Source organism: Aotus nancymaae, unplaced genomic scaffold, assembly GCF_030222135.1.
Source record: "Aotus nancymaae isolate 86718 unplaced genomic scaffold, 86718_ANA_hifiasm-v0.15.2.pri h1tg000020l, whole genome shotgun sequence".
NCBI lineage: Eukaryota > Metazoa > Chordata > Mammalia > Primates > Aotidae > Aotus > Aotus nancymaae.
This window is the reverse complement of record NW_026988432.1, coordinates 2,633,753-2,705,841: the sequence shown is the minus strand read 5'-3', so window position 1 is coordinate 2,705,841 and position 72,089 is coordinate 2,633,753. Positions and strand designations below refer to the sequence as shown.

At 41.8% G+C, this 72,089-nt stretch overlaps 1 long non-coding RNA gene across 2 annotated transcripts; it reads left to right on the top strand.

Moving 5' to 3' along the window:
* Positions 1–36,655: 36,655 nt before the first annotated feature.
* On the top strand, positions 36,656–40,588 carry LOC105726082 (uncharacterized). 2 transcript variants are annotated; one of them, XR_001109430.3, is made up of 4 exons: positions 36,656–36,947; positions 38,583–38,762; positions 38,902–39,059; positions 40,274–40,588. It is a non-coding gene; the product is annotated as an uncharacterized LOC105726082 (long non-coding RNA). The 2 variants fall into 2 exon arrangements; XR_001109429.3 differs by having other exon boundaries at positions 38,583–39,059.
* The last annotated feature ends 31,501 nt before the right edge of the window (positions 40,589–72,089 follow it).

Here is a 72,089-nt window from a genome sequence, read left to right as displayed (position 1 = left end):
CAGTTAGAAAGGACTTAGAAAATTAAAAATAAAACTGAAGTGTTTAAAAATCCATTTTGTGCCTGTAGCTCCCGATGATACCTGGGCTTTTCTGGTTCCCCTTTCTTCCCTCCTGTCTTCACCAGTGTGGTGGCTGATGCCTGTAATCCCAGTGCTTTGGGAGGCAGAGGCAGGAGAATTGCGTAAGGCCAGGAATTGGAGATCATTCTGGGCAATACGATGAGACCCCTTCTCTACAAAAAAAAAAAAAAAAAAAAAACTACAAAAGCTAGCAGGGTGTGGTGGCTCATGGCTGTAGTCCTGGCTACTTTGGAGGCTAAGGTGGGAGGATGATTCCAACCCAGGAATTTAAGGCTGCAGTGAGCTATGATCACACCACTGCACTCCAGCCTGGGCACCAGAGTGAGACCTTGTCTCTTAAAAAATAAAACTAAATACAAATTAAAAAATAAAAATAAAAATCCATTTTGTTTCAAGAACATAGTCTAATAATAGCAGTCCAAGACAGTGAGGAGGAGCAGGCTGCTTACAAAGAAATTCAACTCCCAGAGTTCCTGTGTGCCCCGGGGCAAGCAACTTCTCTGTGCCTCAGCTTCTCCATGCACAAACTGGGGCTGGCAGTAGCGACCACCTCAGAGGGGCGACGGCAGCTCAAATCCCCAACCAGCCCCCGGCCCTGACGAAGGGAGGCTCTGCAGGCTCTGCGTCTCTTCTTTTGGATGTTGGCTTTTCTGCTGGCATTGTGCTTAGAAGAGCATGGACAGGCACTGACACTGGCTGAGCAGACGGTGCTGGCAGAGTGGACCGGGCTCAGGCGTGCTCAGATGGGGCCCACCTCATCATCCAAGCGCCCTGTCATCCAGGTACCCTGTCATCCAGGTACCCCATCATCCAGGCACCCCATCATCCAGGCACCCTGTGATCCAGACACCCCATCATCCAGGTACCCATCATCCAGACACCCTGTCATCCAGGCACCCCATCCTCCAGGCACCTCAGCATCCCGGTACCCAGTCAACCAGACACCCCGTCATCCAGGTACCCCATCATCCAGGCACCCTGTCACCCAGGCAGGCGTCCACATCCTACATGTTGAGCAGGTTTCATGTATCAATTCAAAAAGTTATTATATGAGGAAACACATTATATATAGGGGAAAGTGTCCTATTTTCTAAATGATACACCCTTCCTAGTTTTAGATTTTTATGACTTTGCATCATTCTCTCCTGAGCTTGATTAATATGGCAAAAATCTAGTTTTGCACACCCTGTTGCTTTTATTTAATTTAAAGGGAAAGATCATAAAGTGTGAATGATCTTTTGTTTTGTTTTGGGGTGTGTGTGTGTGTGTGTGTGTGTGTTTTCCTTTTTCTTTTTCTTGCTTACTCCTGCTGGAAACTTCCTTTTGCCAAGATCCACTTGGGAAATTTCCATTCCAGGAGTTTTTTATGAAGTTGCAAGAGACAAATTAGGTGATATGAATAAGTTAACGTCATATTTGCTGCTTTGTGGATCATAATACAGAGCATAAGTAATATATGCTATTTGATTTGTGGTTGATGCAATACTTCATTAGTTGAGATTTTGTAAAACATTTACAGATCCTTAATCAAGAGGCCATACTGGAAGAACTTAGCTGATAATAGGCGTGGATATTTAACTTGTATCTAAGTCAGTTTCTAGAATGACACCAGACCCCATAATGGAAAAAGGAAACCAGAGCATGACATTATAAAAATGCAGAGCATTATTACTCATGCACAGTTTGCAAAATTGTACTTATTGCCCCAGAGTATTTCAGTTAGACCCAAATAGAACATACTGAACCAATTTTCAAGGTTGAAAACACCATACATTCATTCATCTTTGCAAATTTGGCCACCCTGACTGCTGCTGACGGCCGATGGGCTTTCCTCTTCCTGGAAACAGGAAGGTATTCACTGAGCATCTTGGTTGGTATCATTTTCCTCTGTTTGTACCACTCCTCCTGGCACGCAGCTTCTACACACCTACTCTTTCAGGGAGGCTGGTACCTCATCTTGTTTAGAGGGAGATCATCTCAGGAGAGCACCTTTTCATCGAGACTCTTCTAGAGGAGCAGCCTCATCTTCCCCTGCATGGGGACTGCTTAAGCTCCCTGGCCTGGGAAGCTGCCGCTATCCACTCACTGCCCCCACTGCAGTGGGTGGTCCAGGCGTGGACTGCCAGGCATGGCCCTACGGGCACTGGGTGCTGGCCCCTCTTCCCTCCTATCCAGCAAGGCCACAGAAGTGAATCTACGTGCAGATGTGAGTGCCACGTCCTCCATTCCCTGGATGAGGTAGAGAACTGAGAGAAGCCCAACCTGAGTTTCCATGACAACCATGGAAGCCTCCAGAAACTTCAGCACCCTACCAACTCCCTCTCAGAACCTCCAGGTTGCCAAAAAATATATGGTACTGAAACGGCAGCTGACGGAAGAGCAGGAACGATGCGCTCTAAGACAGAGACTCTTGAGCTTCTCCCCCAGGTAAGGAGGGAGTCTGGGAAGCTAATAGTGTGTCGACCTCGTGAGGCATCATAGGTTATTGATAATGCTGCTGAACACAGGGCTGAATGGCTAGAATGCCCTGGAATGCTGCAATTTAACTTACCCAAGAGTCTAAATGCAAATCAGCCCTATTCACTACTACATGTGAAGAGCACATCTGTAGCTGTAAATGCTTCGGATCTCCCTTTCTCTTATCTTGGGGCTGTCAGTTTTCCGATTCATCCCTCGTGGAGAATGCATCTTCCCTTCCCACTCTGTTCGGGCGGTCGGAAGAGACTGCTTTCTCCCCGGGGAAAATGGCTCCTGCAGCACAGCCAGACCCCTGGGGTGGATGGAAGGGAGATTTGAAGCAATAAAAGAACCATAGCAAAAGCTGGAGGTATCACCCACTTCAAAACTGTGGAGCGAAAGCACGGGTCTCCCCCAGCTCCTGTAGCTCCTGATGATACCTTGGCTTTTCTGGCTCCCCTTTCTTCCCTCCTGTCTTCACCATCTCTCCTTGGGGATGAACGCCCTTTCCCTCTTGGTCATGCCACCTCCCTCCAGTCGGCATCCACATGTCTCCTGTCCAGTTTTATGTGACCGTCTTCCAACTAACCAGGCAGCCATGCTTCTAAAGATGGGCAGATTTATAGGAAGAAATAAAAGCAATCCAAAGGATAGTAACAAACAGATTGGAGAGCCGAGGGAGTTATTAGGAAGCAAACCCGGGCAGGGCTGTGCAGGTCCCTGCACTTGGCTCCCGCTCTGCTCTCCATGCCAATGCTGGGAGCTCCTGTTCTTCCTCTTTCCCCCGCCTTCCTTTTATTTTGATTTTTTTTCCTTTTCAAAACAAAAATAGAGAGAAAATAACCCACAAAACAGAGCTTCCATGTATATGTTTTTTCATGTTTTAGAGGAGAAAGGAAAAAAAAAAAAAAAAAACCAAGGCATTGTGTGAGAGAAAACTGCTCTGCCGCGAATCGGCAAGGGTTTATTATTCTGAGCAGCACTCAATCAACTGTGGCCCCATGAACAGAGAGTGATGCTGGCGAAGCGTCCTGGGGGCTTTTTTTCTGTGTGTGAGTGGTATCCATCTGTCAGCTGTCAATGCCAGTGAGAGATATACAGGGCTGTCACTTCTCGTCAACCAGCATTTGTGAAGCCTTTTGCAGCTGCTCCACAACCACATCCTGTCCTTATTGAAGGCCGGGAGGAGCCTCCGAGACGATTGTGCCGGCCAGGGTGGAGGGAGAAAAGAGATGTCAGGGTTGCTCCAGGATAGCAGTGTCGCCCCGTCAAAGACAGAAGCATAAGCTACATTTGCTTTAAGAAAAAAAAAAAAAAAAAAAGAATAGCATTAAAAAAAAATAAGAAAAACTCTTAGAAGGTAATGTTACTACACTTTGTCTCCAGAAAATCCTATGTGGGTTCTAGGGCCTGTGAAACCCATAACAGCAAAGAAAATTTATATCTCAGTAAATGCACACATTCAAGGCAGAGATTGCAATACGTATTTTTTAAATCAGCAGAATATAAAGAGGGCATACGTTTTATGTTCTCCCCTTATATAAATTATGTTACTGTGAAGATCGTGCATATGCAAGTTTGTATAATGGAATCTATATTTAATATGTGTTTGTGGTACAAAGATGAACATGAACCACAGACATGTCTGTACTATAATAATGCAGATGTTTAAAAACTGGGTTAATTTTGATATGGAAACACTCTATTAATCATTGCTCCAGTGTTCCACTGGACTTTTCAATATGCTTATTTATAAGGTGACTCCCACTTAATTGAATTATTTTAAACTAGCCATGGTTCTGGTTTTGTGTTCCTTCTGCAGAACCCTCTTTGTACAACGCCTGCCTCAGGAAAATGGCCCCTACTCACCCTCGGTGCACTCGCCGGCCACAGAGAAAAATGCAAAACAGGATGTAAATGTGCTCTCCCCGTAATGTGCTTTCTGTGCTAAGGTATTGTAGAATTTGATTATGTTTTCTGTTTTCTGAAACTGTGGCTTGGACACAGCTCTAGTGAAAAAAGAAGTCAGATGTTTTTAGCCTACATATGTCATAGATTCTTATTTTAAAAATAAGGAGCCAAGAAATTTCTTGGAGAAAGAAATTAATTGATATTAGAATCACTGAAATGGGGAAAAGAAATGCAGACTGAATGAGTGCTCAGAGTGCAGTAGCCCTTCTTCACATCCCAAGGACAACAATTACTCGGAGCACACAGAGAAGTTGAGGCTATTGCAAGAAAATGAGTATCATTGAGCACATTGGCTAAGATATCTTGGGGAGAAAATCTCAGCTGCAAAGTTATTATTCCTGTCATATAAAAGCACACTCTTCATGTAATGATGGAGAATTTGACTGGGGAGAAAGAAGAGGAATTGATAAACCATGCGTACTCATATTCAGTGCCAGGGGAACCTGCAAGATAAACACTCATTCAGTTTCTTCATTCAAAGAGGCTATAATGAGGTAGTAAAGACTATGTAAATGCATGAAAAAATTAAATAATCCAGGTACTTACAGGAGTATTCAAGTACAGTCGAAGAGAAGAGGCAATAGAGTGCAAGTTACATTTTAACTGAATTGATCAGAGATAACATTTGCTCATTATGTTTAAGAGGTCAGTTCAGACCAAAGTCACAAATAAAACCAGGTCTGGAAGGGTTGGAGGGAGCCATTCGTCTCAACGAAGGGAAGAAAGCATCTTAGGCATGATTCTGTTTCCTGCTGTGGCTGTAACAAATCACCACCCACTTATGGCCTTTAAAAACACAAATGCATTATCTGATGGTCCTGGAGGTCAGAAGTCCTACTCCAGCCGTCGGCAGGGCTGTGTTCCTCCTGGGGGCTCTGTGGGGAACCCCCTTCCTTGCCTTTTTCAGCTTCTAGGGCTGCCTGCTCTCCTTGGCTTGTGGCTCCTGAAGCTGCTAGACCCAGCTTGGCATCTTCCAATGCCTCTTTCCTGCTATCTGTCTTCACATACCCTTCTCCTTCCTCCCTGGTCACATCCCCTCAATCCATTCTCTCCCTTTTACCATCCTGCCTTCCTCTTATGAGAGCCCTTGTGATTACGATTCAGAGCATCACCAGTGGGGATCCTAAAGGGCATCATGAAGAGGAGCTTAGCCCCCAGCAGTTCTTGGCTTCACCCAGGAAAAAAATTGAAGGGTGAGCTGGTGGTAGAAGAAAACAGCTGCATTGAAGCTGCAGTGTGACATCTCCATGACTGCTCCTGTAGAGCAGGGTTGCCCCAGAGGCAGAGAGTAGCAGTTCAGTGCAGTTCTGCAGGCATATTTATACCTATTTTTAATTGCCTATAGATTTAGAGGTGGTTTTTGCAGAAATTTCGAGGGAAAAGGTAGTAACTTCTGGGCCTTTGGGTCATTGCCATGGAAAAGGGCAGTAACTCCTCAGTGTTGCTATGGTGATGGTAAACTGCCAAGGCACCCTGGTGGGCGTGGCTTCTGGAAAGCTGCTTCTGCCTCCTTCCTGGTTTAGCTAGTCCTCAATTTGGTCCAGCATCCAAGCCTCACCTCTGGAGTTGAGTACTGCCTCCCACCTACATCATCAATTACATTATCAATCAGAGGATGTCAACTTGGATAGTCCGGGATAATCTTCCCCATCTCAAGGTCCTTAACTTCCTAGTCTCCTCAAAGTCCTTTTTGCCAGATAAAATAACATATTCAGTCTTTGAGGGAGCAAAGGACATTATCCAGGCAGCCGTAGGCAGCAAAGACTTTGGAGCCAGAGCTGAGATGAAGAATCCCAGGGCACAGCTGGAGGAAGCCTGACTGGAGGGAGGAAGGAAAGTGGATTGAGACAAGGACTGGAAACACGCTGGGACGTTACAGGGACTGTTGAATTCCAGGCATAGGATACGAAGAATATAGAACGTTTTACATCAGCTCAGTGTGGGGAAAACTTTCTAATAAAGAAATATACACAGAGATAGAATAGGGAAATCATGAGTTATCTGACAGCAGAGATGTTTGGACAAGTATGGGTAATACATTTAGATAGAACTTTAAAGATCCTTCCAATTCTGAGATTCTAAAAAACTTTTATTTTCACAAATTTGTCACCTAGGAGATTAGCCTTAATTCAGGATCATGGGTTTTACAAGGCTTAAAAGAAGTCTACTGGTCTCTCTTTAGGTTAGCTTTATGAAAATGATAAAATTACACTAAAAGCAGTAAGATTATATGTTCACATGGTTCCTAAGAATGAGAAGCAAGATTTATTTTAAATTTAGACATATCCAAGCAAACTTTGAAACACTCTGAGACTTGTTTCTACTCACCTTAAGTAAGTATCAACCAATACATGGTACAATTGAGATGAACCATCATCCCGTCAATCATCTTGACCTGTTGATATTTTGATTGTTAATTCAGTAAATTTTTTCAAACCCACATGGGTCAATAAAGAAGATGCACAGAGATGAAGAAGGAAAACAGAATGATTGCATGTGTACTACATAGGTTATCGGTAATGACTCCTGAACAGAGCAATGTGTGCTAGGTAGATTATTGGTAAACAACACAGGCAGCTGTGGGTTCTGCACTCCAAGTAACAGGTGTACATGAAGCCTGTGTTCCGCTGGAGTAAATCCTTCAGAGGGACCCTCCAGAGGCTGTACTGAGCTGTGGCCTCAGTTTACTGAAGGAAAATTGATGGGATTACAACAGATTGCCTTGTAAAAATTATTCCTTCCTTGGGGGCATAAGAGAAATGGGCTTCTGTGGAGGTCAGGAAAAGCAGGGAGGGGTGATGAGGCAAGTTATCACGATTAAGAAGCCCAGGAGGTGAGAGGATCTTTACAAACTTAGTTATTCTCAAGGATAGAAGGCGGTAAGGCCCAAGTAAATTGGATCTGGAGAAGGCTGTTTTCCACTAGTTGCTGAAGAGGGCATTCCGAGGACCAGAGCAACAAAGAATTATGGCTTCTCTCTTATTATTTGGAATTCACTAGATTACATAGTGTTTAAATGACTTATCACTGTTAATCTTACTTCTTCCTTTCCTTCCTCCCTTCTTCCCTTCCTTCCACCTACCCTGTATATTTCTGCTTCATGGAGACAAGCATATCCCTTAAATCACACGTCTTTTTGTGTCTTTTGTGGGACTGTGGGTTATATATCCAACCTTCTAAGAGGCAGGATGGATGCAATTTATGGTTAAGAGGTGGGATTAGAAATGGATGATCATTATCAGAAAGCTTCAGCTAATAGGAGACAGTATTTTAGAATGTTTGAGTTTTTGTTGCATATATGTGCACTGTAATATCTAAGTTGATGGCCAACTGGACACTGTTAAGATGCATTGTGTGGAAAATGCAGTCTTTGCTGCTTTTCATTTGCAATAAACCCACAAATTTATTAATTAGCAAAACCCTCATTATCAGGTATGCTTCGAATCTTAAGACTCTAAGCATGAGGGGACAGTGAGCAAGTTGCAGATCTTTGGCAGAAACAGTCACAAGCTATAATGAGATGCAAGCTTGGGATGAAGAAAAGACAACATGTGCTTTGTGTACTGCCATTTTATTAGTAAAATATAGCTAAAAGAACAAAATTGACAGGGATAAAATTTTCCAACCAGCAGTGGCACAATTACAGCTTGGAGATTTTGTCAAACATCAGGAGACCATTAAGAAGCAGTCCTAGTCACTGCACACCAAAGAAAACACATTCACAAAAAATACCTTGTCAGGGTAAATTTCCTTCTGCTCCAGATATTAAGCATCTAAGAATTTTCTTCCTAGGAAAGGTAACAAAAGATAATATATTAGAATAACAATAATAATTCTCATAATTATAAGTTATTTTAGTTCTATCCAAATTTCCAAATATTCCAGTTAGTCTAGTGGAGCTACGAGAAATCCTATGAGAGGGTGCAGAAAGGTCCAGGTTGGGACTACTGGCTATGGTAGCCTTTTACACTTCTCTTCTCCATGGAAATGCTTCTTTGGAGATGGATAGTGTAAAAAGGGTTTTCCTCAATTATCTTGGTCCTCATTCTGTTGTTTTTCTAAGTACACACTCTCACCGTCATGGTGCATGTATACATGTATGTGCCTGGAAGGTAAGAACAGGAATGTTTTCATTGTGACCTGACCTTCTTAGTGTTCTCTAGGAAGGTGAAAGATGAGAGATTGCCTTTCATTATCAAGGTCATAGAGAGGATATGCCAAGGGAAGGTGGAGAAAGATGAACGTCATGAAACAAGGCCAAATTCAAAGGGCCAAGAGGGAGCCCAGAGGTCCACAGAAACCAAAGGGGTGGGGAGGGTCAGGATCACATCTGGGTAGGGGGCAAGAACACTCCACTTAGCACCCAGGTGCCTTGCCTGGAGTTACAAACCTCTATGTGACCTTACTCCACTTATTTTTCTTATCTCATCTTCCCAACACTGGGATTCAGCCTTTTGGTCTATTTCTAAAGCTTATCAAACTTGTTCCCACCAAGGATCTTTCTTCTGACAGGTCAAAACTTCCTAAACTAGGAATAGAGCCTTGTGCCTTTCAGAGCCTAGAGTTCACTTTAGCTTCCTGTAGCTCTTACACCTTCTGACATTGAGGTCTCAGCATAAGTGTCACTCTGTGTTACAACTTCCACCATTGGTCAAGATAGAGTGGCAGAAACTGGATTTATTTTCTCACCAGAAACAATGAAAAAGCAAGTTAAAGTACAGAAAAATATTTATTTAAAACAGTTTTAAAGAAACTAGACATCATGCAACAAAGGAAGGGTTTCTTGAGAGACCAGGAACAAGTGAATTGGGCTCTCTGACAGATGCAGCTGACTGCCAAAGAGAGTGTCCAGGTCATGCTGTAGAGAGCAGGACCCCAGAAGGAGCCCGATGACACCCTGAGTTGGGAGACAAAGTGAAATTCAGGAGAGAATTAGGCAGCCAGACTCACAGGACAAATTTCTAGAAAAGAGAGCTTCTCAGAAAAAGAACCCAAGAGATCTGTGTGGGGTCTCCTTCAGGTGTTTGTCAAAGAGCATTTGTGTAAGGAAACTAGAGAAACCATCAAAACGTATTCTTACTAGCAAAATGGATCAATTAGATCTTACTAAAAATTCAAAATTTTTGGTCTTCAAATAACACAAGAAAATAGAAACAAGGAACAGACTAGAAAAAAATATTTGCAGAACACCTATTCTGCAAGATACTTGTATCCAGACTATACAAATAAAACCTCTTACTTCTCAATAATATGAAGAAAAACAATCCAATAAAATATAGGCAAAAATATTTCTGTAGACATTTCATCAAAGAAAATATCTGAATAGTGAATAAGTACATAAAAAGATGATCAGCATTGCATCAGAGAAACACAAAACCACAAGACAATATCATTTCACACCCACTAGAATGGCTACAATTTTTCTTAAAGACATATAATTTTCTAAAAAAAGGTTGGCAAGGATGTGAAGAAATATACCCCACACATATTGTTGGTGAGAATTGTAGCCACAAGGGGAAACTGTTTGGCAGTTTCTTCAAAAGTTAAATATAAATTTGTAATATTACTCACCAATTCCACTCTTAGTTATTTACCCCAGAGACATGAAAACATGCATTCACACAGACTCACACATGAATGTTCTTTGCAGAAATCTATAATAAAGTAGATTGGTATTTGCCTGGGGCAAGAAACAAGGATTAACAGTGAATGGGCATAAAGACCCTATTAGAATAGTGGAAATGATCTGAAACTAATTTATCAGCTGGGCACGGCTTATCCCAGAAATTTGGGAGGCTGAGGCATGTGGATCACTTGAGGCCAGGAGTTCGAGACCAGCCTGGCCAAAATGGCAAAACCCTCAACTCTACTAAAAATACAAAAATTAGCCAGGAGTGGTGGCACATGACTGTAATTCCAGCTACTAGGGAGGCTAAAGCAGGAGAATGACTCGAGCCTGGGAGGTGGATGCTGCAATGAGCCAAAATCACACCACTGTGCTCCAGCCTGGGCCACAGAGTGAGACCCTGTCTCAAATAACAAACAAATAAACAAAAAAGCTTAATTTATGATGATGTTTTCAAAACTTGTTAAATTTACTACAAGTCATTAAATTCTATACTGGAAGTTAGTAAACAATATAATGACATATTAGGTTGGTATAAAAGTAGTTGTGGTTACTAATACATAGAGGGGGAACAGTAGAATCACTAACACGTGGATGAATATAGTGCCTTTTCCCTACAGTCAGACTGGACCTTGCCACGGGAATTGGAAATAATTAATCTTCTTATAAACCATGCTCTGGTCCATGTAACAAATATTAAAACAAAGACCTGAAAGAAAAAAATCATTTTCATGTACTTACCTGAACCCTAGAAAAAAACTTAAAAATATTTTTAGGAATAGAAACTTACATAGTATGAAAGAGAGTAAAATTCACAATATCTAACTGGCATGCAATCAGAGATGAACAGAAATAGAAAGAAATAAGCAGAAGAATACAAATTGTAATAGGAATTTAAGAATCAATTAAATGAAATTTATCCAGAACTATAAGGCCCAGGTATGTTGTAACTAACACACAAGGATGCTGAACTGTGTTATAACTACATTCTATATTTTTTAAAAGTTAAACAGGACATAAATGATATAAAAAGACATGTAATTTTGAGAGATAAAACTCTAATGGCTAAGATAAAAACATACTAGGTGAGATTAACAACTGTTTAGGTATCTGAAGAAAAAAAGCATAAATTTGCAGATATAGTAATAAAAAACTACTAATAAAACTCATAGGAAAAAAAATTTAAAAAAGTGCAACTGTGAACTGTGGAACAGCTAAAATGAATGAAAACTTTTCAATTTTAATAAAAACTATATAAATTCACAGGTACCAGAAGCTCAAAGAACCCAAGCCCAATAAACATGAAGAAAACCACATCAAGTTGCAGTGTAACAAAACTACTCAAAACCAATTCTAAATGGAAAATGTTATAAACAGCCAGAAGGAAAGGACATGTTAATAACAGAGGAACAAACTTGAGGAATAATGCAGCAAAATTTTTGAAAGAAATGAGGTAAGTGAGAAGACAGTGAAGTAGCATCTTACAGTGCTGAAAAACAAACAAGCAAAACAAAACTGTCAACCCAGATTTCTATAACCAGTGGTGAAAATACCTTTTGCAAAAGAAGGTGAAATAAAGACCTTTTCAAACTTACAAAAGCTATCTAGAACAGTAGAATGTCAGTACAACAATTGATCCTCACTGTGGGATTCACAGTACAAGAGACGGGAATGGAAGACAGAAGATGTTTAGGCAGAAAGAAAATGATACCAGATGGAAATATAGTTCTATACAAAGGAATGAAGAGCACTTGAAATGGTAAGAAAATGTTCTTTCTTGTGATATACATGAAATTGTGCATCACTTGAAGGTAAATGGTGATAAAGGGGGATAAACAAGGAAAACAGAGAAGAGAAAATAGAATATTCAAACTAAAAGAAGGCAGAAAAAGTAATAAAAGGGAAACAACAGATGGAATAAATTTAAAAATATTCAGAGATGATAGATTTATATCTAATTATTTGAATAATAAAACTAAATGTAATTGACCTAAATATTCCATTTAAAAGGCAGAGATTGTCAGATTGGATAAAAGAGCACGCCACTTGCAAGAATATTACTTAATACATAAAGATGCAAATATGTTAAAGGTAGAAGGATGGGAAAAAATACAGCATGCTAACAAAAATAAGAATTAAATGAAGAGATATTATTATCAGAAAAATAGGTATCAGAGCAAAGAATTTTAACTAGCAAAGGAAAGCTATTTTGTAATAATGAAAAACCCAATTTATTCAGAGAACAAAACTTTTCCAAATATTGATGTATATAATAGCAAAGTTTCAAAATACATGAATAGAAGCAAAATACAAAAGAAATACACAATCCACAATTTACCCATAGATTTCACTATCCCTCTTTCAATAATTAACAGAATAGAGTGGAGAGTAAAAATTAGTAAAGATATAAAAACTTGAACAACACCATCAACCAACTTGTCCCAATCAATATTTACAGTGCAGTCCACCCCAAATGAACAGAATACAAATTTTTTAATTGTACACAGAATATTTATCAAAACAGAAGATATTCTGGGCCATAAAACCATTTAAAAAGTCTCAATAAATCTGAAAGAATTAAAGTCATACAAAGTATGTTCTTGACCAAATGAAATTAAATTAAAAATTAATAACTGACATATTTCTGGAAAACTCCAAATTATGTGTAAACTAGATAACATATTTATAATAATTCATGGCTTAAAGCAGAAATAAAAATGGAAACAAGTAATTTGAATTCAATATTTTAAAAATTACAACATAAAAGAAAATGCTGTCTCCTCAAACGTCTGTCCTGATCACCCAGTCTAACGTATTTATAGCTTCTCAGCCATTCTCCATCAAACACCTAATTTTATTTATTTACTTAATTTTAATTTGTATTTTTATTTTAAGTTCCAGGGTACATGTACAAGATGTACAGGTTTGTTACACAGGTAAACATATGCCATGGTGGTTTGCCACATCTATCAACCCATCGCCTAGGTATTAAGCACCAGCATCCATTAGCTATTTTTCCTGATGCTCTTCCTCTCCCCACCCCACCCCCTGACAGGCCCAGTGTGTGGTGTTCCCCTCCCTGTGTTCATGTGTTCTCTGTTCTCGTTGTTAAGCTACCACTTTATAAGTGAGAACATGCAGTGTTTGGTTTTCTGATCCTGCATTAGTTTGCTGAGGATAATGTCTTCTAGCTCCATCCATTTCCCTGCAAAGGATGTGAGCTCATTCCTTTTTATGGCTACATAGTATTTCATGGTGCACATGTACCACATTTTCTTTATCCAGTCTATCATTGATAAGCATTTGGGCTGATTCCATGTCTTTGCTATTGCACAACACCTAACTTTAATTGTCTCTATGAAACATGTTTATACTGGACATTTTAGTAGTTATTTAGTCATTTTACTTGTTTATTATATGTCTTTTCCATTTAGAATGGAGACTTCATGTGCATAGAACATTTTCTATCTTGTTCATTACTGTGTCCTCAGGACAATGTCTAGTAGTGTTCAGTAAATATTTACTAAATGAGTGAATGAACACCAAAAAAAGATATCAGGAAGGATAAAAATAAGGGCTGGGAGCAGAGGGTAGGCAAAAAGAGGAACCCCTTCTTTATTCGAACCAAACTAAGGATAGGGTGGGAGTTTACACAACTAGAAGAAAGGGGCTGGAGAGAGACCTCCAGAAATTCTACCTGGCAAACAGAGATCCTCTGAGCTGTCTGATCATTTTCGCAGCTGCTTTTAGGATGCTTTGGTAAAGACAGCATGAGTATTGTTTTCCTAAAGCAATACCCACTTTGACAACAGTTGGTATTGAGAGCCATGAAACACTTATTATCTGTGAAACTGCTCCTTCATTGCAAGAAGGTCTCCTTGTCTTCTTGTTTGCATCTGATACATACCTTTTTCTTTACTTCTATGGAGCAATGATTTCATTGCATTATAGTGTCAAATACTAGTATTTTGGAAATTCTTATCTGCCTGGCATACAGGTACTGTGGTAATAAACATAACATGAATAAAATTAACATATTGCAAACTAAATTAAGTAATGAGTAAATCTCTCAAGGGTTTATACAAATCTCATAAACAAGCAGTAGTTGAACAGAGGGCTGGGATTAATATATTTAAATTAACCTCAAACAAACCTCAGTTGAAACTGGAGGTATGATAGTCCAGAAAGACCTACTGTCAGCTCAAAATGCCCTTGATAACCTTCTGAAAGAACCACTGAGATTCTCTTCTTAAGCAAGGTCTACTATTGTGTTTGTAGTAGTGATTTGTAGGAAAACAGGGGCACAGACACCTGTACTGACACATATCCACATATGTAGGTGTACACAAACAGAGCATTCTCATCATTTGCAGCAGTTATGTTCTGTCAAGTCACCATGAACACTGACATAGTGAATATTAAACCCATAACTCTTAGGGGTAGTTATATATCTTTATTTCTAAGGATTGTTTTTCTGACATTTTTGGTTTCCCCTTATGTTTAACATCTCTGCCCATAAGCTCTTTCATTTCTTCTTTCTAGTCTTCATTTCTAGAAACAATTACAGTTTTAAGTCTCTCAAAGCATTTACAAATGTTTCTACATAATATTCATCTTTTTTGGAAGATCACCATTTTCTGATTAGTGACATTTATCTAATTTTAAATTTCATTGTATTTTCCCATAATTTTTTCTCTTATAACAGGTTTATATCAGTGCTATGGAAACTTTCATTATTCATCATCAGAAAAGAAAACACAGATTTTTCTTATGCAATTATTTGTGGGAGATTCCTATGTGTGAAAAGTAGGAGGGAAGGGTCAGATCGACTCCCTACAAGGTTGCCTCTAGGGGTCATTGCCTGAAACTTCCCTCTGCTTATGCTGCCTCAGCTCCACACTGCTTTCTACTAATATGGCTCCTCTCCTGCTTCTTAGCGTAACACATTTTTTCTGTTTCTCTGTGTCCAGTAGGGGACTCTGCTATTGGCCTTGCTCACCAAGTCTGATGCTCTTTGTTACAGAGAAGACATGTAGAGTTTTTTTAACTTCAAGTTCTTCACCTTCAAGAAATGCTCGTTTGCTGGTATTTTCTGAGACCTGCCTCCTCTGGTCTGCTATTTTCTTTGTAGACATCCCTTCTCTTCTTCCTGTTCTTTTGCCCAATCTCAGATGCTTTTGAAAGGCCCTTCATATATATTGGAAATTACAAATCACGATTTTTTGTTTGTTTGTTTCACTGAAAATGAAGTCTGTAAGGTTTTTGTCTTCTTCATTGTTATGATCTGTAGAAAAATGCAGCCATAATCATCACTTACTACTCTTAATAATTATATATGTTTAAAATTATGTGCCCAGAATCTACCCAGGCCTCAGACACTCCAACACTGACATTTTAGGAGCTGGCTTCCATTTTCCTGAGGACACTGTGGACAATTCCTGGAATTCTTCTTACCATGCAGCTATTTCCAGGAAGCATCTTAGGGTGGTTTGCAGGATATCTGACAGCCTTACCAGGAGAGCTGATTCCACTCGGAGAGAAGCATTTCTCATCTTCCTTTCTTTTTAGCTGCTGTTTCCTCTTCTCCTTCTTTCCCTTTCCTTTGTTTCCTGGCTGCCATGTGGGCTTGATCCTCTAATGACCCAGGGACTTGAATTAGAACATCCTGGATGTTACTCAGCATCACGTTGGCTCTGCTGTGGGGATAGGAAGGGTCTTCTCTTCCAATTTCCATCACATCCCCCATACCAAGAGAGACAGAAGCATCAGAGTCAGAAATAGAGATTTGAAAATGCTGCTCTGTTGGCTTTGAAGATGGGCCATGAACCAAGGAATACACATGGCCTCTAGAAGCCAGAAAAGACAGAAGCACAGATTGTGCTGTAGAGAATCCCAAAGAAACAAAGCCCTGTCGGCACCTCAATTTTAGTCCAGTCAGACTTCTGACCTATGGAACTGCAAGTTAATAGATGCAAACCAGTGAGTGTGTGACTTGCCACAGCTGCAGTTGGAAACCCACAAAGTCCTTCTCTTGTGATTGTGGAATGTGGTGTAAAGATGATGGACACTGAGTCAGCCATTCACATTCAGGCTCTAACATCATTTTGCTTTCCAAATTCTTCTCTATCCTGATATTATGTCACTTGACCCTTTTTGTTTCTGCTATAACTAGGAGTGCCATCTTACACATTTTAATAAAACTATCAAAGTTTATAGCCAGATGAGAAGAATTATATGGGAAAATATATTTTTGTTATAAAAAATTAATATCATGTTTCCTTGTCAATCCATTTTTCCATCTTCAGGCTATACATTCGTGGTTGTCTTCTCCATTCTTAACACAACAGTTTCTGGATCTTCTGCCATCATTCTCTTGAAATTTCTTAGCCTGACAGTAGCCAACTTAGTACATGGTTATCAAGACTGGACACCCAAACATAATCTAATAGGCAATACTAATAATATTAGCTAAGATTCAGCGAGTGTTTTCTGCAGGTGAGAACTTGTTCTAAGCATTAGATAGAGTCAGTGATTTAAATTTCACAACAGTCCTGTAAGCACTGTCATTAGCCTTGCTCTAAAGATCAGGAAACAGAGTCACAGAGAGAGAGAGGTTGAGAAACACGCTTCTGATTGTATGGCGGGTAAGTGGAATTTAAATTGAGACAGCCTTGCTCTAGGAGCTATGCTCTTAACCATCCTGCTAGGACTATTTACTGCCCTACTTTGGTTTTATTTAAACTAATATTAATAAAGTATTTCATACTGTTAAAGAATGAACTGCACATTTGAAGAAAGCCTCTATCCTAAAGAAGACAGAATAAAAGAAGTAAAAGTCAAAACGGAACCAAATGGAAATAGTGGCAAGTCAGTGTAAGAAGAAAATTGTGAAGAAAATTTAATTAATAGTCTCAGAGAGAAAAGGAAAAATATTGCGTTGATGAAAATGTAGACACGATGCTGTAAAAAGAGAATAATCAGTGAATATGAGCTCTTGTAAATAAAAAAATTTAGTAACTGAAATAAAAATTAGATTGAAAGGTTGTAAGATAAATCAAGGTAATTTCTTTAGAAGTGGGAAAAAAAGCTCAAGAAAATGGACAATCTGAGAGGATAATGAGAAAAATAAAAAATTAATGCTCAAGGACTTATATCCAACTAATATGTAAAAGATCCTGTTACATCAGTGAGAAGTACAGGAAGTTTTTTTTAAGTATATGGAATTTTTTAAAAATCCAATATTGAAGGACATGACAATCAAGATTAAAGAGGCCCATTGTATACGAAGCACAATGTTGGAATAAAGAATAAACACTGAACATAGGGAAAAATTCCTAAATGCTTTGAGAAGGCGAGACAGACTGAGCCAACCCGGTAACATGGCAAATCCTAAGAATCAAAAAGTGGCATCACACTTCCTGAGTTGGATTTCTACACCCAGTGAAATTACCTTTTAATAAAAGGGTAAACTAAAGACACTTCCAGACTTATATAACCTCGTAGCATTTACTTCTTATGCATTCCTTTGCAGGAAGCTATGGAAAAAAATTCTCCTCTCAAACAATAAAATAAACCCAGAAAAAAGATAACATGGGAACCAACTCAGAAGAGGAATCACAAAATGACTACAAAAGCAAGTCCCCGGGAGACCGCCGTGCCATCCAGACCAGAAGGCAAGCATCCCAGAAGGAGTAGGAGGTAGACGGCTCGAGGTATGGGGCCAAAGATAGATCAAGCAAGGTGTCTTCTTGAAAAAACAAAGCTGACAGGTTATGTGGCAAATCGTACCGGGAATACTTAGCCAGAGGTTCACAAAAAAACTAAGCAAATGTGAAAAAGAAAGAATTATTAACTCCAAGGAAACACTAAAATTTGTAGGAGATAGAAAGCACAAATACAGTACTATACATGGTTCAGCACTAAACAATATATTCATGGTCATGATAATGACAAAGCTGACAATAAATTTAACCATAAAATGATGGTAAAATTATACTTTGGAGTGTGGGGGAAGGAGAAGAACTTTCCTTAAAAAATTAAAACCTTCACCTGTCATAAATAAAAAGTCAACAGATAAAGTCTATAGATGGTCCATCTGATAACAGTATATACATATTATTTAGAAATATGAAGATAAACTAAAAAAAAAACAGCTGAAGGAGTTGAAAATAGATACTATTGAATATACAATAGCAAAGACTTGGAACCAACCCAAATGCCCATCAATGATAGACTGGGCAGGGAAAATTTGGCACATATACACCATGGAATACTATGCAGCCATAAAAAACGATGAGTTCGTGTGCTTTGTAGTGACATGGATGAACCTGGAAACCATCATTCTCAGCAAACTTACACAAGAACAGAAAATCAAACACCGCATGTTCTCACTCATAGGCGGGTGTTGAACAATGAGAACACATGGACACAGGGAGGGGAGTATCACATACTGGGGTCTGTGGAGTGGGGGAACTAGGGGAGGGAGAGCTAGGGGTGGGGAGTTGGGGAGGGATAACATGGGGAGAAATGCCAGATATAGGTGATGGAGAGGAAGGCAGCAAAGCGCATTGCCATATGTGTACCTATGCAATAATCTTGCATGTTCTTCTCATGTACCCCAAAACCTAAAATGCAATAAAATATATATTTAAAAAGTAAAAATAAAAAAATAAATAAGAGAATGAAATAAAGAGAAGCCTGTTATGATTTAGAAAGAAAAAAAATAGATATCATTGAAAAGTGAAAGAAATGGAGTAGGGGCTTCACCAGGGAAGACATTAGACTATTTTTAATTTGTATGTAACTTTAAAAATTAATTAACTAAAACATGAAACAATTTAAGCCAAAAAATAAATAAAGCAAACATTTCCAAGCACAGGAACCTTGTGAGTTCCTCGCTGTATCTCCGACTCTTCCATGGATTGTTGACATTTGAGGAGTATCATGGGCGCTGCCATGTTTCCAACATTTAACAGTTGAAAAGGAGTAACTTTCCAAGTTCACATTGTCGGGCTGCTAGTAAAGATGAATAATTTTATAGACTCACTGGCCAGTTGATATCCTTTTCTGTGACCTGTCTGGCCACTTTTTGCCTGTTGTAACTTCTCATTGATCTAAAAGGTTCTTTCACACATTGAGATGATTGGCTTGTTGGCTACTGTTTTTAGCAGTCATTTTCTAAACTCTGTATTTTCACATTTTAAAATATTTGTATGTGGTTGAAACATCTTTTTTGCGGGGGGGGGGGCGGAATTTATCCTCCTGTGTGGATAAATTCCAAAAAAAAAAAAAAGACGTTTTGACCACATACAAATTCAGAGTCAGTAAAACGCGCTTAAAAACAAAGGCAAACAGTAACAACGGAATACCAAAGTCCTGACAGTGTCTACACAGTGTTTCAAAAATGCGCAGTCACTGCAGGGCTCTGGTTTCCATCAAAGTGTGCTCCAACAGAATCAGGCAGAACAGAGGGTCACTGGACTCGCTGACTGTAACGGATCTGCACAGCCAGATCACTAGAGTTCAGGAACCAGAATAACGATGACAACTCACTAATGCTGGCTGAGCACTCATTAACAGGCGGGACAAATCCAAGCAACTTACATGCTTGCATCATCAGTCCAGGAGAAGCTGGAACTGGGACTCCGAGGTCTGGGAGCTTTGCTACACAACTGTGTGCTGGGAAAGGTCAGGTCATAGTGTGTGAGTCTGAAATAAAAACGGAAACCATTGATTGTTCTCAGTGTAAAATGAGGATCATGTTTGAGACTTAATAACTTTTCAAACTATAACACCAAAGCAAAGCATTATTTGTATTTCTCCACGGCATTTCTTTGCAATGCAACAATCAGCTTGTTTGTTTAAAGACTTTGCCACTGAGTGTGCATGGTGAGTGATAATTCTCAGTTCTGCTGCATCCTCTGTCACTTATCTTTGCTTTCTTATTCGGAACTTGTTCTCCCACTGACAAATTATAAATGTCACCTGCCCCCTCTATGTGGAATGCGCTGGCATTGCTATCACGGAATTCTTTTCCCTGTTTGTAAGACACCTGGCACCTGGGTTTTTCTATGGATAAGTCACACAGTTGGGGTTTCACTGAGTGCAGTCACGGCCAGATGAGAAGAGAGGGAGGATACTAGCGGAGTATACAGGCGGGCAGTCCCGCCAGCTCCTCGCAGAAGTAGGTGGCGGAGGACGCCCAGAGAGATCCCTCCCACCGGCTCCCGTCCAGAGACGCTCCAGGGCAGCAGGTAGGCTTCCCCCCAGGGCTTGTTTCTCCTGCACCGCACCCTTTTCATTCTGCTCCTTTTCTGCCGTTTCTGCCCCTTGGCCTCCCACATCTGACTAGTTTACCTCAGCTCCATTCGTCCACAAAGGGCCTGCTTACAGTTCTATTTTCCCTGACGCATTCTCCCCACACCCTGTCCTTTGCAGTCTTCCCTAAGACTTTGCTCTGTGATGAGCTGGTTTCACAGACTAGTACCTGCTAAACTGTTAGCTGGTGATCGTGATCCACACCACACACTTGCCTTTCAGCAGGTCTATCCCAGACTTGCCTCAGTGGTGGCCTTTACAAGGAAGGGCCCTGCAGGCAGGCCTGATGCCCTCACCCTGGAGAAGAGGGGAGCAGGTTGCAACCTCTCAGAGGGTGCTGGCGAATCTGACATTCCATAGCCAGTGAAGGATCAATAGGGTCTCCTATTGACTGGCATTTCACTGTTCCTGAAGTAGCATGATTTTCAGGATGTGCAGCTGCCAGGGAGAGCTGGTTCCCAGGGTCACGAATGGCTACTACTCACACAGCTCTAAGGGAAAAGCACGTGTCATTGAAAGGGTAAAGCGACTGGAGGGGATGGAATCTTGGGTCATGGCAAGCTCCCTCCTCATCACATGGCCCTCCATGGTCCTGGGGATCATAGCTTATGTTAATTTCTGGATTTTCCTGAACTGCTTCATAGTTGATGTGGTTACCGCTCTGGTTTGTAAACTGAAAGAAACAACATACCAATTTAAATTTTTTTTTAAGAATTACTATTACAAATAATGACTTCATTTTAATATACAATATATAAATCGAATATGTTAGCTAAATATAACAATATTAATCATATCTATTATAATTATACAATTAATTCTATAATAATTACAGTATATTAATTAATATAATACAATTGCATGGTCATTAAATATTATTTTAACACTGATGCCATTTAATTTGTATATAATTTAAATAATAATTTAATAAAATCCATTATATAATAAATTTAAATAATTATTTAATACAATAAACTATAAATATATATAATAAACAAATTTTACTATACAGATATCCCACTCCTACAAGCACAGACAGAACTATCGTATTGATCAATTCCCCAAAATGATGCTCATTTAACGTTTAAATTAAGCACATGGTGCAAATCCCTTCAAAATCGTGCCTTTGCTGACGTGGTTTACCCACATCCATGGCAAGATTCCTCTGCCTCTCTCCACTGATTGTATTAGTGAAATGTCAGATGAGTTGTTTGACTGACTTGACTTTTAAAAATCTAATTGGGTCGTCTCATTGTTTAGAGTCAACCCCATTCTTAAATACAACAGAATTCCGAAGTTCAGAAGCAGCCGCCTTCCACTGGCTTTGGGTCTGAGCTGCCCATGACCTGTGCGTGATGCTGCCCATGACAGGTCCTGCGATTCCGCCCTGGCCCCTGACTGGCCAGCTCCCCTTGGCCAGCTGACCCAGCTCCACCACAGACACACGGCACACATCACACTGAGAGACTGTAAAGCTTAGTTAATATTTAAAACATTTTGATGCTCAGATAAAAGGGGATTCAAGTTGTCACCAATTAGTAGGAAAAGACTAATTATTATACAAACCTATGATCCTTTATAAGTAGAAACATTAAAGGAATCTAAAAGCTATCACTTTTTATGAAAGAGCAGATGGCCTGAATTAGACCCCTAAAAGATAATGAATGTGTGTGCATATGCCTGTCCACGCACATGCCTGTATGTGTATCACTAAACAGGAATCTTTTCATAAGGGCTTTTGAAGGAAAAAAGAGAGAATGGAACAGAAAACACAATGTCAATATCATCGTAGTCATTCTAACCAGTATTGTCCCAGAAAAACATTGTCTTCTTTTCCACACCTTTAACTACTTGGAGTTATGCTTAAATTTCAATTATTCTATTTCAACAAAATTTAGTACTTAGAAAATAAATATTTATTGAGTTCCTGCTACCATTTGAGCACTCAAATAGTGTGATGAACAAGCTACCCTACTGGTTCTTCAGGAGCTTACAGTTCAGCAGCAGAAGAGAGGTGAACATGTGACGTGCTGTAGGGGCTGTTACCCTGTAGCCCCGTTTTTGGCCTCATCACCCTCATCACCACCAAAGTGCCTTCTGGTGCACTCGGGAAGAAGCAGCTGGTTTCGCATCAGCCCTTGAGTGTCCTCCCTAGTGGATGGTGTTCTCTCTAGTGGATGAGTGTCCTCCCTAGTGGATGAGTGTCCTCCCTAGTGGATGAGTGTCCTCCCTAGTGGATGGTGTTCTCCCTAGTGGATGAGTGTCCTCCCTAGTGGATGAGTGTCCTCCCTAGTGGATGGTGTTCTCCCTAGTGGATGAGTGTCCTCCCTAGTGGATGAGTGTTCTCCCTAGTGGATGAGTGTCCTCCCTAGTGGATGGTGTTTGTTTTTTGTTGTTCTGTGTTCCTTCCCAAATCTCATAGCTGGGCTTAGGATAACTGCTGAATTATTGTCATTTCTGAAACACATCAGCAGTTAGTCGTGTGACATGATAGAGGTGTTGCGGGACACTCCAAAGGGACATCTTTCAAGAATAGCAGCCCAGCGCTATCTTCTTTTACCACACGGGGAATCCTCTTCCTTTGTCTGCCTAGGCTTTGCTTTCATGCATCATGGGGTTTCATAGTCTCTGCTATAGGCCTGGGAGGCAGCTGGGAGAACTTAATGTATGGGAAAGCGTACCAGAATAAGTGTGGGTCCTCTCAAAGACCAAATGAAACTTTTGCAAAGAAGTTCAAATCTCTATAGTAGAATGATTATAATCCTTTTGGTACATACTCAGTAATGGAATTGCTGGGTCAAATGGTATTTCTGATTCTAGATCCTCAAGGAATCGCCACACTGTCTTCCATAATGATTGAACTAATTGACACTCCCACCAACAGCGTAAAAGCGTTCCTATTTCTTTATATTCTCTCCAGCATCTGTTGTTTCCTACCTTTTTAATGATCGCCATTCTAACTGGTGTGAGATGGTATCTCATTGTGGTTTTGATCTGCATTTCTCTAATGCACATGTATGTTTATTGCAGCCCTATTCACAATAGAAAAGACTTGGAACCAACCCAAATGCCCATCAGTGATAGGCTGGATAAAGAAAATGTGGCACATGTATACCATGGAATACTATGCAGCCATAAAAAGGGATAAGTTCATGTTCTTTGCAGGGATATGGATGAAGCTGGATACCATCTCACAAAACACAGGAGTATGTTCTCACTCATAACTGGGAGTTGAACAATGAGAACATATGGATACAGGGAGGTTAGCATCACACATTGGGGCCTGTCAGGGGGTAGGGGGCTAGGGGAGGGATAGCATTAGGACAAATACCTAATGTAGATGATGGGTTGATGGGTGCAGCAAACCACCATACCATGTGCATACCTATGTAACAAACCTGCACGTTCTGCACATGTATCCCAGAAATTCAAGTATAATAATAAAAGAAGTACAAATCTCTGCAACCTCCAAATTGTTTTTTCACAAGAAGGAAACTTGCAGGACTCCTATATCCTTTATACAATCACAGTATCTTCCAGTGGTGGCTGAGAGATGCTGGGTGCAGGAGGCGTCTTTACCTGAGTGATCTAGAGTGTACTTGGCCATTTATAGCTGATCTCTGAGGTCTCCATGACACTGTAAAGTCAGGACGTTTCCTAATCATTTGTCCAGATCTTCTGAAGAAACCCATTGGTTCAAACACACATGCACAAGCATATAAACACACATACATGTGCACATACACATGTACGCATGCATAAGCATGCATGCACATACAGGTGCACATGTATGCACACACCACACACATGGACCAATGATTTTCTGAGATTCTTTAGCCAACATCTATTAAGTAAGGAAACTATTTTCCTAATTGGAGCATGATATATCTGTTCAGTCTTCTCTTCTGCAAAGGAGGTGGCATTCCACATAGTTACTCTGCGTAGTGTCAGGCTTTGTTTCTCTTCCTGCTTTAAGAATCTGTATCCTGAGCCTGCTGGTGAAAAATAGGAAACCAATGAATGAGTTTGACTTCTGATTTTCTTTACATTTGGACACATCAAAATTGTAACTGGAGTATCATCAATATCTGCTTTTACAAGTAAACTCCCAGGGACTGGGTGAGAGTGATGAGGGAAGGGGGATAGTTAAGTATTCCGGAAAAAGTAGAAGTAAATAATAATAGCCACAAGACTCTGGCTTTTGGGAAGGACTGAATGCTTCCAATATCACTTGTTTTAATTTGATGGGGTTTGTCCTAACTTGATTTGCAAATACGATGTTAGAAATATTAAAAGCTTACTGCACAGTGAGAGTAGGCATAGATTATTTACAAACAGATGCAGAAAGTTGAGGAATAAGGATTTAGGGTAGAAAAGATTCTTTGCATTAAGTTTATGCTAGAAACAGTGGGCTATAAAAATAAAGTATGCTAAAGTGGTAGAATGATTAAATTTGGCAAGAAAGAATGAAACTTTTACAAACTGAGGGTCTTTTCTCAACTCAGTGGGAAGACCTGGTGTATTAACACTTTTATACAATTACTAATGAGTTAGTTATTCTAAAATAGTGACTGAACTTGATTATTTTATCGCAAATGAATTTCTGTGCACACAAACAGCTGCATTTGCGTAATGGGTGCTGCATCACTCGTAACATCATGCAAAGACAGTTTGGCCTGGGGAGAGGTGGGACGTGCTTGAGGAAGCTGAACAGGACCTCTCCTTGGGCCATCATATCCATTTACCTAGTTTTGATTCAGCTTTACTCTTCCATTAGTCTATGTTTCTTCCACTAAGAACACATCCCACCTCTTCCTAATCCAATCCTTTCAACCCTTCATCTTTTTGATGAGATATTGTAAATAGTGAAGTGCATTAAAGAATGCCCTATCTGTGAGCACAGGTCTCTCCTAATCCGAGAAAAACATTCTCAGTTTTCTTTCATTTTCCTTTTCCCCTCTTCACTGAATTTTATCCAGTTACCTCGTCTTCCTCATGACCTTCTGTGACAAATCCATTGATTGAGCGTCTCAGTTTTAAGACAATAAAGAAGACTTGTTCCTCTAAATTTTTGGTGGAAACAGAAGAAATAAAGAACATTCTCGAAAAGTTAGATGAGAAATGGAAGTGTAGGTCTAATTCCAACCTCCCAACCTCTAGTAATTCCAGATCAATGGGGGCTCTGTAGGTGACCTGAGGTGAGACACTTTTAGTAGTTAAAAGTGTTTCTTTCTAGGTGATTTTAAAATAGAGTCAAAGAATAAATCTAATAGAAACAAGAAAAGGAGAACTTTGATTCTGGAATGCCCTGTGGTTCTTGAAATGTGAATAAAATTACTTCCTGAAAAAGCTCAAAAATGTTGTTAATCATTCCCTTTTCAGTCACAGTGTTTAGCAGAGTCCCAAGTGTCTGTCTAACAAATAGCACCATTGGCTTGGGTGACCCAAACTAAGCATAAATCCCCACACACTTCCTACATGTCAAAGTGGCCCATAAGATTTTAAAATAAACATCCTTGCTTGACAATTGCTTTGCGATTAGCTCATAGGATCGTGCCTGCTGTGTTGACTTGTTCATGCTACCGCCTTTCTTTCATGGGTCTCTTTGCTTTGCTCTCTGTTTTTAATTGTATTTATAGGATACTTGTAATTTTCATAACTCTAAAGTTCCTGGTGGTCAGACGTTACTGAAACCAGGATCTTATGAGTAGTTAAAAGCAGCTTAAGTGATCCTTCACATCCCTTGTAAGTTGTATTCCTAGGTATTGAATTCTCTTTGTAGCAATTGTGAATGGGGCCTCACTCATGATTTGGCTCTCTGTTGGTCTGTTATTGGTGTATAGGAATGATTGTGATTTTTGCACATTGATTTTGTATCCTGAGACTTTGCTGAAGTTGCTTATCAGCTTAAGGAGATTTTGGGCTGAGATGATGGGGTCTTCTAAATATACAATTATGTTGTCTGCAGATAGACACAATTTGACTTCCTCAAGAGAGGTGTTTCAAAGAATGTGTTGATTCCAAGCAAACTTTTATCCCATCCATTAGTCTCTTTCCTTTAAGACAAGAAAGAGGATGTCTAATTAAAAAGTATACAGACCTGCTTGCTAGAATGTGACATGCCAGAAGTTGATGTTAAAATTGAAGTAGCATGTGAATATATCCATGCATTAATTCATTTACTGAACCCTTCTATTAGCATTTGTTGTCCACCTAATATGCAAAAGGCATTGTGCTTTTATGTTTCATTATGTGAGATGTATAAGGTATATACCATTGCCATCTGCCTTCTAGATATTTCAAATCTAGTAGTAGTAATAAGTTATGTACCCAAATAACTTTATTACCAAGTAGAAGGTAATGGCACAATAAACATATCAATAATGCTCTTGGGTGTTTTCAAAAAAAATAAAAAACACTGGGATCCAACTAGAGACATGTGAAAAAGTCTTTATGTTGGAACTGGATTTTCCACTGAAAGAATGGTCTCTGAAGAAAATCAAGGCTTCAGCAGGTAGAGATTCAGTAAGAGGTCATGCCAAAGCCATGGGAATCATACTTGGAAAGTCAATGAGGTGGTAAGCTTAGCTGTATTTGGAAAATGTTCATGTAACCTCACTGAGATGTCCCAGGAGATACTTTATGGATACAAAGTTTTTGAAGAAGGCATGCATCCCGCCTTTGAGGAGCTTCCAATCTAGTGTAGGACATGAAGAATGAGAAACTATGCTTAGGACAGTGAGAAGCACTGTATTAGAGATCTACACAAAGGGAGAGAGAGAGAGGAAAGAGAGAAGAGGGGTATAGAACCAGTGAAAACTGAATATGGTTTATCCAGACCCAGAAGCAATAGCACACACAAAGATACAGAGATGTAACAGGTATGTTCTGTTGAGTACAGTGTAGGTATCAGCAGCCAGAGCATAGAGAACAGAGCCAGGAAGGGCAGCAAAGAGAGAGGCTGGATAACAAGGTTGAGGTCAGACTGGGAAGAGGCTTGAAAGCCAAGAAAAGGCATCTGGGTTTCTTTACCAGGCAACAAAGGCTTCTGAACAAGGAAATGAAATAATCATAGAAAATTATATAAGCAAATGCCTCTTTTTAACCAAAATAATATATAAAACCTCCTTCACTAAAGGCTAGGGGGTAACAATACATAGATGGTAACACATATCTAAATGATCTGCTTAGAAAGCACAGTTTTTAAATGTTTGACCACAGTCAGGTACAAGGATAGCTCTGAACTCCTGAGATTTTAAGATCCACGGGGCATAAGTGTCTGTGTTTATTCATCACCAGGCCCCAAACCTTTAATTAATATTGGTTGAAAAAGTGAGGGAAATATCTGACAAATGAATGAAAAATAAAAACAAACCCAAAATGACTTCAATATTTACAAATGGCAGAACAGCAAAGAAGAGCAGTGATGTCTGGGTTTTGGATAGACAGCCTCTGAGTGAGTGGGGGAGAGTGTGACGCAGTCTTCTGGGTAAGGATGAGGGAGTCAGTTCCCAACGTTGCTTTCTCCTCTGGCGATCTTCACAAACAAAGGATAATGACAAGAATATATCTCAAAGTCAGAAATAAACAACAGATACACCCCCAGCAAGCAAAGCCTTTGGTATGGCTTCACGTCTTCTAAACTTTGAGCAAATCTTAAGCAAATAAATAGTAAGAATGAAAAGATAATGGGAGCTATAATAATTGCCAAAGTAAGAGCACCAAACATATTCATCCTGGTTATAGGATAAGAAATGAAAAAAGGAAGGGTGAAAAGTAATACTTCACAACAGAATAAATATCGAGTGGTTATTTAATAGATTCACCAGGAATGGTGTGTAAATACTCATAATTATTAAGGAAAACTGTGTAAGAAATCCCGTTACTGACTCAAAAATATCTGTGGCCGGCCAGAGGCAGGGGTCATGCCTGTAATCCTAGCAATTTGGGAGGCCAAGGCAGGTGGATCACTTGAAGTCAGGAGTTCAAGACCAGCCTGGCCAATATGGTGACACCATATCTCTACTAAAAATACAAAAATTAACTGGACTTGGTGGCATGTGCCTGTAATCCCAGCTACTTGGGAGGCTGAAGCAGGAGAATTCCTTGAATCCGGGAGGCGGAGGTTGGAGTCAGCTGAGATTGTACTACTGCACTCTAACTTGGGCGACAAAGTGAGACTCCATCTCAAAAAAAAAAAAAAAAAAAAAATCTGTGGCCTTTTTGAAGCTGGAGACCACATATCTGTTGTCTTTGGTTCCCAGCACTTAGCACAGTGCCTTACTAGTCACTCAACAAACAAATAGCTAATGCAAATGAATTTCCTCAGCTGCATCTTCTGTCCTGAATTTACTCAGACGTCACAGCGCGAGGTGGTGGTGTGGCCACCTTGCCATCAGTCTCCCAGGCTGACCTCAGGAGATGGCCCATCCTGGGGAGCCCATCTGCCGTTTCAAGATTATGACAGTTGTTTTGTTTTTCGTTTTATGATTTATTCTGCTTTGTGGCTTGCTAGGGTGCTCATGCAAGCAAGAAACTAACACAGCTCTGGAGAGAGTCAGGAAGAATGAAACTGCAGGCCCTGCCTGCCTTTCCCAAGTGCACCGCCAGGATTCCCAGTTGTGTGTACCACACCTCTAGGCTGACCTGAAAGGCCTTCCCAGAATGTGTCCTGCTGGCAGAGGGGGGCAACTTGCTGAATGTCGCTTGGGTTTGAGAAGGCTGACTGGGATGCACAGGGCATGGCGATCAGGTTGCAGTCAACGTCCCTTGACGCTGAGACTTCTCTTGGCTCTAACTCCATGAAACAAAGTAGTAGGAAAGCCTGAAACCACAGAGCTCACCTGAGAACAAATAGTGCTAGTGAATTCTCATCCTCGACACTGGTGGTGTGGCTCAGCTCTCCAAGCGCTGTCCTCCCTTCTGTCCATCCCCAGCTGGGAAAAGTAAAGCCAGCCTGGGCCGCCTTGTCCTGGTGCAGAATCCATCAGGCGTCGAAGCCTCCGGGTTCTGCACAAGTCTCCTTTAAGCCAGAACTTGTCTCTCACCATTTCCATGATGGAATCATTTCATCTGTCATAATTTTCCATCCGAGGCTGGAGAGGAGGCGGCTGCAGCTTTACCTGCTGTTCAAACCAGGCACGGTCGAGAGAGACCATTTTTCTTTGTGTTTGAAACCAACAGGAGTATGAAAAGGCCCCATAAATACAGCCAATCAGGAGTATTTTATATCTATTGCTGCAATAAGAAAGCCCACCTGTAACGAAATAGAAGAGGGATGCAAGGAAATAAGAAAAAAAAAGAAGTAAAGGAAGAAAGATTTAGGGAAAAAAGGAAGCAGGGTTAATCCTTCATGTTGAAAGCGCCTGTGGTTTATAGCAAAATAGGGCTTTAGACTGTCAGGGCTATTAGTCAAGGGTTAAATGTCACTCAAATCACGCCCGTTATGAATTGGAAAGTGCGTGTGTGTGTGTGTGTGTGTGTGTGTGTGTGATGTGGCTGTGGGAGAAGATAGAGATTCTACTTTTTTATGCATTTCAAATGGAGCCACGCTGGCCTGGAGATGACCCGCCACACGGTTTTTAAATTATCTCCGTGTGCGCTCTGCTTGTTTTGGAAATGCTCTAAATAAAAATAATGGACCGTCTTTTAATAAGTCTCATTGTGAGGATTCCACATATCAAACAACGCAGTGCAGCTTGGAGGCAAACGGCGGGCGTGTGTGATCTCCTGGAAGAGAGACAAATGGCAGTGCGGGGAGCTCCATCCAGGGAACGCTGACAAGGGAACGGCATTCTGAAACTGACACATCTGTCAGGGCGGAGGATATTGGCACCTGTCATGCAATTTCAGTCATGACTTTTAATAAAGCTGCTTTCCCTTAGGTAAAATTGGAACTTGACTGTAATATTAGCTGCAAGCACGTCTTGTGTTCCCCTTCAGAGCGCTTTTGTACGTGAGGCGGTTCCAATGAACCTGAAAGCCGAAGTAATGATGTTTACCAGCTTTCCCTGCCTCCCCAGAACTCGGGATTTGAAAAGAAAAAAAAAAGATGTTGCACTGAGTTTTTTTGTTTCTTTATTTTCTTCCTTCCTTCCTTCCTCTTTCTCTGTTTCTTTCTTTATTTTACAAAATGTCTCCATTTCCCAATTAAAGCCAGTTTCCTCGTTTATGTTCATATCACTTGCCCCCTCCTCCCCCACTGCCTCCTTCCGCCTTTCTCCTGCTTTGACTGGGTTGTTGTTTGAGTAAATTTAGCCTGGAGAAGTATGTATATCATAAAAACCGGGTTGGGATTTGTTGGCTGTCAGTCAATAAATCAGTCAGAGTTTAATTACCAGGCATGTGAGGGGCGGCGGTGACAGGCACCAGCTCTAGCAGAGACCGGTTCTTTTGGGGCAACCACTATAAAAAAAAAAAAGAGCTAAAAATGAGGGTGTGTGTGTGTGTGTGTGTGTGTGTGTGTGTGTTAGAAGGCTAAGGGGCAAAACAGAGAAACCAAAAGTTAGGAGTGTGTCAACTAGAGAGAAATGAACCGTTAAGAAACCCTGCAGCTGCAATGAACCCTAAAAAGTTTTGGTTTCAAGATGTAAAGTTTTAGGAGTTGTATTAATAAAACATTCTTTCATAAAAGCTTTTCTTTGATATTGTGCTTGGAACATCACTAGTTGAGTGTAACATGAGGTCTCTACACTAACATATCATAATTTAATTACTGCTTTGTTCAACGCAAACATTTTGTTTGTAATCTATTGAATAAAATAAAGAAAACCACTAAACTGGGAACCTCATGTGTCACCTCCCTCCAAAAACATAGAAATCGTTGTGGAACAAATGACACAATGTGTTAAATGGTGATTCACAAAGTGGACATCAAGTGGGCATTTCCCTTATTCAACATTCCCAGCACTGATCCACAATCCTTCCCCCTTTACTCTTCCCCTCCACCCCCAGTCAGCCCTTAGGGTCAAGATTCCAGGTCGAATGACCCTGAAACAGATTCAGTGTTTTCTTTTCCTTTTCTTTTTCAAAGGCAATTCACACTCAACTTGGATTTTATTTTTGACTAGTTATAAGAAATGTCATTTCTGCCTGTCCTCTGTCATGAGGCAGTACATGGAGATACTGCAGGATACTTTGACTGAAAGGAAGTTCTATTTTCTTTTCTCTGTTCTCCAGTGGTATGTCTCTGTTTGTTTATATGAAATCCTTTGGTCTTTCTAAGGAATTGTGGGAATCTTTGACTCAAAGTAATATCTCTCTGACTCAGAAGGCAAACTTCTTGACTGGGGGTAAGGAAGAAAAGGGAGCAGTCAGAATGTCCTGATCATCTAGGATGGGAGAGAAAGCCTATCATATGAATCTTTTCCCAGAATTTAAACTTCATGGGATTTCCCCGAGTTATCCTGGATCTTATCCTTCTTTCTGGAATTCTTTTAGAATGACGCTGCTAGAAGGATGTGCCCATCAACCTAGTGGAAAGCCTGAGATTTTTGTAACTATATTATGCAGGTTTAAGACAAAAGACCAGGCAGGATGAGTTGTGAAGCCGTGGAAAACAATGACGCACACAACCAAAGCAAAACCAGCAGGCTTCTGGCTTCTGCCAATTCTTCTTTGTGAAGAAAACGTCTGGCAGTTTGCCTAAAATCTTAGCCGTGAACAGCAGCCACTGCAGTTTAAATTGCTATTAAAAAACAAGACCAAAAAGCAAAACAAAACAAAACAAAAATCTATACCACCTGTCCAGAAAACCGCCAGTGCCTGGGGTCCCGCCAACTGAAAACCCGGAGCTCACACCCCTGCTTCCCTTCACAGTAGGTCGAATGTATTCTAAACCTCAGTTTACCCAGCTTGCAGCCCAAATGCCAACAATCTTCGGGTCAAATAAATGTCTCTGTGGTTTCAGTCCAGGTAGCAATGGTCAGTTTCAATAAACTTAAGAGTGAGAGATCTTTGTTTAAACAACGAATGTTACAACTTCTTCAGTGTCTCATCAGAAAGCCCAGCACCACTGTAAGGTCCATAAATGTCTCCCCAAGCCACCCCAGGACATAGGGTTAAAGAACCAGAATCTTCCCTGGGGCACTCCTTTTTTGAATACTTCACCCCATATTAACAACCTTTATGTCAAAACTGAATGCAATATTTTAACCATGCTTGAATTAGAAAAGCTAGTAATAGTGATATAGTCTCATAGGAGAAAAGAATATGTGAGAAAAAAAATAAATAAATACTATTTTAAATTAACCAAAGGATGTGCAGTCTATATGGTTTGACATTTCACAGTATCAAAAGTTGTCTGTTTTGCCCTAACGTAATTCTTACCTGCCCCCCAAATTGTGTATAAAGGGATGGCAGAGATCACCCAGACCCTAAACTCAAATGTCAACATGTTCTCAGTAAGACAAAGACAGGCTAGTCACGTCACTCAATTAATCTCACTATTTCCGTTGGATATTATTTACTTGCATCTGCAAATGAAAGAGAAAACAAACACTGAAATAGTTATTAGTACAGGGCTTTCTATGGCTTCCAAGCCGTCAATACCACATAGAGCAGAAATGTCTAATGGAGACTGTGTGGGATGGCTTTCATCACTGATTGTTAATATAATCACTGGGTTCCAGAACAGAGTAAACATTAAACCACATCTTTATATTATCTGATTTGTAAGGATCTCCAAGTGGGGTTTCCACCAAAAGAATAACATTCCTGCATGGCAAGTGGAAACCTTCATCCTGCACCCTGAAGTCTGGGGCAGAGGCTCATTCCCTCCTGTTTTCTTAAGGAGGAAAGATTTCACTGACATGCTGTGTCTTTAATTTTTAGAGACCAGTTCTCCAGGGCAGGACCAAAGGCCTCCACATGATGCCTGTGGAATTGTCGTCCACGAGTCCCTGAGGTTCTTCTGGCCCCCTCCTCCAGAGACCCCTCCAGGCCCGGCACTTTGCAGTGCTAGTTACAGCTCACACTCACTCATTCATTCGCATGCTGCCTCACTCGTTCGCTGAGGCAGTCCACAAATTTTGACTAAAGACTTTCTTGTGCTCTGGGGAAATACAGTTATAAACAAGAAAAGCAAAGCCCCTGTTTTGAAAGAGCTGACATTCTCATGGGGATAAACTGAAAACAAACAGCACACAAGCAAGAAAAACATCAGATGGTGACGAACGCTATGCGGAAAATTCAAAGACTGTGATATGATAGAGAGCTCCTTTGGTTTTCTGGTCAAGGAGGGTCTCTCTGAGGACGTGGCATTTAGGTGAAGGAGTCAGATGAGTGAAGAACATTCCAGGTGGAGAGGACAGCTTGGAGTTTGAGGAAACGAAATGAAGGCTGGTGTTTTTAAAGTGTAATAAATAGGAGCTAAGCAACGTGAGATGAGTTAGGATAGGAAGGCGGAAGGGAGACCGCGTAGGGGCTCTGCACAGTGGGGAGCAGCTTCGATTTTCTTCTAGGTTTTGAGAAAAAGCTACTGGAAGGTTTCAGGGCACTGACATGGTTTGAATTGATTTAAGTTTTAAAAGCATTACTCTAATATCTATGGGTATAAAGTCATTTAAGTGGCCCAAAGTAAAAGCAGGAAGACCAAAGAGGGGTCTCTTGCAACCATCCAGACAAAGGATGGCTTGGGCTAGGATGACAGGAATGAAGATGGTGAGACATGAACAGAGGCAGGACCTGTTTTAAAGCAGAGGAAAGAGGAATCTCTGGAAGGTTAGATGATACTGAGGGACAGAGAAATATATTGTCCAAAGTGGGCTAGGCTATGCTGTCTAACAAGTAACACTAGTATCTTAATACCTTGAAAGTTAGTTTCTCCTTCTTGATCCATGTTCATGGAAAAGTCAGCAGGGGACTGTGTTCCATGTTGTCCCCATTGAAAGACACAGGCTCATGGAGACTTCCAATTTGGAAGGTGAGTAGTTGCTGAGTAAGGGCTGAGTGGTTAAAAAAATATGAAGAATCCTACACTAGCTCTTCAATGCTTCCATGCAGTGGTGATGCCCATCCCCTCCACTCACAGTTCATTGGCTGGAACGAGTCACTTGGTCATGTCTAATATTGAGGGGTCAAACAAGTGTCATTCTCTATGGAAATAATAGAAGGAAACTCCTGTTGAACATAGTCAATATCTATCACAAGAAGTGTCAAGGAAAATCCTTACATTTTTGATTTGAGCAACGGTATAGATGGTGCTGCTATTTACTGGGGAGATGGAGGACATGCTCCTGTAATCCCTCACTACGATCGTAGTTGTTGATTCAACATCTAACTTACCAGAAAGAGTATAAACTACAAGCTCTCCAGATGACTGGTGTCCCAGACTCTCTGAACCCAGCACTGCGACTGGTGGTGAGACATATTTGGTGGCTTTAAGAATGAATTAATGAACCAAAGAATATGAATAAATCATTAAGTCATTTGGTTGACTTTCCAAGGGTGACAGACAATTGCACGTTCATTCTTCCTCTCTGAAACCCACCAAGAAGTCTGCCACGTACCATCAGCAAGGTCCCAGGGGTGTGGGCTGATTCATAGATGAGTTGCCAGCAGCTGTGTACTTTCCCAGGCCATCAACAGCTGTCTTGAGGTCTTACACTCTAGTTCGTGATATCTGGACAATTTTCAGCAATTTATTTGAATGCTTCAGATGACCTCTCTGGATGCTGGCTTAATCTCAATTTTTGAGTCAAATGCATTTCCGGTTTCCTCTGAGAAATACTTTAGTTACCTTGGGTTCCTAAGGGTCAACAGAGGCCAGGCTGGTGTCCCCTCATAGGACAGTGAAGGAGGTGAAAGAAGTCAAAACAGGCTGCTGCTATCTGGGTATTCTTCTTAACAAGGCAAATCCTAGGCTCATCAAAAGGTTGTCCAGACATGGAATGACACAATAAATACCACATAATTATCAATCACTTTATCAACAAATATCTGCTGGCCCATGTTGAGACATATTGTGGGAGATAAAAGACAGATAAAACTTCATCTTTACACTAAAAGTTATGGCCTTATTTTACAATCCAGTTAAAAAGAAAATTCTAAAAACTGTTACAGAATTTCAAGTGGGAAGAGAGTCCCATGGCTGGATCAGTGAAGATGTTAGCTTTGACTGGGGTGTGATTTAAAAAGATGAATGCCACTGAGAAAGGAATTACAGGTGGAGAGACATAAGTACAATCTCAGAATCAGGAAAATCGTGTTAAATTTTGGTCAGAGTCAAGTAGTCTCAGTAGTTTCTCTGAAAAATAGAATAAAAATCAATCCAGCTGGTTTAAAAGGTGCTAACAAATCAGACGAGTGCCTCAACTGCCAGACTGAGGTGTTTGGACTTGGTCCTGCCAGCCTTGGACCCCTGACCGCTCTAGAGTGCAGGATTCACTTGAACTACTTCCAGACTGAAAGCTCCTGAGGGCAGGGGCTGTGTTCCTTGAACCTGTGCATTCACAGCGCCTCTCAGAGAAAGGGGCACACAGAGGCACACGAAATCATGTGCCTCTGTTGAGGCAAATGAATGAACACAGGGATGATTGAATGGGGTTCTAAAAGATTAATGGTGTGGCAGTAGACATTCTAACTGGGGGAGGAACAAACTCGTGGCAAGAAAAACCAGACACTGTTGGAAGAGTCTAGAGGTGAATTTATGAGTCCCTCACAGAAATTGACAAATGCTCAGATACTGTCTGTCTCAGTTCGGTGAGTTCCTGGTTAAAGATGAGCAATATTTAAAATTGCAACTCAATATTCCTTCTAGTTCAATGTCAGTGCAACTTGTTATAAAGACACAGAACAGGATTTGAAGAAATAATTTGTAAAAATAAAATTATATCATCAGAATTACTAATACCTTGACTACCTGCACCATAGTGACCTTGAATCCCAACACTGTATTCAATCTAATAAAAACATTTATTGAGTAATGTTAAATCCACAGGCTGTATCGTTAAACTCTTTTTAAATCTGTGATATCAATTTAGGTACTTGCTGAAGAAGCCCAAAATACGATTTTGATATTCAGGAACACTAAAATCAAGTTAATGTTGGAGTGGTATGTTAATGTGTAGTTGTTTACTTGCGGGAACAAAAGTACAACTGAAACTAGCTTAGAGGAGGCATGTGCCCATGGAAACAAGCTGCAGGCAGGGCAGGGGTGCAGCTGAATACAGTTGGTGCAGAGGTTTGAGGATGTGAGACCAGGAACTCAGACGCCACCAGCTCCTCTTGTTCTCTTCCACTAAGCTGCTTGTTCTGTACATTAACTCCATTCCTTCACGCTGCAGACCAGCTTCTTGCACTCTGAGGAGGACCTGGCGGCCAACAGTCCAAGGCTTTGACATCTCCAGCCCTGGGAGAAAGGCCATCACTTCTCCATGCTCTAACTGGCTAACAAAGCAACATACCAACTCCTGGGACCAATCATCTGTCACCTGGAGATGTAAGGGAACATGATTGACGGTGGTCATTGAAGACACAGGGCTGAGGCTCTTGGATGGTAAGCAGAAACCTTTCTCAGGAGAACAGCTGTGGCTGTCTTCTGTCGTCTCGCCCTGCTGTAGACCACCAGGAGGCTGCTGCTGTCTGAGATTTCTGTTTTTAATCCCATGTCTTGATAAGAGAATGCAGGTGTGATAGTTTCCTAGGCTGCCATAACTGAATATCACACACTGGAGGGCTTAACCAACATCAATTTGTCTCCTGGTTCTAGAAACTGGAAGTCTGAGAGCAGAGCAGGATTAGTTCCTTCCCAGGGATATGAGGGAGAAGCTCTTCCAGGCCTTTCTCCAAGTTTCTGGTGGGCTCCTGGTAATCTGGTGTCCTCTGGCCTGTTGATGCATCCCCTCTCTCTCCTTTGTGTTCACATGGCTTCCTCCCTCTACACATATCCCTGTGTCCAAAGTTCCCCTCTTTACTAGTTCCCCATCATAATGGATTAGGCCACCCGCGCCACCGATGACTTTTAAAGCTGATTGTCTCTGTAAATAAGGTTACACTCTGAAGGACCGAGGATTAGGAATTCAATGTAAATTTTTTGGTGAGAACATAGTTCAGCCCATAAAAGAGGGTGACAGACATTTCTGCTAAATAAAATAGACTTGTTAGCCCTCTCTCATTTGTTAATGTCATGTGTTCTTTAGTATTGTTGTCTGTGTTTTAGGATTTCTTTTTAACAGACATTAAAATTGTCAATTTGCATTATACTCTGGTAAGTATACATCACTTTTTCTTGACTGTTACCAAGTAAAAAGTAAGTATACATTTTTACGAATCTATGTACAATCAACATAAAATATATTATTTAGGATTTTTGCAACAGAACTATTTTTTCCTGGGAAAATTTCTCAAATGGACTATCAGATCTCTCTCCATCTACTCACTAAATTCTCAGTACATGCAGTCACTATAGTATATGACATTACAATGGAGTTACAACTTACTGTAATCCAATACTGAATCTCTTTTCAGCATTGTCTTTCATGTTATATCACAGCAGATATTACAGAATGAAATTAAGAGATAAATTACTAATCACAGGTGTTACTCACTCTTGTAATTTGTGAAGAGAAGAAAATGTGGTTTTCCTCAGAGAAGGTATTATCCTCAGGGATTGGTCTGAAGTTTTGTTTTAAAATAATGTCATGGTTTGATTCATCTGTAAAACCATCTGTGCTTCCTCTGTGAGCCGCTGGGAAGACTTAGTGGCATCATCAGAAGGAATTCCTGGAGACCGGGCTTACCTGTTTTGCACTCAGAACATTTCGATATTAATTGGTATTTATTTGGGAAAGGCTGTAATGGCCCGCCATGGTCTGTGCTGTAAACACCGATGTGTCTTTCTTTTATTCTCTAAGCGACAGTGGAAGAAAGTGTGTTGGAGATGTACTGACATCAGTATATTGTTACAATATGAGTAACAAGACAGTCCCCTGACAGGTGGGGCTGTTTCATTTCCAACAGTCCCACTCCCCTTTCTTCCACACTCAAAGGACGAGGGTGCACACTGCACCCTGGGAGCAAATGTGGAAACTGATATTTGGCAATGGCACATCATCTTCTGTGAGTTCCCTGTGAATGCGCCCTCACGTTCTGGTCCCAACCTCAGGGTCTGACAACCTCCTCCATTCCCTAGGGTTACTCAGCCTCACCTCCACTGCAGTAGAAGAGGGCAGACTCACTCCCTGTGCGCACATGACTGCACACGGACACTCGTGAAGAAATGAATTGACCCAGCAGGATATCATTAGGTGCCAGAGACTCCAGCACCAAAGACATGAAACCCAAGGTTTTTAAGAGCATATTTCACCTCCAGGTTTGACTGTGTATTTCCTTCCATTACATTTCAATATCAAGCAAAACAACACTTCTTGTTTCAAACTGTCTGTGCTATTATTTCATCAGAAGCAGAGCCAGATATGAGAAATGCTTTCTGCTCTTCTGTTTCATCCCAGAGGAGGGGCTACCCTGAAAGGCAAAGGAGAAGCCACCAGGGTCTATGGTACTCTCAGGACACGGGCACCTGCAGGACATGGCTCTTGGAAGACCTGGGAGGGTACAAAGGAAGATGTTCTCTCCGTAGTTTTCCAAGCAACAATACAAAGATAAAAAGGTCAGCGCCTGGCAGCCCCCTCTAGCATATGCATGTCTATTTATGAAGACACTTAGCCTGGATTTAGTAAGTTCACTGCAAAGCTCCAGGGGCGCCTGCCTCTTTAAATCCGTCTCCTCCCAAGTGAAATTTGTGGCCCTGATGAATGGCAGAGCAGAGTCATCCATAAAAGGGCAGGGGAAAATCACATTCATTTGCATACAGTAATTATTCTGTGAATCAGGCCACCTTTACTGCTGGCAGAAAATCTACTGTCAGCATCACTCTATAGATCACGTTTGAAAATCTAACAGCTGAATAAAGTAATTGTTTGGAATCCATGTGGTCCAGCACTCCTGTGGCCCCAGGTCAGTGATCATGTTTCTGGGAGGACAGCAAAGTTTCTAGGTGCCCATTAAGCTGTCCCTGCAATGCCTGTATCTGCTCAGAGGAGTTTCCCTGCGGACTGGTCATGACTCTGTTTTCAAAGAATGAGTGTGAGCACAGGCGTGAGCTGGAACTCAAGGACCTTAGAACCACCCACACACTTGTTAGAGTTGGCACCCACTGAAAGTCATGCCAGGGCATTGCCCTCCCTTTTCTACTAGGGCTTGCCACCCGCCCACATCACACCATAGTGCACAGGACCATCACCACCACTACCACACCTGTAACTCCAGCTGGCTCGGTCTCACCAAGTGTGTAGAAAGGAAAGATGCAACCAGTGCATGTTTCCCTGATGTAACGGAGACGGAGACTGAACTGATAACTTTCCGTGGCCCTCAGATTTTTGGAAAGTAGGGGGAATTGAGGTGGAACAGATGAAAAGCAGAATCGGCAGCCCTGGGAAAGAATAAATCCATTACTTACGAGGGGGTGGAAGGACACGCAGCATGTATTTTAATCTCTAGAGGAACCCTTGAGGAAATCTTTCCATTCAGAAAGAAGGGTTTGCAGCAGGCATGGTCGAAAGAGTTAGCAAGAATGGCCTAGAGCAGGGAGGCTCGGGAAGGTGAAGTCGAAGGAGGAAGACATACAGCTCTTGGGACTGAAACAGGTGTTTTAGGTTTTGGTCATTTCCATTTTCGCCTGTAATGTAAGGTTTCCTTCTAGATAGTCCAAGTTTCAAGGTGCACCAACAGAGCTGGGGCAAAGCCTCACAAAGCCAGAGGAGCAGCCCTGTGTGTGAACCAAGGATTTCCCTTCACACTTTGTTTTATTTTTTCTATACCCAGGTCCAAAGTCCTGCTGTAAAACCAGAGTAAGATAAATGCTTATCAAAAATTCAAGTGAGACACCTGACGTAGAAAAGAAAACATTTGAAACACCACGAGCTGAAGGGCAGTGTGAAGCCACTTTACTGCCACCAGGAATTCACTTGGGACGTTAACAGGGGAACCACAGCAGTTGGTATGGTGCTGCTGTGCTCATTTTTCTGGAAGAAGGGGCGAAACTAAAAGTCTTATACGAGTGTCATTCCAGCCTCAGAGTTCTTAGGTTGATGTTTGGGTTGGATAAGTTGCTTGAAGATAAATGTTTATCAAAGAAGATTTAAATTCTCTGTGACTCTTTTTTCATTTTTCTTTCTTCTTTCACCCTTATTCTTCCTATTTAAAAAAGAACTTTCTCAATATGGATAAACCTTGAGGACATTATGCCAAACGAAATAAGCTGGACATAAAAGCACAAATACTTTATGATTTCACCTATATATGGTTTCTAGAGTAAGAAAATTGATAGAGTGGAATGGTGGCTGCCAGGGGCTAGGAGGAGAAGAGAGTGAGAAGCTGTCGTTTAATTGGTACAGAGTTCCAGGGGAGATTGTTTAAAAAGCTCCAGAGATGAATAAAACACCACTGAATCGAACACTTAAAACCGGTTGCAATTGCACCTACTGTACAGCAAGTTGGGCCTGGGTTCGGTGGAGGAAAGGCAGGCATGTCTTCTCCAAGGAGCCTTGTTTCCTCCCTGATACGTGCTGAGGTCATGAGCCGGCAGTGTAGGGGGAATGGGTGTTAGGCTGGGGGAAAGAGTAAATTGGGAAATCGTCATTGCAGAGAATAGAAGGCCTCGTAGGGTCCTCTGGTGGTTCTATGTGCCCTTTGATATTTGTTGTAAATTTAACATGAGTCCGGTTTGCATGGTTGGACGGTTTTTGTCTCCAGTGATATTTAGGTAGGGAGTTTTTAGAGTACTAATTTAGGCTTCAGATGAAGAATGCGGCAGGGATGTTAAGTATAATATTAAGGTGCACAGAAAATAAAGCACATAAAGAGAGAAGTGGGAGTGTGAAGAGGACTTGCTGGTGGAGAAAACCACTGTGGTCAGCAGACAGGTGCAGAGCCTCCACAGAGGTCAGGCGGTGTCAGAGAACAGTCAAGATGAGGATGTCAGAGAGGAGGATCCCTAAAGGCAGGATTTCTAAGGTAATGAAGTTACCAGAAATTACACAGCTTCAAGAGGGCCCATGTGAGTGGCTGGCTGAGCAAATAGAAAAGATGGTTTAGCTGAGGGTCGAGGCAGGAAAGGTGAGAATGGGGAGTTGGCTGTGTGGACAAATGCTCAAGCTGCCACCGATGATGGCAGTTGCCATAATGGAATGAAAATGTGTGATCCAAGTCCGAAATCCATCAATGAGCGAGAGGAGCTGTTGGGGGGTTGGAGGATGACCGCAAACATGGTGGGCGATCACTGGTGTCTCCAATAAGCCAGGGGTTTTGACGTAGGAGAAATGCTGTTAAGTTAAATGGGGAGCAAAGAAGACACCTGTTTGCCTCCAGTTTTTGAGGTCTGTAAGATAAGGGAAAATATAATCCCTGTTTTGAGACCCCTGATCAGAGGCAGGCAGGTTGTAGGAGCAGTAAGTTGAAGTATACGTTCAAACAAGCAGGTTGTGTGGGGCCCCGAGATCACACCACATGTGAGCACGGAGGAGACACAACATCGATTGGACAAGCAGCCAGGGTGCAGACCTTGCGGGGTGCACATCCCAAAGAAAGGCCTGTCTGGATGGGAACACACTGGGACATGCCACAGGAAGTCCTCAGCTGTGACTCCACCCCCAGTGCCACCCTACCTGCAGGTGGTGCTGAGAACACCCAGCCAGAGAAGGAAACCTCTTGCTTCCTGAGAACGTCTTCATCCAACCAGAGTTGAGTTGAAGGCATTTGCTTACCAAGGCCGCTGTCTCAGCAAAAGGTCTTCTGGTCTTTAGATAGGTGAACAAGTTCAATACTGGGCCACTAAAAGAAGCTGGAGTGTCAGCCTTCAAGGACAATGGGTCTGACTTCTCTGCAGTAGCTGTGGTTCCCTGGAGTCTGCTGAGGTGGATTCTGAGCTCCAGAGCACAGTTAAGGAATAGAGAAGGCCTGAGGTTTGACAGGGTCCTTGGAGGATTAACCAAGCTGCATGGTGCTGTCTAGTTTTCTGTGATGATTAATCATGGATGAGGACTGACTTACAAATTAACCTGTTGTGAGGTGTGATTAGGTTAGAGGAAGAGTCAGCTTACCATTATTATTTAAAAAAAAAATCAAAGACTTCAGAATTTACTTCTTACTCCAACCAAGACCCAAGACTCTCTAAGAAGGTATAATATGCCGAAGTCACAGGTGCAGAGGGAGTCAGAACCCCATGAGTTGGAAGTGAGGTTGAAAGACCATCGGGTCTATGGATTTCCACCAATCAGAGGAATCTCATCGAAGAGATCTGTGATCAAAATGCACCGGCTTAGTTAGAAGATTCTGGACAGAGGGTAGGGGCCATTTCTCACCCATCTTTGTCTTCCTTCCTAATAGAAGGAAGGAAGACACTTTGCCCATACTGGGCGTTTAATGAATATTTGTTGATTCATTAAATAAAAGCTAAAATGTAAGTGATTGATGGAGGAGAGGGGGAAGAACAAAAAAGGGCAAAGTTATGCCACCGAGGAGTAAACACCAAAGACCATAGTATATTTTAGACTATGTACAAAATAGATTTTTCAAATTTTAGCTTCAAGTTTACATGGCACTAATGGTCAAACTGGTTCTATATCAGGACAGCAAGAGGTTAGGGTGTAGGTTTTCTTACAGTCACAGTCACAGTGCCAGTCACAGTCAGAAATTTCTACCATCTATTTTTTTTCAAGTTTCTTCTATGTCGCATGAATTTTAATGCAATAAAAAAGAATTGACTCCACCGGGTGCAGTGGTTCACACCAGTAATCCCAGTACTTTGGGAGGCTGAGGCGGGCAGATCACTTTGAGCTCAGGAACTCAAGACCAGCCTAAGCAACATGGTGAAACCCCATCTCTATTAAAAATAAAAAATTAGCCAGGTGTGGTGGTACACACTTGTAATTCCAGCTACTCGGGAGGCTGAGGAAGGAGAATGGCTTGAACCTGGGAGACAGAGGTTACAGTGAGTAGAGATTGCACCACTGCACTCCAGCCTGGGTGACACAGTGAGACTGTCTCAAAAAAAAAAAAAAAAAAAAAAAGAATTGACTGAATTAACTTAAAACATTCCCATTTATTGTGATAAATTCTCCACATATAAAATGTAATATTTGACTGTGCTGGGCCTACCTCAGGCATGCATGGAATATTCTAGTTCTGTAACAATTTCCTTTCTTCCTTTCCTGAAGGGCCTCTCTGGATCTTTGGACACCCACATGTTGCATTGTAGGGAAATTTAAAGTACTTTCTGGAAAGTTCCCCAAGTCAGTCAGGTTCATTAATGTATTAGGCCCATGGAAACATGGTAGGCCAATTCAGTTTTCAGAGTATTTGATTTCCAAAGAGGAACACAGAATTCAGCACTTCTGAATGGTAGAGCCCTCTAAGGGTCAGGGGAAAACCCAGTTAATTCTTGGGGCGTTCTTTGACAGGGTTCTCTCTCCTGCTTTCATTTGCTTCCTGGGTGCCTGGGTGCCCTCCGTCCCTGGGAGGAGTGAAGGAGAATGCCAACACTTCTAAGCTAAAATTCCCTCTTACATCTCTCCCCTGCCAAATCCAAGCACAGCCATGGAGGTGCTGCAAAAAGTATACAGAGGTTTTTAGTTTCAGTTGTTTTTTTTTTTTTTCCCCTTCTGGCAAGTGGGGCTCCTTTAGGGTTCTGCTGTTCATTAGGGATCAAACTGCCAATATTGGCTTGCTCAGATTAGGCCTTTATACAAGTGTCCCGATACCAGTGTTTGCATTCCTCTTCAACTGAAAATTTGTCAGAGGAGAAAGGCATTAAACCTGTCACCGCAGATAAAGATCAGATGTTTGATTTCAAACAGAAGAAGCAAACACTCTACCAGGGACTCCATTAACTCTTGAGTACTTTGCTCAGAATAATGTGGAGGACTGGACCAGACCTGGGAAGTGGGAAATAAATCCAAATTTCACCACCATTTTAGTAGTTACAGGGGATATTGGACTTTGAGCAAAACTATGGAGGAAAGGAACTAAATTGCAAAACCTTTCCCATGTTCTTCTTTTGTTTCCTGTTATTACAAACATTATTTTACAAAACAAGCAAATCTAGTATATTTTATCTGAAAAATAAATCAGGTTATACCATTTACAGAAAACTAAGGGTTTGGGAAGATGGTTTGGGAAGAAGATTAGACATTAAAAAAACTCATTTCACAATACCCGCATACAGTCATTAGAAAATCAACACTATGTTGATAAATCGAATGAGTATCTTCAAAACCCTTGCTATCATTTTTATATAGGTTTTACTACCATTAAAATGAAACCAATGCATTTCTCTATTTCACTGGTTAATATACAAGTAGTTGTCTGGGATCCTAACTTAAACCTTGAATTTATATGGCAGCTATTTCCAAAGGCTCTAATCACTAAAAAGATTAATATTCATAGTATTTCTGTGACAAGCTAGATGACAAGTATTATCATCCCCATTTTATGGATTCAGACATTGGGGCAGGGAGAGGTTAAGTGACATGCTGAATGTCACAAGGAAAATTAAACTCTCAAATTTAGTGCACTTTTTATGATGCTATTTCTGAAGAAAGGTGTGAGATAGTAGGCCAGAAGTCAAGATTCCAGGGCTCTAATCTTAACTCTGGTACTGCCTCATCATATAGCCTTAGGCTAGTCATTTAACCTCTCCGCAGCTCTGTCTCAACATTAGGTAAAATTGACAATTCTCCCCAACCATCTACACCCTGCTGCGAGGATTAATGAAATGAGACCTGTACTGTGCAGATTGTTGGTAGAAAGGCTCTCTATAAATACAAAATATGCTAAGTGCCTTCTTATAGGTTCTGTAGGATTTCAGCAACCCTCTGGAGACAGCGAGACATATTGCTGTGCATTTGAATAGGCTGCCCCTCAGTGCCCCAGGGACTAGGAAGGCACAGCAAGCCCACAGCCTCTGCTTCAAGGGGAGACGTGCTGGCTGCCAAGTGTCCTCGCTGGCCTGGGAATGCTGCAGTCACCTCCTCACATGTGGAGGCTGGGATGGGGGCATCCAGCTGGAACTGCCCAGCAGTTCTGCCTTCTGAGGCTGGCCCTGGAGATTGAAGGAATCACCTGGTAGGTGAGTTTTCTCTTGGAAATCCCATCACAATTCTATCTGGTCTAGAAAACAATCTTAGCGTTACCGGGAAGGATTTGGGCTTGCTTTTATCCACCGAGGGAGGCTGGTGTGGCTCCCTGTGATGACAAACACCCCAGAATGAAGAGTGAAGCCCAGAGCCTGGTGGCCCTAGGAGGTGGTTGTCCACGCTGTGAGTAGAAAGGGGCTATTGGATGTCGCCCCCACAGTTAGGTGTGGAAAGCATCACTGTAAAAATGAAATATTAGAACTATGCTCTTTCCTTTACACACCACAGTGCAGGCCTCCTTTGACTTTGTACTTGAAAAATGATGGAAGGGACTTGTCTTCTCCATCCATGCCTTCCTGAATGCTGGATTTACACACCGTATATATGATGATGGCCCAAGTTCATATCTCCGACCCAGAACCCCAAACTCAGGCTCCAGTCCTGTGTATGCAACCACTTAGCCAACATCTACCAGATATTGACTAGACCTCAAATTCAACATGCCCAGCACTGAACTCCTGAGCTGCCCCCACAAAACCTGCTTCTGCACAGTCTTTCTTATCTCAGGTGACAGCAACTCCATCTTCCCAGTGGCCCAGGCCAGACACACAGGAGTCATCTTGACTTTTTCCTGTTGTCGTAGGTGCATCTGACCTTCCAGGAAAGACTTTGGGCAACACATTCACTGTCCGTCTAGAAATCACCTCTCCTTACTGCCTCTGAGGCAGTTGCTCTGGTCTGAACTATCCCCATTGGCACATGGGCCACTGTAGCAGCCTTCTAACTGGTTTTCCTATTTCTCTCTTTGATCCCCTGTAACCTATTCTCAATACAGCACACAAGTGTTCTTTTAAAACATAACCAAGACTGCCTCATTTCTTTCTTTTGTCTTTCTTTCTTTCTTCTTTTTCTTCCTTCCTTCCTCTTTCCTTCCTTTCTTTCTCTTTCTTTCTTTCTTTCTTTTCTTCTTTTTTCCTCAAACCCCTGCATGAGCACCTGCTCACTTAGGATAGAAGCCCATGTGTGACCTGGTTCCACTGTTACCTCCCTGACCTCATCTCCTGCTCGTCTTCTTTGGATTCACTCCTTTCTGTTTCTCAGTTTGCAAACCAGGCATGCTCCTGCCTCAGGCCTTCACCCTTGCCATTTCCTCTGCAGGACTGGCCTTCCCCCAAATATCCACTTACCTGGCTTCCCACATGACCTCAAGTCTTTGTTCAACACCCCCTTTTCAGGGCTGTCCACAGAGATCTGTTCCACCCCACACGGGATCCTCCCCACTGCCTTCAGCCTCTGCAGTTCCTCTTGACCACTCCAACTCTGCCTCTTCCTTTGAATTTGCCACCTTCCAATATGCTGCCTTAGTGCTCTAGGGCTGTCATAGCAAAGTACCACAGACGGGGGTGCTTAAAGGATGGAAATGCATGTCTCATAGATGTGGAGGCTGAGTCTGAGATCACGGTGTCACCAGGGAGGGTTTCTTCCAAAGCCTGTGAGGGAGGAGTTGTTGCTGGCCTCTGCCCCAGCGTCTGGCAGCTGCTGGCAATTTGTGGCCTCCCTTGGCTTTTAGATGCAACACTCTGACCTCTGTCTTCATCTTCACATGGAATTCCCCTTCTGTGTGTGCCTGTGTTTCCATGTTCCACTTTTATAAGAACACCATTCTGCCCCAATGTGGCCTCATCTTTACTCAAGTGATTATATCTGCAATGACCCTGTTTCCAAATAAGGTTGCATTCAGAAGTCCTGGGGAATTAGGACTTCACTATATGAATTTTGGGAGACACCATTCAACCCGTTATAGACACCATGTGATTCGAGTTTCCTGGGGCTGCCTGATAAAGTGCCAAAAAACTGAGCAGCTTCAACAACAGAAACATTTGTCTCACAGATTTGGAGGCTTGAGGTCTGAGATCAAGGCCGGTTTCTTCTGAGGCTGCGAGACAGAATCTGCTCTGGGCCTCTTTCCCCAGTTCCTGGGGGTCACCAGCAATCCTTGGCTTGCACGTGGCTTTCTTCCTGTGTCTTTATATTGTCCCCCGCTCTGTACATGTGTACAGAGTCCACATGCCCCTTTTTATAAGGACACCAAATATATTGCAGGAGGATCCACACTAATGATTTCATTTTACTGATTACCTCTGTAAAGGCCCCATTTCAAAAAGGAGGTGCCGGATGCTGGATATCAACACGTCTCTCTTTAGGGAATAAAATCCAACCCATAACATATATAGCATACTCATTTAATGTAGGGGTTTTTTTTCATTGTCTGTTTTTCATTGCTGGAAAGTAAGTTCTAGGAGGCAGAGACCTATGTATGCCTTTGGTTTTTATCTTACTGTTATAAGCTAAGCATTTAAAGTAGTGATTAGAACATAGCAGATGCCAATACACATTTTTTAGCTGAAGGAACGAACGGCGTTTATTACCATTTTGCAGACGAGCTCTGTGCCTTAGTCATAGAGGTATTTAATCAGGGACCCTCAGCTGAGATCTCAGGGCCCTGGGCGGAACACGTAGGACTAGGGTAAACCTCCGATTACCTTGTCATTATTAGAGAGGATGAGATGATTTTCAGATGGAATCTTGGCAGCTCTGAGGCAAACTGCTCAGGGCTCTGGTTTAAAACAGTCACCTGGAGCATCTGGGCGTTGCCAACGCATCCCACGTGATGCTCCCTTCATTCATCAACTGCACAATAGCTGCTTGGATACCCTCCTCATCTCATCAGCCACGGTGGCCTGTTACCAATTCTCAGAAACTGAAACGAGACCCCTGAGGACTGTAATTTGGGGAGTGCAGTCATTTAGGAATGTTTAGAGGGATCTGGAAAACCTGCCCGGCCAGTTCTTTCCCAGGCGCCAATGGCAGGAGGCCCAGGGTGCGAGGGAGAATACCAGGTTCTGTGCAAGGCCTTCTTTATCAGCCTCAGAACCAGGGGCCTTTAGTTTGTTTACTAGCTTAGATAAACTCCCAAATCCTTGGGAATGCTCCAATAAATCTGTTTTCCTAAATACTTCACTCTTGTTTATAGAAGACCTTCAAGATATGACAGCTTGTTGCAGATGGAAAACAACGCCTCCCTCTTAGCAAATCCGCCTTCTTCCCATGTCCCAAAGGCTTCTTGAGAATTTTCAAGCACTGTGTATAACGATCTCAAGTTGGGCCTCAGTGGAAGAACCCTATTGGGATTCCTTTCAGTACAATCTGCGTATTCTGCGTTAACTCGGGACAGTGTCGTGGAAGCTAAGCTCACTCCTCTAATTACACATGGATTGCGTCCCATGTTCCATGTATGGCCATAAGACAGTGACTATCCCACCTGAGAGCCAAGAACTTATGTTTACTTTTCCCTGTTATAAAAATGATCTGACAGAAAATTTTGATCTTTCTGCTTTTATAGAAACAGAGTTTTAGCAAATTGCATGGATGTGTTTTTGCCAGTCACAATTAGTTCAGTGTCTAACCCAGTTCCTGCACACGGTTTTTTATAGTTCCCAGGCAGTTGGGTGTAATTCCAACAGCCTTTCCTTTATTATCTATCTAATAGATTATCCTGCTTCATATCTCCGTGGCACCAGATGGCATTATCTCCTTAGACTGGCTGTTGCCTTGTTAATACAGAGTTACATAGAAACATTAAAGGTCAGGAGGAAACCATATGGTCTATCCTGTCCTGCCCTTTTATGCCCGGGAAAGGCCAAATCATCATCGTAATGTTCCCCTCCACCCGGAGAGCAGCCAATAGCTGCATATATTTGATTCTCTTTTTGACTCATGATTCCATTTCTATTGAAATACTGTAATCAATAATTCCTTCGACTGCTACAATCTGGTCACTCTTTATGTATTCTAAACATGTCATTTTACTGAAAACTAAGTGATACAACAGTTTTTACTTGGTTTCTTAAAAAAATACTGCTATTTGTTTTTATAAATTTTGTTATTTTTCTAACAACTCTGAAACGAATGTCTGAAATTTTTAGTTACAGTTGGTCCTCCAGATCAGCAGCACCACTGATTTGTAACTGTTTTTTGGAATCTGGATTATATGTATGCAATCTATCTTTTTCTGTCAAGAATATCTGGTTCTGCATCTCGCTGGTTGGGCTGGGTTTTAATCCTTATTTCATCTTTACATGGATGCCTCAAATGTCTCAAACTTAGAGGCCTTTACTCTTCTCTAATGAATTCCAGTTCTAACAGGATAAAAGCTATCGAACTGTTGACTTTTGAGGAAGAACTTCTGAATGAGAAACGTGCTGCTTGGAACCAATAGAGTGATCAGTCCCAGAAGAACTGGCATAGGGCCCTCTTTCAGGAGTTGGAGCAATACCGGAGTCACCAAGTCAAAATTTCTAATACTGAGTTTCTTCATTTTTAAATGACCTTATGCACATCTGAGGTTAATTCTGAAAACACCTTGCCTTTTAATCCTCTTACATGCATTCTCTCCTCTTCCTCCCCCCATTTTTTTAAACTCAGGAAATTTTAATGAAAATAATTAATATATTTTTTTAAAAACTCTCTCTTTAGGTCAAATTTACATTGTAGGACAATGTGTTATCACTGTTGACATTTCTCACTTTAAATTCCCCTTGTTAATAATTTATCAGCACCTTCCTGAATTGGAAACATTTTGCTTTTGCACTTTGGTTTAGATTAAGTGTTTCTTTTCTCTTTTTTATCATGGGCCTTAAAGTTCAGACCATTGTTGAATTTTTACCAGGTATGATTAATAAAATATTCTTAAAAACAAGAATATCAATCAGTTGTTAACCTCAGTTCTCAATATCTTTACCTACATATCTCTCTCTCAAACAGTTCAGAAATTGTTTATACTCTCAGATATTCTCCTTTATCATTAAAGTCACGCAGTAGCCCCATTTTTCTTTTTACACAAGTAACCTGGCACTGTTCCTGCTATTTCACAGGCTACAGGGTCACAAGGCAAGCTTTAGGCCTGAATTTAGACAATTCTAAGCTGCATACTCTTTCACAGCATTGCCTTGTCATCCACATGCTATAATTGGGGTTAAGAGTCATTTGTAATCAAGGAATTAAAGATTTTATTTTTTCAATATGCTACAAATAGACTCAAAGACTGTAGGAGAAAATACTCAAAGAATACAGAACTCCCAAAGGAATTACATGGAAAATAGAAGATCCAAAGTACTCTAAGTGTATTCCCACATTGTCTGAGGGTGATAGTAACAATGGTACCTACCTGCCTGGACGGTCACATGATTTAACTGAGGGTGCACATGAACATGTTCTCATTGGTTGGAGAGTAATAAGGGTTCAATAAATTTTATTATTGCATGAACTCTAACAGTGACTATGAGGTGATTGTTGCTATTCCTCTTTGACAGATAGATAAACTAAGGCACAGAGAGATGAAGAGACTCGATTTGATGGAAACCCTGAGTCTATGAAAAAAGCAAGACCAAAGCCCAGACATTCTAAACTTCATCTGATATATCCACAATAAAACCTACACTTTATAATACACTATCCATTACAGACAGCAATGAGTCGCCCAGTCACCATTTTCCCAAAGAAATAGAAATAGAAGTCACTCAACCCTGAAACCCATGTAAGTGCAGGTAGATGAAAGCCTTTCCTCTTAGACACAGTCAAGGAAGATGGAATCACGGATCCAGGCTAGGAGAAGATTCCGACGGACATAGGCCAGGCAACACTAATTGACTGAAGGGTGTAGGATCCCTAAAGAGGGTGGGCTAGGAATAAGGTTGTAATGTTTTGGATTATTGAAATAAACATCTGATGTCCTTAACACTTATCTGGATTAAGCTTCACTCCTGAACCCCTGAGTTCATCTCTATCTCTAATAGCATGTCAGTAATGGTGACCAGTAAATTAACCCTGGAAAACACTTATTGATCTCTACCTCAGATTGCTGACTTCAAAAAAATGTCATTGCTTCATCACATACACTGTTCCACCTCATTAGCCACTGTCACTTTGTTCCTGGGCACCAAGGGACTCATTATTCCTGACATAGTAACTCGGTGTGAACCTGCCTCAGATTGTTATGAGGCCCTGACAACAAGTGGTTCTCCCATCCTACCAGAGTCTTCCTCCCATTTGAGGGAGGAAGGAGCCCCCAGTCCTGGTTAGAGACCAACAGACAAAGAGCCCGAAACACCTAAGGAGGATCTAAAACGTGTTCTCCTCTTTACAGCCTAGTTAAGTACACGAGCTTACGTTTTCATGATGCCTCAAATGCTACTTTCAGGGCCTAATAAAGCGCCTTTTCATGTAATAATTGGCATCTCCAAGGCTCCTGGTGATGACCTCAGTGTACCCCAGGACCTTTTTATATTAGGAGTTGCTGAGCTCCATTAGATGACTCTTAATTAGGTAAGAACCATCCAGACATCTGAAATGCAAATTAGAAGGCCATAAGGAGTGGAAATCAGACCAGATCATTAAGAGAACAGGCTGGAAAATAGCATAACTTTGTAAAAATAGGCAAAAAAGGAAATTCGACCTTCAGGGACATGGAAGGCAATGGAAAAACATTGTTTAAATTCTAATATCTACAGGGTTTACCATCTATTTGTATATAGACAAGGCAAATAATAGAGGAGAATGGAAATTTTACTTCCCTTTTTCTCAAAATAGCACATGGAACTGAAAGAATATACTTTTTGTGATAGATTAAAAATCAAGCATGAGTAGGTAAAAATGTGAAACAGAGTAGATACTTAAATTATGGGCCTGGATAAAAACTGTTTCAAGGGCAAGTGGTTTTTCCAGTTTGTTTTGTTGTTGTGGTGGTGGTGGTGGTTGTTTTGAGACAATCTTGCCCTGTTGCCCAGGCTGTAGTGCGATGGTGCAATCTCGGCTCACTGCCACCTCCACCTCCCTGGTTCAAGCTATTCTCCTGCCTCAGCCTCCTGAGTAGGTAGGATTACAGGCATGCACCACCATGCTGGGCTAATTTTTGTATTTTTAGTATAGTTGGGTTTTCACCATGTTGACCAGGCTGGTCTTGAACTCCTGACCTCAAATGATTTGCCTGCCTCGGCCTCCCAAATTACTGGGATTACAGGCACAAGCCACTGTACCCAGGCAAGAGCAGATGTTACCTTGAGGCCCAGGCTTGAGAAATAAACGCAAACACCCCCAAAGCAAATAGTGGCCCAAATACATAGCAGCCTCTTTGAACATTCACTCAGGAAGTCACGTGATTGCTTAAGTGCTTCTGATACTTCTGTTTTAGATAAAACCTGTGCCATATTCTTTTGGTGACTAATGGCAATAAACGCTTGTCCTTAGAGGTTTGATTCGGTTCTGCAAACACCCAAGAATTATTTATGAATGGTGTATGTGATTAAGTTTAGGAACACTGTGGAATTTTATTTGGTCGGGAGGTAGCTTCCTGCTAGTCTTTTTTAGCATACATTTTTCAGAAGGACAATGTCTAATTTCATCTTCTCCTATTTGAATCCCATAGAAAAATCTGAAAGACATTTGAGAGAATGGATCAAACTTATCATCATTTTTGAAAATAGGACTCATGAGAAAAGGTTAAGAAGATGGGCTTAGTTTAAATGAGAATATGCTTCGCATGTTCATTAGTGACCCATGGTATGTGGGCTTCAGTGGGGACGCAGGAGGTGTAGGAAGGGATTGGCTATAATTCTCCATTTTCACTTACTGAGCACAGAATAGTAGCATTACTATGAACAGAAATGATGCCGTAAAAACTTGCTGCCCTGTGAGGAGAGTCATTTCTGTCTTTGGAAACACCTCTTTGTCTGCTGAGCCACTGATGGGTTTGGATGCTCCCATGTAACCCTCCAGTGGCTTGAAGGCAGGAGCTGCCATGAGGTTGTGTGTCCCCAGAACTGTAAGTTGGTCGGCAGTGAAGAGGAACCAGAGGACACAGGAGAGGGAGCCAGAAGGGATGAGGTGGGATTCCAAGTCAACAGGATGGTGGAGACACTTTGAGGAACAAGAAAGCCTATCATAAGATGTGAAGATTTTATTGTTGTTATTTCCAAAACACTAAGCTGCATTCTTCATCTATTGTTATGTAACAGATTGTGCCAAATGCAGGAGCACAAAATGACAAACATCTATTGCCTCATGCAGTATCTGCAGGATAGGAGTCCAGGAGTGGCTTGGCTGAGTGCTTCTGGCTTGGGCTGCCTTGTGAAATTGCAGTCAAGCTATCTTCAGGGAGGGCAGAGTCATCTGAGAGTGTGACTGGGGCTGGAGGAGCTGCTTCCAAGATAAGGCACACGTGGCTGTTGCGGAGAGGCCTTGGTCCTTCCTCCTGCAGCCCTCTCCCTAGAAAGTTATAAGTGTGCTCCAGACACAATGGCTGGCATCGCACAGAGCAGGCAACCTGAGAGATGGAGCAAAGCCCAGGCTTTGACCTAGATTTGGGAGTCCCAAGCCATGATTTCAGCTGCATTCCGTTGGTCACACAGCCTAACACTCACTCATGATTGGAGGAGCCTAAATGAGAGTTTGAATCCCCAAGGGCAGGCATCCCTGGAGACCACCGTTGAGTTTGGACAGGACGTCAGCCTTTCATCTCCCCATGCTTCAGCTGCAGCTGTTTCTTGCATGTGCCTTGTTTGTTTCTGAGTTGGGGGTGGAAAATTTTTTAAAAGGGTCTGTATGCATCATCCACATAAAGAAGTGTGACAAACTAGAAGAAGAGAAAAAAGATCAATAAAGCTGGTTATGATTAATTAAGCATACATTAGAACCTGAAACCAGGTGCACCACACAAAGTGGACAACCCCAGAAATGCTGGAAAGTTTTCCATCATTCTTGAAATGCTGGTGTCTTAGATGTCAACAGATTACCATAAACATAGCTGCTGAAACAATGCTCATTGTTACCTCACAGTTCTGTAGCTGAGTTTGGACAGGAGTGTAGGCCCAAAATCAAGAGGTCGGCAGGGCTGTGTTCTCACTGGAGGCCTTGGGGCAGCTTCTGTTTCCGTTTCATTCAGGAGTTTTGGTCAAATTCAGCTTCTTAAGATTGCAGGGCTGAAGCCCCCGCTTCCTTGCTGTCCCTGGTCTCTGCTCCTGGAGGCTATCCATGCTTCGTTTCCTGCTTTCCATGAGCTCCTGTCTCTGGCCCTCACATGTAAGTCCCTATTACTCAGAACCAGCAAAAGTGAATTGAGTTTTTTTTGCTGCTTCAAATGTCTCTGACTTCTGTGTTACTTCTAGCCAGGGAAAGTTTTCTGCTTTTAAGGGCTTCTGTGATTATATTGGGTTCACCTGGACAATCCAGGATAATCTGCTTATTAATATATTTATCTTTTTTCTTTTTTTTTTTTTTTTGAGACAGTGTCTCACTTTGTCACCCAGGCTGGAGTGCCATGGCGCAATCTTGGATCACTGCAGCCTCCGCTTCTATGGCTCAAGAGATTCTCCTACCTCAGCATTCCGAGTAGCTGGGAGTACAAGCATGTGCCACCATGCCCAGATAGTTTTGTTTTTAATTTTTTTGAAGAGATGGGGTGTCATACTATGTTGCCCAGGCTGGTCTCAAACTCCTGGGCTCAAGTGATCCTCCCACCTCAGCCTTCCAAAATGTTGGGATTGCAAGTGTGAGCCACTGTGCCTGGCCTACCTATTAATATGTTTTTAATAATAGTGATGAAATACCAATTGCATCTTCAAAGTCCCTTTGCCACAAAAGAAGCATATCCCAGGTCCTGGGGGTTAGGGTGTGGACATCTTTAGGAGGCCATTCATCCTACCATGAGGCTCAGAACTTCTTAACAATTGACTGCACCTGGAAAGGTAGCTGATTAGGCCACAGCAGAAGAAGGAGGCGATGGGAAGAAGTGCCAACAAGCTGAAAGGAAAGGAAGACAGGAAAGGTTGCTGGGGCAGCTGGCAAGCAAGGCCAGCCAAGCTCTCCATGGCTGTACGCACGACCCACTCACCTGTAACACAGGTACCACTGCTCAAGGCACAGTCATTTCTGGGATGTGGCCTTGAATGTGGGCAGAAAGGAGAGTTTTTGATTTTGTTATTTTTGCTCAATTCAAATTGTGGACATTTCCCCCTTTGAATCCTATAAATCTCTGCACACGCACATTCACACCTGCTGTGAAATCTATTTGCCACATTTTAGCGCTCAGCAAGTTTATGATGGAGTTATAAACTCTAGAGACCGAGAGTTAGCATGTAAATTCACAGGACCTCTAACTACGCTGTAAGTGCTATTATGATAGATAGAGTTGATGTAAGAATATATTTTTCTTTCCACCATATGGAGTTTACCTTACATTTATTTTCATGTAAGACTGTAGCATTCTCTTACATAGTTATTTTTGTGTGCATCCAGAGGGTTTTCCTCCATATTTGTCTGTAATTTTCCTACTTGCTGGATCATTCTTTTGAGAGTCGTGTGCCTGAAAGCTAATGTCACAGACCACTTGGAAAGTTCAGCTCTATCAGCATAGATGTCTAATTTTCTAATCTCTTCTTATGCTCTGGACGGACTTCTTTTAATTCTTTCTTTTCCTTCCTTGGCTAATGCTTAGCTAGAAGAACCAATCTTAATTCTTAATTCCACTATGAATTCCTGTGAAGGCTCTGATTGGCCTAATTCTTCCTTTAGATACTATTTCCTTGTTTTTTCTAACTTTCAAAATTGAGGAGCTGGTGGATATTTGTTGGTGGGTTGCCTGTCTGAAGAGTAATTCACAATTAATGTAAAATTGATATGTTCCAAACTTTCAAACAAAATGTCCCATAAGTAAATATGTATCTTTCTAGGTTTGTGCATATACGCATAGCTAATTCCACTATTTTAAATTAATCGATAGAACATATTAACTTAAAAAGATTTTATACTTTTCTTTTTTAATGGTGTGGGCATGACTAGTTAATTGTGTCAGAGCAATTAAAAGTCATCATGAACATACTTAGCAGACTCAGGGGTAAAATTTTTTTTAATTGTATTTTAGGTTTTGGGGTACATGCAAAGAACATGCAAGATTGTTGCATAGGTACACACACGGCAGTGTGGTAAAATTTTAACCATATTCTCAGATGTTTAAATGTTTTCTAAAAATCTCCTTGTTTTTTCCAGGAGAAAAATGTTCATCAAGAAAAGAATGTAAGTTTTAGTACAGTATTATAATAAAAACATTTTCATATGCAGATCCAGTTTAATATTTTTGCATTTAAAAGGATTAACAGTTTCCACATTCTTCCTTAGCTGGTGCTCAGATAAATATGTGTATTAAGAACGTATCGAATATTCTTTGCAGGTGTGTTACCAACACCTGCTATTTATGATAGCCTCAGAAACCCTAATTACCAACTTTGAAATACACATCTCAGAAGAACATAGTGATACATTTGGAGTACTGGGTTCTGGAGATAACCTTCCTAAACTCCACTAAAGAGCAACCAAACTCATCACTCTGAGCAAGAAGGAAGATGGAGGCAATCGCCCTATTGTGCATAGTGCTAGCACAAATAGACAATTGGCACGATCATCAAAAACTCTAGCTACCCGCAACACATCCGAAATGGCCGGTTATCAATTTCCTGGGTAATATCCCCATTAAATAGCAAAAGGACACAAAAAACAGCTGGAATTATCAGCGTGAAGCTTAACTCCTGGCACCGGAATATCCATGTCCAGCCGTGCCTGCCCGCAGCAATGCCAGCCGCCTGGCAATCATTAAAGGGACGGGGTAGCTAGGAAAATCAGAGCTCCTCTTAACTCTCTTGAAGCGGCTGTAGCAGAACTGAAACTACTAGAGAAACCCCAGAACATGGCAACCCCACAGTCAGAAGCAAACCCCACGATTCTCCATGTCATGTGCTTTCAGATGCAGGAGAAAAACAGAAAGAAACAACTCCAATTTACCAAGAATGTCTGTAAGTGTGATCATGTTCTTGGGAAATCAAAGAAGTCTGTCTAATCTCCCCAATAGGTCTATTCATATCTGTTACCAACATGGGTGATTTATTCATCTATTTTTAGAAATTCTGTGAATAAGCTAATTTAGTAACATAGGCATTTATGAAGCCTTTTCACTAATACAAAAATTCATCCCTAAAATAAGAAACAAAGATGTCAATTGGGAGATAGTATTGCTTCAAGCCTCTCTGGAGTAGGCAGAATGACTCCCCAAGGCCATCCACACCCTCATCCCTTGGACCTGTGAATATGTTACATTACACAGCCAAAGAGACTTTGCAAATATGATTCGGGGTATGGACCTTAAAATAGGAAGGTTAAGTCGGATTCTTCAAGGTAACTGAATCTAATCACATAAACTTTTAAAAGCAGAGAACTTTCTCCAGCTGGAGACAGAGGAAATAGGGCAGAAGGAAAAGTCAGATTGGAAGGTTAGGAGGGACCTTGCCATGTTGTTGCCAGTTTGAAGGGGCGGCCAGGTGATACATGGGGCTGGCCTCTAGGGACAGACAGCAGCCTACTGGCCAGTCAGCAAGAAAAGGGGGATCTCAGCTCTGCAGCTCCAAGCAGCTAAATTTAGTCAGTAACCTGAATGAGCTTGGAGGTGAGCACTCCCTCAGGCCTCCAGCTAAGAGCCCAGGATGGACAGTATCTGGTGAAACCCTCAGCAGAGAAACCAAACACTTTGGACATCCAAGCTACAGAACAGTGAGGCAATAAATAGATGTTGTTTTTAACAGCTGCATTTGTAGTAAATTTTTATGGCAGCAATTGAACATTAATAGAAGTAGTTTTGATCATATTTTGAAATTGTCTTATAAACTCTCCCTATGTGCTTTAGGATTTCGGCTCAGTGTCAGGGAAGGCAAGTTAATCTGACTCTGCAGATGATCCAGAGCCCAGGTTTTAGGAACAGAAACATCCCCTGGGTGCCTGCTGTGTTTCAGCCAGCTGTAGCTAGGCGTCATGTCCTGTGGGTGTCCCAGCAGCCACAAGGAAGACAACAGTGAAGATTCACAACACATGAGACACCTCAGTGGTAATATTTAAAGTGTGTTGGGAAGACACCACACCCCCTCCAAAGTATCCCCAGTTACTCTCTCTGCCATTCCTTTAGGGTATTTATGGGGTGATTCCACCGATCAGAGAGTTTTTTGCTTGCTTAATGCAATTTTTCTGGTAGGAAAACAGGGACTCTCTTTTACATTTTCATACATTTAATCAGTTTCTCTCCTCCAGGTATCTAGGACAGTTACCTTCAAAGAAGTAAGTGGGTTCTTTGAGCCTGGAAAAATGTTGTGATGGTTAATATTGGGTGTCAGCTGATTGGATTGAAGGATTCAAAGTATTGCTCTTGGATGTGTCTGTGAGGGTGTTGCCAAAGGAGATTAACATTTGGGTCAGCGGATTGGGAGAGGCAGACCCACCCTTAATCTGGGTGGGCATCATCTAATCAGGTGTCAGCATGGCTAGAAAAAAGCAGCCAGGAGAAGATGGAATGAGCAGACTTGCTGAGTCTTCCGGCCTTCATCTTTCTTCTGTGCTGGATGCTTCCTGCCTTTGCACATCAGACTCCAAGTTCTTCAGCTTTTGGACTCTTGGACTTACACCTGTGGTTTGCCAGGGTCTCTCAGGCCTTCAGCCAAGACTGAAGGCGGAACTGTCAGCTTTCCTACTTTTGCGGTTTTGAGGCTCGACTAGCTTCCTTGTTCCTCAGCTCGCCTATTGTGAGACTTCATCTTGTGACTATGTGAGTCCCTTTCATATATACATATATCCTATTAATTCTACCACTCTAAAGAACTCTAACTAATACAGATTTGGGGACCAGGAATGGTTCTAGAGGAGCTGATTTCAAGGATGGATTTCTTTAGTTGGTTTGGGGTTTCTGGAGTTGGCTGCTTAATCTGATTAGACCCAAAAGTGCAAAAGGAATCTACTTCTAGTAGTATAGAGAACACTGATAGTCCTTGGCATGAACTGCTTAGAGAGTTATGTAAAATAAATGCATTTGATACTCTCTATCCACTGCTCTTGAGAGGCAAGGCATTTACTAACGATACACAATGCATTTGACCATATCTGGTGACCAAGGAATAGGATGAGGTTTGTTGGTTGCTCCTAAGTTTGCTGGACAAAGGGATAAAAGAAAACGATGAACTCAGGGAACTAACCCCCGGCACATACTGAATCTCAAGTCTTCTGAGATTGCACTGAGTGAGAGTCTTATCTCCTGTAGACAAAAGGCTGAAATTGCAGAAAATAATACATAAGTTCTTATGTAAGTGGCTGACCTGTAACAAAAGGTGCATGACCAGGTTCACAAGGTATCTACTGTTAAAATAAGGGCATTTGTTAAAAAAGAATGGGACCCCAAAACTTGGAATGGGGATGTGTCAGAGCACCCTGATGAAGCTGGGGACACTGAGCCAGAAAACTCTGATGAGTCTTTTTTTGCCAAAGGATGCCACCTCCCTACTTCCAATAGTGGCAACAACCCCTCCCTGAGCCAGGTTGCCATCAGTCTTTCCACCTTTGTCTGAGGAGGTTAACCCTGCACTGCCTGAAGCAACAGTGATGGCCTGCCCTGAGGCAGTTGCCAGGCAAGATAATCTTGATTCTTCTCAAGACCCACCCCCAATACCCCTATTTGCTTCTAGATCTGTAACTAAAGTCCAAGCAGACCCCTAGAAGTGACATTCAGAGTGTGACCCATGAGGAGATGCACTGCACTCCAAAAGAACTGCTTAAGTTTTCTAAATTGCACAAGCAGAAATCTGGAGAGCAGGCATGGGAATAGATGTAAGGGTGTGGGATCATGGTGGAAGGAACATGGAGCTGGATGAGGCTGAATTTATTGATTTGGGTCCACTAAGCAGGGATCCTGCATTTAATGCTGCAACTCAGGAAGTTAAAAAAAGTTTCTGATAGTTTATTTGCTTGGTTAGCTGAAATACGGATCAAAAGATAGCCCACTGTCAGCAAGCTGGAAATGCCTGATCTCCCTTGGTTTAATGTAAAGGAAGGGTTCTAAAGGCTTAGGGAAATAGAAATTCTGGAAGGGATTAGTGACTTTAGATCTACTCATCACAGCTGGGAGGGTCCAGAAGGCATACCCTTTACCAATACCTTGCAAAACAGATTTGTAAGGAGAGCACCTGGATCTGTGAAGAGCTCTGTGATTGCTCTTCTCTGTATGCCAGATCTTGGTGTGAACTGCAGTCACTCAATTACAAAGTTTAAATGAAATGGGAATAATTGGAACTTGAGGTGGCAGGGGCCAAGTGGTTGCACTCAACCTCCAAAGGCAAGGTGGGTGTAGTGTCCTTAATGGACAGGAGGGGCAAAGCAGCAATCAGAATAGTCTGACCCATGTAGAGCTCTGGCATTGGCTGATTAATCACTGTGTTCCTAGAAGTTAAATTGATAGGAAGCCTACTGCATTCTTACTTAATTTGTATATGCAGAAAACTTCCACATTTGGTAGACAAAACACTAACATGAATTATAAAAATAGAGAACCATTGCCCCTTAATCCCTTTCCAGACCTGAACCAGTTTACAGACCAGGAACCCCTTGGATGAAGGGGAGGCTGGATTCACTTGAGGAAGGACCCCTCTACAGTACTAAAAATTTATACTGTTAATCATTCTCCCATCCTTCCCCAAGGAGACCTCTAGCCTTTTGCCAGTGTAACTATGCAATCGGGAAAAAAGAATAATCAGACTTTTCAGGTACTACTGGACACCGGCTCCTTGCTGACACGGATTCCAGAGGACCCAAATGTTATTTTGGTCCTCCGGTTAAGGTAAGGGCTTATGGAGGTCAAGTAATTAACAGAGTTTTAGCTCAGATCTGATTTACAGGGGGTCCAGTGAGTTTCTGGACTGATCCTGTGGTCATTTCCCTACTGCCAGAATGCATGGTTGGCACAGACATACATAGCAGCTGGCAGAATCTTCACACTGGCTCTTTGACCAGTAAGATGAGGGCTATTATGGAAGCCATTACAGCTGCCTCTACCTAAAAAAAATAGTAAATCAAAACCAAAATCGCATCCCTGGAGGGATTGCAGAGATTGGCGCCACCATCAAGGACTTGAAAGACGCAGGGGTGGTGAGTCCCACCACATCCCCATTCAACTCTCCTATTTGGCGTGTGCAGAAGACAGATGGATCTTGGAGAATGACAGTGGATTACCATAAGCTTAACCAAGTGGTGACTCCAATTGCAGCTGCTGTACCAGATGTGGTTTCATTGCTTGAGCAAATTAACACATCTCCTGGTACCTGGTATGCAGTCACTGATTTGGCAAATGCCTTTTTCTCCATTCATGTCCATAGGGCCCACCAGAAGCAATTCACCGTCAACTGGAAAAGCCAGCAATGTATCTTTACTGTCCTACCTCAGGGGTGTATCAACTCTCTGGCTTTGTGCCATAATCCTGTTTGAAGAGAACTTAATCACTTTTCACTTCCACAAGATATCATACTGGTCAATTACCTTGATGACATTATGCTGATTGGATCCAGTGAATGAGATGTAGCAAACACATTGAACTGCTTGGTGAGACATTTGCATGCCAGGATATAAGGAATACATTCGACTAAAATTCAGGGCCCTCTACCTCCGTGAAATTTCTGGACGTCCAGTGGTGTGGGGCCTGTCGGGATATTCCTTCTAAGGTGAAGGATAAGTTGCTGCATTTGGCCTCTCCTACAACCAAGAAAGGGGCACAGCGCCTCGTGGACCTATTTGGATTTTGGAGGCATCACATTCCTCATTTGGGTGTGTTACTATGGCCCACTTACCAAGTAACCTGAAAGGCTCCCAGTTTTGAGTGGAGTCCAGAATAGGAGAAGGCTCTGCAACAGGTCCAGGCTGCTGAGCAAGCTGCTCTGCCACTTGGGCCAAATAACCCAGCAGATCCAAGAGTGCCTGAGGTGTCAGTGGCAGATAGGGATGCTCTTTAGAGCCTTTGGCAGGCCCCCTCGGGTGAATCACAGAGGAGACCTCTAGGATTTTGGAGCAAGATCCTGCCACCTTCTGCAGATAACTACTCTCCTTTTGAGAGACAGCTCTTGGCCTGTTACTGGGTTTTGGTAGAAACTGAAGGTTTGACTATGGGTCATCAAATCACCATGTGACCTGAACTGTTTATCATGGAGTGGGTGCTTTCTGACCCATCTAGCCATAAAGTTGGGTGTGCAAGCAGCATTCTATTATCAAATAGAAGTGGTATATACGTGATCGGGCTCGAGCAGGTCCTGAAGGCACCAGTAAGTTACATGATGAAGTGGCTGAAATGCCCGTGTTCACCACTACTGCCACCCTACCTTCTCTCCCCTACCCTGCACCAATGGCTTCATGGAGAGTTCTCTATGATCAGTTGACAGAGGAATTGAGTGACTGCAGTTCACACCAAGATCTGGCATACAGAGAAGAGCAATCACAGAGCTCTTCACAGATCCAGGTGCTCTCCTTACAAATCTGTTTTGCAAGGTATTGGTAAAGGGTATGCCTTCTGGACCCTCCTAGCTGTGATGAGTAGATCTAAAGTCACTAATCCCTTCCAGAATTTCTATTTCCCTAAGCCTTTAGAACCCTTCCTTTACATTAAACCAAGGGAGATCAGGCATTTCCAGCTTGCTGACAGTGGGCTATCTTTTGATCTGTATTTCAGCTAACCAAGCAAATAAACTATCAGAAACTTTTTTTAACTTCCTGAGTTGCAGCATTAAATGCAGGATCCCTGCTTAGTGGACCCAAATCAATAAATTCAGCCTCATCCAGCTCCATGTTCCTTCCACCATGATCCCACACCCTTACATCCATTCCCATGCCTGCTCTCCAGATTTCTGCTTGTGCAATTTAGAAAACTTAAGCACTGGTGATCCACTAGCAAAATTTTGCTTCCTGTTTCCATGACATTATGTTCTGCTGGCCTAGAGGTTTTCATTTCAGAGGGAGGAATGCTGCCACCAAGAGACACAGCAACAATTCCATTAAACTGGAAGTTAAGATTGCCACCTGGACACTTTGGACTCCTCCTAGTACTCTAAGTCAACAGGCTTTCAAGAAGGGAATTACAATGTTGGCTGGGGTGACTGACCTGGACTATCAAGATGAAATCAGACTATTACTCCATAATGGAGGTAAGAAAGCAAACGTGTGGAATAAAGGAGACCCCTTAGGGTGTCTCTTAGTATCACTATGCCCTGTGATTAAGGTCAATGAAAAACTATAACAACCCAATCCAGGCAGGACTAAAAGTGGCTCAGACCTTTCAGAAATGAAGGCTTGGGTCACTCCACCACGTAAAAACCATGACTTGCTGAGGTGCTTGCTGAAGGCAAAGGGAATACAGAATGGGCAGTAGAAGAAGGTTGTCATAGATACCAGCTACTACCACGTGACCAGTTGCAGACATGAGTATTTCCTCTTTATTTTCTTAAAAATATATTTGTACATGTATACACTTGTACTAAGAAAATATCTTCATTTTATTTCCCCCTTTTTCCTTTATCATGCAACATAAGATTTATTGACTTCATATCAGCATTTCAGTGTTGTTAACTTTATGTAATAACACTCAGGTTAAGGATTAGTGCACTTCTGGGTGTGGGAAGGGTAGCTGTATTACGTTAGGTGTAATTATGACCTTATTACTGTCTTTATTTGGAGATTATGTATGATTTCGGGAGATGTACATGAGCTCAAATTTGAAAAGGGGTGGACTTGTGATGATTAATATTGTGTCAACTAGATTGGATTGAAGGATGCAAAGTTTTATTCCTGGGTGTGTCTGTGAGATTGTTGCCAAAGGAGATTAACATTTGAGTCGGTGGACTGGGAGAGGCAGACCCACCCTCAATCTGGGTGGGCACCATCTAATCAGCTGCCAACAAGGCTGGAGAAAAGCAGGCAGGAGAAGGTGGAACAGGAAGACCTGCTGAGACTTCCGGCCTTCATCTTTCTCCCGTGCTGGATGCTTCCTGCCTTTGCACAGCAGACTTCAGTTCTTCAGCTTCTGGACTCTTGGACTTGCACCAGTGATTTGCCGGGGGCTCTCGTGCCTTGGCCACAGACTGAAGGCTGCACTCTCAGCTTCCCTAGTTTTGAGATTTGGGGACCCAGACTGGCTTTCTTGCTCCTCAGCTCATCTATTCTGGGACTTCGCCCTGTGATCGTGTGAGTCAATTCATTTAATAAACTGCCCTTCAAATATTCATCTCTCCTGTGAGTTCCATCCCTTGAAAGAACCCTGACCAACACACAAAGACTTAGAGGAAAGTTAAATGAAAACATGAGATGCTTTGGGAAAAGCAAATCCTCGTGGAGGTAATACAGACCCTCAGGGAGCTCCAAATCAACCTGAAGGCAGTGGATCTCTGAGAAGGAAGAAACAGGAAACTGAAAGACGAAAGAAATGTACCACAAGATGAAGGCAAGGTACCGGAAGAAGGGTCTTTGGCCCTAACCCAAAGGAAGGGTCCCCCTAAGTAAGATTTCACTGTTAGGGCCAAAGACCCCACTGCATTTGGGTGTCTGGGACCCTTCTCCTAATGATGTGTGTCAGTGAATGCAAGGGGTTGCATAGGGTTATCAAGAAAACCAGTTACTGTAATCCCAGCACTTTGGGAGGCCGAGGCGGGTGGATCACAAGGTCAAGAGATCGAGACCATCCTGGTCAACATGGTGAAACCCCGTCTCTACTAATACAAAAAACTAGCTGGGCATGGTGGCGCGTGCCTGTAATCCCAGCTACTCAGGAGGCTGAGGCAGGAGAATTGCCTGAACCCAGGAGGCGGAGATTGCGGTGAGCCGAGATCGCGCCATTGCACTCCAGCCTGGGTATCAAGAGCGAAACTCCGTCTCAAAAAAAAAAAAAAAAAAAAAAAAAAAAAAAAAAAAACCAGTTACATTGAAATTAAGTTTTCACAATGTCAAAAGGATGTGTGATGTAATGCTTTTCTTTATTAGCATTTTAAATAAATATAACCAGTTGCAGTTCAAATATTCATACCAAAATATCAAAGTAGTGGTGAGCTTAAATTGTATTTCAAGTTATCTGCAGCCCCTGTAAAATGGTATGAAAATATCTGCAATTTCTATCACTGACAAGGTCGCAATATTGCTACGCTGCTATGGTTCGCGGCCTGCATTCGTCATTGAAAAAGAGGTTCTTTTTAAGTTGGAGGTTAGTGTAGAATTAAGATGCTCTTTTTTTCCTCAGCCAACAATGCACTCCTCTGAATTCATTCCATGGCACAAACTTCTCCAAGGGGACCCCAGGTAGAGCCATGGACCCAGTAAAGAACTCTTGCTCTAGGGGAACTTGGGCATCTGAATATTACTTTAAAACTTACAATGTCGTGTAGACATTATGAATAAAACATACTGAAATTTTTGAAAAATCATAAAAATCAAAAAGTAATTTAGAAATACAGGATTCAGAAAATGAGAAATTCTGAATTCTGCTATATCACAAGAATAGATAATTTCTAAGAATATTTTCTATGAAAGTATGAATTATATTTTCATCTGAAGAATGCTCCATGTTTTTTAAAAAACCACATAATATGTAGAGGGGGTAAGACACATTTAATTATACTTTTGTGCCTTATTATTAATGGGGCTAATGAAGCTATTTTGCAAAATCTTAGGTGAAACCCGTCCACTCGAGTCAAAGAGTGTGTAAAAGGAATGCTTCCTTAGAATTCACATTTCTGGAAATTAACGCTTTTATGGTGTTTATCCCATGATAAAACCTAGGATGAGCTTTTCTGCTTTCTGACTTCCAAATTAGGATTTGATCCATAGGAACTGAGCCTTCCCCAAAGGATTACAGTTAAATGAATATGCCAAGAAGGTAAGCACATTTTCCTGCCCATTCATTCAAAGTGTAAAAGCACTACGTTTTTTAAGCATGAACAACACATATTTAAGGGGCCCCAGTGAGTTTTTACCCCTATGGATAATTATGAAACAACCAGGAAGTAATCAAAACTTTCTGCCTCATGAGAAACGTATTCTAGTTCAGATTTCAGAGCAGCTGAGTGACTTACTTCCCCTCAAAGGGAAACATTGCAAGGTGTCCACTGAGTCCTGACTGCCATATTGTCAGGGTTAGGGAGACATTTCATTCCCACGTTTTATTCAGACATGGAGATCTGTACAGAAGCAAAGAGAAACAGGCAAGATTACCAATTAAACTGTTGAAGATGTAACAAGTGACAATTATAAAAGAGCAATTTCAGACAGAAACGGATAATTCTCTGTGATTAGCAGGTCACTGGGAGCAGAAGGTAGCAGGGATGAGGACCAACAAAATGTGCAGAAACAGGTGCCACCCCCCAACAAGATCCGTGAAGACACCCTCGTTACCGCTAGTTATGGGGCGAGAAGAGGCTGCTTCCACAGCATCACAACCAAGTCCGCATGTTGCGTTTAGATACCGTCATGGGACTGTATGCTTAGGTCAATGATTTGGTCAACTGCATCTTGTCCATTCAGTTTTTCCATTACCTGTAGAATTCCATCGAAAATTGTTCTTTGGTTGTTTTTGTAGCCATCTGTTGTTTCTGAGTGCCCGGGCACCTTCCTCCCATCTTCTCATAAGAGAACCCCTTCTTTTGGGGATAATTCCCTTCTTTTCTTCATGAGATCCTGATGAGGCTGCCAATCCAAGTACCCAGATGCCCTGGCCTCAGGTGGGAGAGTGAGTCTGTCACATGAGTCTCATGTGGGGTGACCTGGGTCCATCCCCGGTAGCATTATTATCTGAAGATGGACACAGCATCTGTTCGGTCTATCAGAGCCCTCCTCTGGAAAACAGAAGACAGAAGCATTGTGTTTACTCTGGGATTAGACAAGTCCAGAGTGGCATAAACCCCCTCACTTTCTTCTCCATCGAGCAAGTCATTGGAGGAGATATTGACTGTTCCAATGGAAGAAAGAAGAGGAGGATGGATGGAGAGAGGAAGGAGAGAGACACAAAAGACGGGGCAGGAGAGGGAGCTAGAGCGGGGAGAAAGTAGAAACAAAGGGAAGGAACGTGGATAACCGGAGGGAACTAACGCTGGCCCAATCCTCGCAGCCCCTGAGGTCGCTCCCACTGTGAACTCTGAAGAAACCAGGAACCAGGTCAATTGATGTCCCCTTTAGCTGAGGCTGCCTTTTGTACTCTGTGTCTTCTCCATGCTCAGGGCCACCTGACTGGATTCATTCACCAGTCTCTTTGCAGTTCAGAGTGGCCTGTGACTGGACCTGGCAGTTAGGATGTTGACACAAGTGGAGCGTAAGACTCACAGGCCTGCTGCCCTCTCCCATCGCCCCCGCGGTGCCCCCTGGCTCTCTGCTCTTTCTGAGCAGCTGGAATGAAACTCCTTCAGGAAGGTGTTGGAAGCCAGGGATCCAAGAGAGAGCGGGGTCTCTGAATTACTGCAGCCAGCAGGAAGGCCCCACTGGCTGTTCACTAACATATTGGGTTTCTGTCATGGGAAACAAATCCTAACAACACAGGAATTGTTGAGAACATTTTGACATCAAGAGTGGTGTACATGCATTGACAAAAATGATTTGGGAGCACATTACTCACTACTCAGAAAGCAGTTCTTCCACAGAGCAGAAGGCTTGCTCCCCTGGACAGGGAAAGTGCAGCAAAGAAGCCAGCATGCCTGATATCCTCACCTCTGCCTGATACCACATCCCAGCCCATCCACAGGTGAAGAATACAAGGTGAATCTAGTCCTTCTTTCTTTAAATTGCCCAACTTTGCTACTGGAGAAACTCCATTCACTGGGGTAGCTTACTTAGTTTAGACTGTCGTTTTCAAGATTATCAGAATAACCTGACAATGTTCCCATATGGTCCAAATTTTAATTTCTAAAATAAAATACGTCCATCTAGGTGAGCAGGAAGTCAAGCCTGTCCTGAGGGGCTACCTCGTGGAAAATCTCCAAGGGACTCAAGGTGACACACTCCAGCCCATGAGCCATGTGCTGTCTGCCTGCCAGGAGGGCAGGAGCCCAGATTGTCTCTGCCTCCAGCTCCATAGCCCTGACCTCCAGACAGCCCCACCCTGGGCTTCGTCCACCCATCCCCACTGGCTGTCCCCACAGACACCTGCAGCTGCCAGGGAACCTGAGAACAAGGACATCTGGAAGAAAGGCTGCCCGATCTCAACAATGTCCACAGCTTGTACCAGCTGGTCTGACTATTCTGTAGTTTTGAAATGACAAGATGCCTAATAAACAGATCTTGGCCACATATTCACTGAGAAAACCAAGCATTCAACACACTTGCTATTTCAACGGTGACCAAAAAGGAGGTGGTAGAGGCAGCTGCTGCTACGCAAGGGAGGACTGCACTGGCTGCTGTCAGCACATTGATTGACTGCCATCAGGAATGAGCATGGGCAGGTGCCAGTTAAGATTAAAGTGTCATTTGAACAGCACAAGAGGTCCAGCAGAACAATGCTCCACAGAGCTCTGTGATGTGTCTTTTGCTGAGACATTTCCTCCAAATGTCTTGTATGGAGAGCAAAGCCATTTCACTGGTTTCAAAAGTGCACTCTTAACAAGTGTGGTGTAGGGGCTGAGCATGGGAGTGCCAAATATTTAAAACAGAGTAAAAGCAGCCTTAGTGGGTTCCAAGTATGTTTTTTCTTTGAACACACCCGGATCTTGTTCTTCCTTTTCCTCCTCCTTCTCTTCTTTTAACTATGGAAATGCATTATTTGTGTGATAATGACATAGGCTTTATTAAGAAGCAGTAAACAATCAAAAACTAACCAAATCAAAGATCAAATCAAAATGAATGAAGTCCAGGTTACAGGCAAGCTTTGCTAAGGGCTTTACCATCTTCCGACAGAAATGTGCCCCCCGTCCTTCACACACACTGCAAGGACCATCCTTACGAAAACAGAAGCCAGGAAACTCAGTTTGATGAGGCTCGGAGTAATCTCCACTTTCTACAGATCATTTAGAATGCAAATAATTTTTTTATTAAGGAAAGTTATCAAACATAAAAGTAGAAAGAAAAAAAATAGCATCATAAGCCCCATAGACGCCTCTCCCAGTTTTTTTGTTTTTTTGTTTTTTTGAGACGGAGTTTTGCTCTTGTTACCCAGGCTGGAGTGCAATGGCATGATCTCGGCTCACCGCAACCTCGGCCTCCTAGGTTCAGGCAATTCTCCTGCCTCAGCCTCCTGAGTAGCTGGGACTACAGGCACGCGCCGCCATGCCCAGCTAATTTTTTGTATTTTTAGTAGACACGGGGTTTCACCATGTTGACCAGGATGGTCTCAATCTATTGACCTCGTGATCCACCCGCCTCGGCCTCCCAAAGTGCTGGGATTACAGGCCTGAACCACTGCTCTCCCAGTTTTAAAAATTATCCAAACATTGCCAATATCATTTCAACTGTGTCCGCAGTCAGCTTCTCTCCCCTTTCTATCGCCTCGTTGTGAATTTTAGAGAATATCCATACATATTTTAGGTTGTATTGTATCTAGAATTATTATTTTTTAATGAACCTAAGCTTTGCTTCATGGAACAAAGGTGACCTAAGCCAAGGTAAGAGGGCAGGTCTCTCAGCAGCGCCCCCTGGAGGGCAGCATGCTCTTTCAGGCCAAGCTACTGAAAGGACCCCATATGTGCTTGCTGCTGCTCTTAGCAAGAGGTAGTGTCTGTCTTCCCTCCTCTTGAATCTAGACAGCCCTGTGGGCTGCTCTGACCAAAACATGCAGCAAGAACGTGCTGATTGTAGATCCCTAGGGGCCGGAAGCTTCCATTTCACTCTCAGGCTCTTAGAAGCCAGCCACCATAAAAACATAAAATATTCATGTTGGCCCTGTATCATGAGAAGCCCTGCTGGGAGCATGGGGGTGTCCCATTGGAGCCCACAAAGCCTCTGTCCTTCCATCCTGCTTTGGTCTTTCCCAGCTATTCATGAAGAGCCCAGAGCATCCACACAAAAGTGAGAAGAAGACATTGTTGCTGTTAATCACTGAATGTATGGTCTTAGGAAAAGATTTTTTAAATGGCAGAAATACACATGTTGTAAGAAACTTTAACATGACTCTGTCAAGATTCAACAAAGAAAGTGAAGATCAAAAGAAATGTCAATATATAAGGAGCAGAATAGACGGAACCGTGGAACATGGCACAGCGGCAAACAGCACAGCCCTGAGTGCCAAGTTGCCCGGTTCCGTCCTGGTCCTGCAGCTCGCCACTGCTGGGACAATGGAAAGCTCACCTCACTTACCTCATCTGCAAAATGCAAATTACCCTGCCTACCACGTAGGCCTGTCATGAGGACCGAATACAGTAATGAATGATAGACATTTCAAATGAGAAGAGTGAAACTGATGGTAAAATGAAAGGAAAAGGAGAGATGAAGGTAAGAAAATGGAAGGAGACAAAGCAGAGAAATACAAATAATAAACATTAAAAACAAAAATTGTTGTTACAAAAGGAAAGAAAAGTTAACCTCAGAAAATATTATGTAAACCTCTGAACAAATAAATTTGACAATCTTGAAGAAATAACTGTTTTCTGATCATCAGTTTTGACCCAAGAAAAAATAGAAATCCTGAATAGACAAAGAAGAAGGTATCAAAAACAATGTCAAAGCACCACTTTCAACAAAGACAGAAAAACAAATTCTTTAACAGTTTTTCCTTTTTATCATTCATATAGGTTATACTTCTTGTGATACTTTTAAAACCCAGGGCATGAAATCAGTGGATATTGGCTTCTATTTATTAATTCTGCTTTGAGATTATTTCCATTCCTTGTTTTATTTCCTGAGTTTTGTAATATTCATTTTAAATTTGATTCTGTTGTTTTCTCTTAGGAGCGTTATCTCTTGCTTTATTGAGTTTATGTTCTCATAAAAATATCCGATAGAAAGATGAGAATTTATTATAGTTTGTGGAAATTTCATCTGATCTTGAATTGTTAGTTTTTCAGAATAGTTTTTACTTAAGTGATGTATAATAGGTTATGCACCTTTTTTACAATCTAGAAGAACAAAAACAGTTTGGAAAACGAGTATAATGAGAGGAAATATACTCTGTATGATATGAACACTTATTAAGAATGTATGATAATTAAAATTATACTTTGCAAGCATAAGAATAAACAGCTGATTAGTTGAAATTTTTCTTCTTTGCAATATTTGCTATGTGTACCCATTCATCTGCCCATCAATCCCACCATCCGTCTGTCCTTTCATCTTATAATCTATTAAATGTTTTATGTAGCATCTAGTCACCATACTGCTACTTTATTTCCTTATGGGAATCCCTTTCTCCCCAAACTCTCACTCCTGTGATATTTTCTGAGTCTCTGTAGAGAATAACCTTGGCTTTTCCCTAGTAGATCTGATATGGAAAGGAAGTTAGCTGTGGAGTTGCTCTGGGGAGCACCATGTAGAGTCCTCCTGGAGGAGAGCAGAGCTGTGAGCTGGAGAATGAAAGAATCTTGATGCTTAGACTCTGAGTCCGAGTGTGCCTGGAGCCATCACTAGCCCTTAGCCTTCCCATTGGATTGAACAAA